General features: G+C 50.0%; 2 protein-coding genes across 5 annotated transcripts; one reads left to right on the plus strand and one right to left on the minus strand.

Moving 5' to 3' along the window:
* The first annotated feature begins 11,964 nt into the window (after positions 1-11,964).
* On the plus strand, positions 11,965-18,713 carry Plk5 (polo like kinase 5 (inactive)). Of its 4 annotated transcripts, none has more exons than XM_045135227.1 (13): positions 11,965-12,076; positions 12,468-12,597; positions 12,684-12,771; positions 12,857-12,952; positions 14,854-15,052; positions 15,147-15,273; positions 15,485-15,561; positions 15,944-16,013; positions 16,196-16,273; positions 16,500-16,656; positions 16,804-16,933; positions 16,999-17,109; positions 18,369-18,713. In XM_045135227.1, exons 1-13 carry the CDS (start codon positions 12,050-12,052, stop codon positions 18,552-18,554), a joined length of 1,476 nt encoding a protein of 491 aa, XP_044991162.1. In that variant the 5' UTR covers positions 11,965-12,049; the 3' UTR covers positions 18,555-18,713. The 4 variants fall into 4 exon arrangements, with proteins under 4 accessions (XP_044991162.1, XP_044991161.1, XP_044991163.1 ...); XM_045135226.1 differs by having other exon boundaries at positions 16,831-16,933; positions 18,309-18,713; XM_045135228.1 differs by lacking the exon at positions 12,857-12,952 and having other exon boundaries at positions 18,309-18,713.
* Positions 18,714-47,924: 29,211 nt separating this feature from the next.
* On the minus strand, positions 47,925-56,956 carry Mex3d (mex-3 RNA binding family member D). The gene is made up of 3 exons (XM_045134716.1): positions 56,887-56,956; positions 55,716-56,609; positions 47,925-49,678 (listed from the first exon to the last, which is right to left on the minus strand). Exons 1-3 carry the CDS (start codon positions 56,954-56,956, stop codon positions 48,300-48,302), a joined length of 2,343 nt encoding a protein of 780 aa, XP_044990651.1. The 3' UTR covers positions 47,925-48,299.
* Between the last annotated feature and the right edge of the window lie 3,992 nt (positions 56,957-60,948).

Consider the following 60,948-nt stretch of genomic DNA (forward strand, 5'->3'; position numbering starts at 1 on the left):
TTCTTTCTCTTCAGCATGGAGGATTCTTTCAAGTATTTTCTGTAGAGCTGGCTTTGTCTTCAAATAGTCCTTTAGCCTGCTTTTGTCATGGAATGTCCTTATTTTTCTGTCTATTTGAATGGATAGCTTTGCAGGATAAAGTAACCTTGGTTTACAGTTGCTATTTTTCAGAACTTGGAATACATCACTCCAAGCCTTTTTGGCTTTTAACATTTGTGTTGAGTAATCTGCTGTGATTCTGATGGATTTGCCTTTGTAGGTAACTTGATTTTTCTTTCTAACTGCTTTCAATATTTTTTCTTTGGTTTGTTTGTTTGGTTGTTTGATTATAATATGGCAAGGAGAGGTTCTTCCCAGGTTTTGTCTGTTGATGTCCTAAAGGCTTCCTGTATCTGCATTGGCATCTCTTTCCCAATTTGGGGGATGTTTTCTTCTATGATTTTGTTGAAAACACCTACTATGCCTTTGGAGTGAAATTCTTCTCCTTCTACTATACAGTGAATTCTTATGTTTGATCTTTTCATAGTGTCTTAAATATCTTGAAATTCCCATTCATACTTTCCCATTAGTTTGTCTTTCTCTTTGTTGGACTATATTAGATCTGCCACGTGGTCTTCCAGTTTAGATATTCTGTCCTCTCCTTCGTCCATTCTACTGGTGAGATTTTCTAAAGATAATTTTTATTTCATTGGTTGTATTCTTCATTGCTATTAATACTGACTGGTTTTTCTTTATTACTTCCATTTCCTTATTTATGTCTTGTATTGACCTCCTCATTTCATTAAATTGGTTTTCTATGTCTTCTTTGATTACTTTGATTTCCTCTTTCATTCCTTTGATTTCTTTGAACATATTTATAATCATTCTTTTGTAATCTTTCTTAGGCATTTTCTCTAAATCAGTCTCACTGAAGATCATTTTTGATGCTTTAATACTTTTTGGTGGATTTACATTGTCTTGATTTTTTGTGTTTCTTTTGTTATAATGTATGTATTTTGCATCTTGGATTAATTTAATGCTTGGATTTTCTAATGAGCTGCAGTATTATTAGATGTATCAATCAATCTGATGTTATATATCCTCAAGGTAGGAGATTAAGGTGCTAGGTGTGGCACTTAAGACTCTCAGAGTAACTACAAAAGTGACCCTAGATATTGGGTTTGCCTCCTATGAGAGTATTCAGGTAGGCTGAGTGGAGCAAAAACAGGCAGATTCTAAAATTTTATTTTATTTTATTTTTTGGTTTTTCAAGGTAGGGTTTCAATATAGTCCAGGCTGACCTGGAATTTACTAGGTAGTCTCAGGGTGACCTCGAACTCACAAAGAAGATTCTAAAATTTAACTAAACAATGTACACATTCAATGAAAAGTAGCACAGAGTATTTATGCAAACAAAGGTATTATGACTTTATGACTATCAGATCCTCAAACAAAGCCACAGTCCCTTAGGATGTGTGTTGCCCCACACCCTTAATCCTGTTAACTAGGAGGCTAAGATTTTTGGTCTGTTGAGAGTTTCAAGTCAGCTTGTGACCAAGTGAGACCCTTCCTTAATGAATGACAGAAGGAACCAAAGGCACTATAAATCAGGAAGCAACAATTGATAAGTCCAAATATAGCTTATTTAAGAATGGCAAATCTAACCATCCATCGTATTTAACATATAATTTATCTTGACATGGAAGGTGCAATTAGTACTTCAGACTCAAGCCTATATACCAGGCTTATTTGGTGGGTACTGACTTGATGTAATTCCAGTTACCTTTTGGGATGGTTTTGGTCTCAGTTATGCTGTGCTCCTGCTTGGGTCCTTCTTTGCTGTGCTGTGGGCTCAGGTAGGCTGGCTGGGTTGTTGGATCACTGCTCTGATTGCCTGTTGGGTGCTGTATAGGTGAGCTCCCTTCCCCAGGTCTCTGGTGCTTGCTGTCTCTTATGCTGGTGGGGGGGGAGGGGAGAGGGGAGACTGTAGATGGTGGCTGATTTTTTCTTTCTTTTTTTTTTTTTTTTTTTTTTGGTTTTTTGAGGTAGGGTCTCACTCTAGCCCAGGCTGACCTGGAATTCACTATGGAGTCTCAGGGTGGCCTCGAACTCACGGCAATCCTCCTACCTCTGCCTCCCGAGTGCTGGGATTAAAGGCATGCGCCACCATGCCCGGCGTAATTGGTAATTTCTTATACCCCTCACTTTTGCCGTGGTTCCTATGCCACCATCTTAACTGGACACACTTGTTTGTTTTTCAAGGTAGGGTCTCACTTTAGCCCATGCTGACCTGGAATTCACTATGTAATTTCAGAGTGGGATTGAACTCACGGCGATTCACCTACCTCTGCCTCCAGTGCTGGGATTAAAGGCGTGCACCACCACGCCTGGTTCATTTTGTTTTTCTAGATTAGTCTCATATAGCCCAGATTGGCCTCAAACTATGGAGCCAAGGATGAGTTTGAATTTCTGACCCTTTTCCTGAGCTGATAAGTGAGCACCACCACTGTGCTTTTTATCAGTTTGGCTTTTTTTTTTTCTTAAGAGAGAAAAAATTGGCACACCAGGGTCTCAGCCACTGCAATCAAACTCCAGACACCTACCTGTGCCACCTAGTGGGCATATGCAACTTTGCACTAGTCTCACCTTTTGGGCTTCTGGCTTATGTGGGATCTGGAGAGTCAAACATCAGTCCTGAGGCTTTGCAGGCAAGTACCTTAATTGCTAAGCCATCTCTCCAGACTGGTTTTCTATCTTTTTAACATATTTGCTGAGGGGGTGGGGGCTGGAAAGATGGCTCAGCAGTTAAGGTGCTTGCCTGCAAAGCCAAAAGACCTCGGTTTGATTCCCCAGTACCTACATAAGCCAGATGCAGAAGGTGGCACATACATCTGGAGTTCATCTGCAGTGACCTTTCCCTCTCTCAAATAAATAAATAAAATTAAAAATATATATATATATTTTATATATTTGCTGGGGGAGGAGGCTGGAGAGATGGGTCAATGGTTAAGGTGCTGGCCTGCAAAACCTAACAATCTGGGTTTTATTCCCCAATACCCATGTAAAACCAGATGCACAAAGTGGTGCATGCATCTGGAGTTCACTTGCAGTGGCTGGAGATTCTGAGGTGCCCATTCTCTCTCTCTCTCTTCCTTCTTCCCTCCCTCCTTGAAAATAAATAAAATATATAATATATATGATTTTAAATTTTATTTATTTGCAGAGAGTGAGAGTGAGAGAGAGATTATTTACTTGAGAGAGAGAGAGAGGAAGAGGCAGAGAGAGTGAGAGAATGGGCGCACCAGGGCCTCCAGCCACTGCAAATGAATTCCAGATGCATGCACCCCTGTGCATCTGGTTTATGTGGGTCCTGGGGAATTGAACTAGGATTCTTAGGCTTCGCAGGCAAACACCTTAACTTCTAAGTCATTTCCTCAGCCCCGCCCTATTTTTTAAAATTTATTCACATGCACGCACGTTTATATACATGCCAGGTTCTCTTGCTACTACAGGTTTTTCATCTAGCTTTACGTGGTTCCTGGGGAATCAAACCCAGACCATCAAGCTTTGCAAGGAAGCACCTTTAATGACTGAGCCACCTCCCTAGCCCCTTCACTTTGGTTTTCTGAGACTGAATCTCCCTCTGTCACCCAAGCAGGCCCCATGCTCATGACAAAACTGCCTGTATCAATTTCCCCAGGGGTTGAATAACAGCCCTAAACCTCCACGTTGAAGCCAGGTATGGTGGCACACGCCTTTAATTTCAGCACTTGGAAGGCAGAGGTAGGCAGATTGCTGTGAGTTCAAGACCAGCCTCAAACTACGGAGTGAACTCCAGCTCAGCCTGGGTTAAAGTGAGACCCTGCCTAAAAAAAAAAAAAAAAAAAAAAAAGCCAGGTGGTGGTGGATGCCTGTAATCCCTGCACTCGGGGAAGCAGAGGTAAGAGGATCACTGTGAGTTAGGGGCCACCCTGAGACTACATGGTGAATTCCAGGTCAGCCTGGACTAGAGTGAGACCCTACCTGGAAAAACAAAACAAAAGCTCCTTGAGAGTCTAAGCCACCATGTCCAGCTTCAAATGCTGTGTGTTACGGCTAAGCACTGCCTTTTGCTATTATCTGGTCATCTTTGCAGGGCCTCACTATAGCCCAAGCTGGTCTCAAACTCACAGCAATCCTTTTGTCTCAGCCAAGTGTTGGGACTAATGGTATGGGCCATGTAGGGTCTCACTCTGGCCCAGGCTGCTGACCTAGACTTCCCTACGTAGTCAGGGTGGCTTCGAACTCACGACAATCTCCTACCTTTGCCTCCCGAGAGCTGGGATTAAATGCATGTGCCATCATGCCCGGCCCAGGCCTTTTCATTAACTGCTGGGTGAGTACTAGGGAATTGAACTTGGACGCTCAGGTTTGAAAACAAGCACCTTTAACTGCTGAGCCATCTTCCCAGCCCATTTCTTCTACTTCTCCCCCCCACCCCTTCTTTCTCCACTTCCTCTTCCTTCTCTTTCTTGCTTTTGTTTCCCCCAGGTAGGGTTTCAGACTAGCCCAGGCTGACCTGGAATTCACTATGTAGTCTCAGGATGCCCTCAAACTCACGGCGATCCTCCTACCTCTGCCTCCTGAGTGCTGGTATTAAAGGTGTGTGCCACCATGTCTGGCTCAATTTTTGTCTTTTAAAAATTATTAAAAATAAAAATATTTTTAAAAATGAGGCTGGAGGTATGGCTTAGCCATAAAAGGTGTTTGCCTGCAAAGCCAAAGGAGCCAGGTTCAGTTCTCCAGGACCCATGTTAGCCAGATGCACAAGAGGGCATACGCATCTGGAGTTCTTTTGCAGTGGCTGGAGGCCCTGGCGTGCCCATCATATCTCTCTCTCTCTTTCTCTCTCTCCCTCTCCCTCCCTCCCTCCCTCTTTCTCTGTCAAATAAATAAATAAATAACAATATTAAAATTATTTACTGCCGACATGGTGGTGCACACCTTTAATCCCAGCACTCAGGAGGCAGAAGTAGAAGTATTGCCATGAATTTAAGGCCATCCTGAAACCACATAGTGAATTCCAGGTCAGCCTGGGCTAGAGCGAGGCCCTACCTTGAAAAACAAAACAAAAAACTTTTTTGTTTATTTGCATTTGTGTGCATGTGCATGGGTGTGCCAGGGCCTTTTGCCACTGCAATGAATGCCAGAACCTTGCAACACATTGGGCATCCAGCTTACATGGGCAGCTGGGGAATTGAACCCAGGCCAATGGGCTTTGCAAACAGATGCCTTCAACAACCGAGCCATCTCCCAGCACCCTCACCCCATTTTCTTTTTTTCCTTAGCTGATGTCCTTTGTTCCCAAACCCCTTCTGACGTCCAGGGAAATGAAAACAGATTACTCCTGTGGAAACTTGGCCAGGTCAGATGCCCATACAGCTCCTCACATGCAGCAAACTCGATCAGCATCCCTGTGTGGAGGTCGATGCTGTGTTGGGCAGGAGAGTGGCCGTGGAGGAGGGGTGTCCATGCACCTGCTGGGGAGGTGATGGCAAGGACACAAGCACCGAGGATACCTACCCTGCCAGCTGGGACCTGGACAGCTCAGAGAGGCTGCCCAGTGGGTTGGCACCTCTCTGGGAACCCTGCTGGCCGACCTCATAATCTGTTGGGACTTAAACCAGGGAAGAATTAGAGTAAAATGTTCAGGTTTTACTGGGACCAGTCAGAGCAGACACAGGTCAAGAATAGAGACCTATAATCCTAAAAGTATGAAGGGGTTCCAGGACAGGCTTTGGGGGTGAGGAGAAGTTTTAGGGAGATGAAACTGTATATGCAAAGGTCCTGGGGCACGGTGGCCTCAGTGCTGGGCTGAGGGGCACAGAGGCCTGAGTGACCAGAGGGGAATGGCAAGAGGTAGGCCAGAAGACCACAGGTCATTTGACTCTCTAGGGTGCTCTCCTGCCTTCTTGGCCATTCTGAGCTGAACGCAACAGACACATCGGTTGTAACACTGCCCCGTGGGGCAGGTAGCAGAGGATGGACCCTCTGTGTGCCAGTCTTGGATGTCAGTTCTGGAGCATGTCCAACGCAGTTCTTAGAGAGTCTCTGGTGGGCCTTGGACCTCACGGAGGGACACAAGTGGCTCACTGTAGTCCTTCTCAGCTATCACTGCCAAAGCCTCCTGCCTGGACAGTGTTGGCAAACCAGGTTTCTGCTGGGCCGGATGGTGCACTTCTCTAATCCCAGCATTCTGGAGGCTACGGTAGGAGGATTACCATGAGTTCAAGGCCAGCCTGAGGTTACAGAGTAAGACCCTGTTTCAAAAAAAGTGGGGAGGCTGGGGAGATAGCTAAGTAGTTAAAGGCGCTTGCTTACAAAGCCTGAGGGCCTGGGTTCTAGCACCCATGGAAAGCTACGCATGTGTCTGGAGTTTGTTTGCAGTGGCAGGAGGCACTGGTACACTCATTCTCTCTCTCACTTTTCGAGATAGAGTCTCTTTCTAGCCCAGGCTGACCTGGACTTCATTGTGTGGTCTCAGGCTGGCCTTGAACTCCAGAAGTCCTTTTACGTCTGCCTCCCAAATGCTAGGATTAAAGGTGTGTGCCACCACACCTGGCTACTCTCTCTTTCTTTCTCTTACCCCATCTCTGCTTGCCAAATAAATAAAATATTTACAAATAAAGAAAATCAGGTGTCTCCTCTCACACCCATGATGGGACATAGCACTGAGGCCGTAGCCCCGTCCTGGGGGTCTACAGGCCTGCTGGATAGAGGTGAATTCACTCACACTTCCTGAGCTCCTAGTACCCAGGGAACTTCATTGCCCAGCTGAGGGCTCACGGGGCCCAGCACGTGGACACCATGGGTGCCCGGAACAGCTCCAGAGCTGGCCTCAGTCATGTGGCATGGTGTGCTGGCCTCTGCGAGCCCACAAGCCTCCCAGGCCTCTGGGGAGTTGCAGCAGCCAAGGCCCCTCCACCTGCAGCAGGTATTTTGAGCAAAGCTTCCAGGACCTTGTCTGGCAAAATCTGCTGAGCCCAGGAAGTTATCTGAGGTCAGCGAAGGCAAGAGGGACTGCAGGGAGCCTGGCATACTGGAGCACAGAGGGTACCCAGGTGGGCCACCCGAGACCACTGGGACTACAGGGACCTGAGGAACTATGTCAAACATCAAACTGGCCATTTCTTTGCTGGCTGTGGTGGCACATGCCTGTCATCCTAGCCCTGGGGAGGTGGAAGCAGGCAGATCAGGAATTCAAGGTCATTCTCTGCTACATAGTGAGTTAGAGACCAGCCTGGGCTACATGAGACCCTGTCTCATTAAGTACCAAATAAACAAAATTATCATTTTCATCATTTTTATATTTTATTTATTTGCAAATAGAGGGAGAGAATGGGTGTTCCAGGGCCTCTTGCTGCTGCAAAGGTACTCCAGACACATGTGCCTGGCTTTATGTGGGTCCTGGGGAATCAAACCCAGGCTGTCAGGCTTTGCAAGCAAGTGCCTCTAACTGCTGAGCAGCTCCCAGCCCATCTCCAGAACTTTCCATCTTCCTACATGGAAGCTCTGTCACATCTAATGCTAACTCCTGTGCCCTCCCTACTTCTGTCTCTGGGGTGGATTGTCCAGGCATTTCCCATCATGGGGTCCCTGTGGCTTTCTGTGACTGGTTGTCACTGAGCAGAATGTCTTCCAGGGCCAATCACTCTGTGGCATGTGTCAGAGCTTCACTCCTGTTCATGTGGCCAGACCACAGTGTGTCACATGTGGACATCTGTCTGTTGCCATCTTTTGGCTGCTGGATCTATGTGTGTCACCTGTTGGTCTTTTGTTTTTTGTTCTTTCTTTTCTTTTTTTTTTTTTCTTTCATTTTTTGACACACAGCTTTATGTAGCCCAGGCTGGTCTAGGACTCTTGGCAATTCACCACCTGCCTCACCCTCCTGAGGTGACATCGACATGCTCCACCATGCCCAGCTTGGTTTTTCTCCTCCTCCTATGTCCTTCTTCTTCCTCTTCCTACTCCTCCTCCTCCCTCTTTTAAAAATATTATTTATTTATTTATTTGACAGAGAAAGAGGGAGAGAGAGAGAGAGAGAATGAGAGAGAATGGGCATACCAGGACCTCCAGCCACTACAAACAAACTCCAGACACATGGGCTCCCTTGTGCATCTGGCTTACGTGGGTCCTGTGGAATTGGACCTGGGTCATTTGGCTTTCAGGAAAATGCCTTAACTGCTAAGCCATCCCTCCAGCCCTTCCTCCGTCTTTTTATTGTATTTTGATTTTATTAGCAAGGAGAGAGACAGACAGACAGGCAGAAAGAGGATGGGCACACCAGGGCCCCTTGCCACCACAGACAAACTCCAAATGCATGCACCACTTGAGCATCTGGCTTGACGTGGTACTGGGCAATCAAACCCAAGCCATCAGGCTTTGCAAGCAAGGGCCTTCTATTGCTAAGCCATCTCTCCAGCCCCAGCTTTCCTTCCTTGAATGATCCTGAAATTCACTCCTTTAAGCCCAGCACTCCTGAGGTGGAGGTAGGAAGATTAGGAGTTCAAGGTCATCCTTGGCTACAAAGAGGGTTAGAGAACAGCTTGGGCTACACGAGACCCTGTCTTAAAAACATTAAAAAACAAAACCAGGGGGCTGGAGAGATAGCTTAGTGGTTAAGACATTTGCCTGCAAAGCCAAAGAACCCAGGTTCAATTCCACAAGACCCACATAAGCCAGATGCACAAGGTGGCATATGCATCTGGAGTTTATTTGCAGCGGCTGAAAGACCTGGTGTGCACACTCTGTCTTTCTATCTCTCTCTCTCTCTCTTTCAAATAAATTAAAAATGAATATACATGTGTGGGTTCACTAATATAAACATAGCATCTAAAACCTAAAAAAAATGGGGGGGGGGTGCTGAATAGATGTCTTAGTAGTTCAGGCGCTAAGCCTAAGAACCCAGGTTGGATCCCCAGAACCCACATGCACATGGTGGCACATGCTTCTGAAGTTCCTTTGCAGTGGCTACGAGGCCCATAACCTTCCCCCAATGAGACCTCCAGCCCCCAGTGTCCTCCATTGTGATTCAGAAACCTTTAGGGAGAGCCACGGGCGACTTTGATGTGATTTGTCCCTAGACCAGAGTGGGGTGGTCAGAGAGCCTGAGAAGAGGGTATCCCTGTTTGGCAGGGCACTGGCTGAAACCAGGAACCTCCCACCCCACCCCACCCCACCCCCGCACCCAGCGTGGACAGCCAAGTGACAGGAAGAGAGTGTCACTGTCAGCTGACACACTTCAGGGCTCTGGGCCAGAAGCTTCCATTTCTCCCAAGCTTCTCTTGTTTTGTGGACCCGGCACTTGCTGAAGGCCAGGTAGTAAGTATTCTCCCAGACAGGAAGCCTGGGGGACTGTGTGGCAAGAGTCTGGGGTGTGATTGTTGGAGGTCCTCTCCACCCTCCACTCCACCTGGGCTTGACCATCTGCAGGCATGAGCCTCCTGGAGCCTCAATGTCCTTGTATGTCACTTGGGGCTAAGGACATAGTACCTAACTTTGGGACTAGCTGTACTATCAAAGAGCCTGGATGACTCTGTTTTCCCCCACGAAAACCTTTCTTGGCCCCCAATTTATTGAAATTGTGGATCACTTCCTTGTAACATTGTAAACAACTGTCGTTTAAGTAAGCGCCTTTAACAGTTAGGTAGTCTCCCCAGCTCTGCAATTGTCGTTTTACAAGGACTTGGCTGGATCTGCTTTGGGCATGCAGAACCCCAGTAGGGCAGCGCACAGTAGGTATTCTGCAAACACCAGATTCAGCTGACACATGGAGGGAGGTGAGCCACAGGGAAGGAACTGGATTCCTGCCCTGGGGTGGCTGTGCTCCACCTGCCCCTCCTTCAAACCTGGGCTCCCTGGGTGCAGCCAGCTGTCCCCTGAGCAGCCTGGAATCCTTCTGCGGCTCCCAGACCAGACACTTGTAAAAGTGCCCAACTCCAGCTCCATCTGTCCTCCTGAGCCCAGGGATTCCCCCATGTGACATACCAGAACGTGTGACCCTCAGGAGGTGGTCCCCTCCCGCCCTTCCCCCTCCCACAGTGACCAGCTGGATTCTGAAACCTCCTCTCTGGAAAATTCCGAGGCCTGGTTCCAGCCTCCAAGCAGGAGCCGGGCTAATCCCTCCCCATTTCTTGTGTTATGTAACATTTGAGGATTAACCAGAGGCAGCGGCTGAGTTCACACCCTGCGAGGCCCTTGAGTGGATGGTGCCCCATGAGAGATGGCACCCAGCAGGGAACGGGGAGCAAGCCCAGGGGCATCTTAGATGCCACCACCACCATTTCCCAGGGGGCCCCAGGCCGCCTTCAGTCTCCTTGTCCACCACGCTCACTGCTCAAGCCTCCATCTCCACTCTCACTTGGCCACTGGGCGCCAGGAATCCCATGTCTGTCCATCTGTCCCTCATTCTTGTTGCTAAGTGTATGGGGTCACCTCAGGCCCACGTGCTGCCCTAGGTCTCCATAGTGCGCTGGCTCTGCCTCTTTGGTCTTGCCTCGGTCAGCCTCAGCGCTGGATCCCCATCCCCCCCAACCCCGCCCTCCCTCTGAGTCCTGCCGAGGCTCCCTAGGGTCCAGGCTGATCAAGAGAGCCCAGCACCTCTCTGCACCCCGTTTCCCTGGGGGCCTCTCCAAGGGGCGCAGCCCAACTCCTCCAGGCTCTGACAGAGTGCAAGTCCCCCAGCCCAGCGCCAGGCTCAGGTCTCCGTCTCTCCCCAGGAGGTTGGCACGGCTCCCTCCCTGCGGGCATCCTGTCCGCGCCCCGCCCCGCCCCGCCCTGCCCTTCCAGTGAAAGCGCGAACGGGCTCAGCCGAGCGCGGGCTGCAGAGATCCGGGCTCGGGCTGCACGATGGAGCCCCGGGAACGACGGCGGCGGCGGAGCCGGCAGCCCGTGGCCGCCTTCCTGCGCGACCCGAGCTCGGGGCGCGTGTACCGGCGCGGGAAGCTTATCGGCAAGGTGCAGGGGGCGGCGCGGGGGCGGGCCGGGAGCTGCGGAGCCCTGTGCCCGCGAACTTCCCCTGCTGCGTGTCCCGCTCATGAGGGAGGGGCGGGGCTGTGCAGGTACGGTCGTGATTTCGGGGGTGCATGCAAGTGTGCAGGTGTGATCTCAGGTATGTGCACGAATGTGTGATTCCAGGTGTGTGCGAGTGTGCAAGGGAGTGATCTAGGGGTGTGTGCACGTGTGTGTGATTCCAGGTGCGTGCAAGTGCATGTGTGTGATCTTGGGTGTATGCAAGTGTGCAAGGTGAGTGATCATGAGGTGTGTGCACCTGTGTGTAATCCTAGGGTATGTGCACTCATGTGTTATCTTGGGGTGTGTGCACACTTGTGTGATTCTGGGTGCGTGCAGGTGAGTGATCTTGAAGTGTGTGAACGTGTGTGATTCTGGGTGTGTGAAAGTGTGATCGTGGGTGTGTGCAAGAGTGCAGGTGAGTGATCTCGGGATGTGTGCACGTGTGTGTGATGTTGGGGTGTGTGCACATGTGTGTGATCTTGGGTGTATGTGTGACCACGGGGTTTGTGCACGCGTGTGATCCTAGGGTGTGTACTGGTGTGCTGCATTGTGCCTGTGGGCTGCAGCCCTATCGGTCAGCCTGGGTGTTGTTAGTCTGGATTTGTGGTGTCCGGTGTGTCCACGCTGTGTCCCCCTCCTCCTCTGGCCCTGCGGGCAGACTGACCCCTGCCATGTCGCCGGTCCCTCGCAGGGCGCCTTCAGCCGCTGCTACAAGCTCACGGACATGTCCACCAGCGTCGTGTTCGCGCTCAAGGTGGTGCCGCGGGGCGCGGGCGGGGCGGGGCGGCTGCGCCCTAGGGAGAAGGTAGGCCTCCCTCCCTCCCTGTGCTCCCAGCACCTCCATCCCGGGGAGGGGGGGTCCCCGCCTCACTTCCGGGCTGCGTGCCGCGTGGCCACAGCAGACCCGCGTGTGGGGCGTGGCCCGCAGGTGGAGCGCGAGATCGCCCTGCACAGCCGCCTGCGCCACCGCAACATCGTGGCCTTCCACGGACACTTCGCTGACCGCGACCACGTGTACATGGTCCTGGAGTACTGCAGCCGCCAGGTGACAGAGGATGTGGGCGGGGCCTGTTGGGCTGGTGAGACAGAAGAATGGGGGGCGCTGGGGATTAAGGGCTTGTAAAGCAGCGGGATGGAATAATGGGCGGGGCTTGTGTGATGGGCGGGGCATAGAAGGCGGGTGGGGCTTGGTGGTGTAGGCATCAGGACCAGAGCGAGCCAGGCTAGCCCACTTCTTGTCTGTTCTGGTGTGTCTTTGCCGGTCCATAGCCACCTGCGTCTTCCTGCCGGTTGGGTTCCCTCTGTCCAGTCCCAGCACACCTGTCCCCATCTGTGAACACCTGTGTCCACCTAGGCTTCCTTCAGTCCCCTGAGCCCACTCTGTCCTCCCTCGTCTTCTTGTGCCCCTCCTGATCCCAGCCGGTGGTCCCTTGCAGTCGTTGGCCCACGTGTTGAAGGTTCGCCGGACCCTGACGGAGCCTGAGGTGCGCTATTACCTGCGCGGCCTGGTCAGTGGCCTGCGCTATCTGCACCAGCAACGCATCGTCCACAGAGACCTGAAGCCCAGTGAGTGAAGAGCCACGACGGAGGAGTCTGAGGGGTTGGTGGGGAGTCGCACAGCTGCCTCACACAGCACCCCACCCAACCCGCAGGCAACTTCTTCCTTAACAAGAGCATGGAGGTGAAGATCGGAGACCTGGGGCTGGCCGCCAGGGTGGGGCCGGGGGGCCGCTGCCACAGGTGAGCGTGGGTGGCTCCAGTGGCCCCAGTGAGCTGGGCTTAGGGAGTCCCGGAGTAAGGGAGCCTCCGGTGATTTCCTTCGCAGAGTGCTCTGCGGGACCCCAAACTTCCAGGCGCCTGAGGTGGTGTCCAGAAGTGGGCATTCGTGCAAGTCTGACATCTGGGCTCTTGGCTGCATCATGTAAGCGGGACCCTGGGGACTGAACCACAGATGGACAAGGGAGGAGCGGGCTTAGGCAGGAAGCTCCAGTGCGGGCATGGATGGGTGGGAGCCTCCACACCACAGGCTGGTAAGTATTAGCTAGGTACAGTGGCATGCATCTGTCACACCAGCACTTGGAAGACTGAGGCAGGAGGATCCTCGTGTGTTTGAGTCCAGATTGGGTAACAGTGTGAGATCCTACCTCAAAAAAAAAAAAAAATAATCAAACACAGGGCTGGAGAAATGGCTTAGCCATCAAGGCCCTTGTCTGCAAAGCCAAGAACCCAGGTTCGATTCCCCAGGACCCAGGTAAGCCAGATGCACAAGGTGGCACATGTATCTGTCGTTCCTTTGCAGAGGCTGGAGGCCCTGGTGTACCAATTTTCTCTATCTACCTCTTTCTCTCTCTCTCTTTCAAATAAATAAATAAATAAAAGTGAATAAATAAATAAATTTTAAAAAATCAAATACAATGTTGAAAGATCCCATGTGGACAGGTGTGGGCAGGTAGGAACACACACCTGTTATCATGGATGTGAGGGGATATCTGTGGGGATGGATGGGGGAGAGGCACCTGTAAGTCTGTTCACTAAGGAGGGCATGAAACACTCAACTTCAGAGTTAGGAGTTTCTGCCCCATGTTGGGTGTCAAAAAAGAAAAAGAAATGTGTGGGTAGGGCACCCACCTAGCATGTACAAGGCCCTGGGTTCCATCCCCAGCACTGGCATAGTAGTGCACGCCTGTCATCGCAGCACTCGGGAGGTACAGGCAGGAGGATCATCATTCAAGGTCAGCTACATAGAAAGTTCAAGGCCAGCCTGGGCTACATTGAGACCTTGTCTCCAACAAAAAAAAAAGTTTGAGGGCTGGAGATGGCTTAGCAGTTTAGGTGGTTGCCCGTGAAGCTAAATGACCCAGGTTCAATTCCTCAGAACCCACATAAGCCAGATGCACAAGGTGGCGCATGCATCTGGAGTTCATTAACAGTGGCTGATTGCCTTGGTGCACCTATTCTCTCTCTGTGTCTTTCTGTCTCTCTCTCTCTTTCCCTCTTTCTCTCCCTCAAATAAGTAAAATAAAAATTAAGGGCTGGAGAGATGGTTTAGCAGTTAAGGTACTTGCCTGCAAAGCCAGAGTACCCAGGTTCGATTCCCCAGAACCTATGTAAGCCAGATGGATCAGGGGACACATGCATCTGAAGTTTGTTTTGTTTATAGTGGCTAGAGGCCCTGGTGCTCCCATTCTCTCTCTGTCTCTATCTGCCTCTTTCTCAAAAAAAATTATATATATGTGTCCCAGGCATAGTGGCACACATCTTTAATTCTAGCATTTGGAAGGCAGAGGTAGGAGGATTGTTGTGAGTTCGTAGCGAGTCTGAGACTACACAGTAAACTCCAGGTCAGCCTAGGCTAGAGGCAGACCCTACCTCAAAAAACAACAAACAAACAAAGAAACAAAAAAACAGTGTGAGCCAGGCATGGTGGCATACACCTTTAATCCCAGCACTTGGGAGGCAGAGAGAGGTAAGAGGATTGCCATGAGTTCAAGGCCACCTTGAGACTATATAGTTAATTCCAGGTCAGCCTGCACCAGAGTGAGACCCTACCTCGAAAAGCAAAACACAAACAAACAGAAACAAAAAAAAGTGTGAGTTGAGAGTAGGTATGATCTGGAACTGGAAAGTTATGTGCAGGTGTGGGCACAGCAGGTAGGGGTGGACAGTTAGTGTCCTGTGGGCCACCAGATGGTCGCAGGTGTAAATGGGGAAAGTGAGTTTAGAGTGTCGTGGTAGGTTTTGCTAAGGGTGCACAGGAAGGTGTGAATGCTCCTTGCATATCCAAAGTCCCCTTCTCAATCCTGCCCCCCATCCTGGCCCCAGGTATACAGTGCTGACAGGCACACCACCCTTCATGGCAGCACCTCTGTCGGAGATGTACCAAAACATCCGAGATGCCCATTACCCAGAGCCCGCACACCTGTCCGCCAATGCACGCCGTCTTATTGCGCGGCTCCTGGCGCCCAACCCAGCAGAGCGGCCCAGCTTGGACCACTTGCTCCAAGACGACTTCTTCACCCAGGTAGGGTGGCCCCGAGGGTGGGTACTGCATGGGCAAGGCTGAGCTCCCAGGGGACCCAGGTGCCAAGGCTCACCCTGAGCCCCTTGCTTCAAAGGGCTTCACTCCAGAGAGACTGCCACCCCATTCCTGCCACAGCCCACCCATCTTCACCTTCCCCCCGTCACTGGGCAGACTGTTCCGGAAGGTTGGCCAGCTGCTGCTGACCCAATGCCGGCCACCTTGTGAGTAGCTGTCCCCTGTCCACCCCTGCCCGTCATGACCACATCCCAGTGCTTGTGCCTGGTCTCCACGTGCCATTACCTGTCCTGTTTGTTCACACCTGACCATGCCTCCTCCCACGCCCTCTGCCACTTCTCCGCGTGTGCAGATGTGGGAGTTAGGAGCCTCCCCCCCCCAGCACTGTTGCCCCCATCAGACCTGCGCTTCCCTCAGGCCCCTTCACTCCCAAAGATGCCTCAGGCCCTGGAGAAGAAGGACTGGAATCTGACTCCATGGACTTAGGCAGCCAGGTGAGAAGTAAGATAGGAACACTAGGTGGACCCTCCCTGAAGCCCACTGAAACCCAAAACCAAAGCTTCGACCCTCCCTAGAGCCCCCTGATCAGGACCCACCCGCACGGAGAGCTCCTGTCCTGACCACAGGGTTTATCTGTGTCCCCCTCTGTCCTCCAACCTGCGATTCTCCAAGGCCATGGAACCCTGTTCGCACCCACTCTCATTGTACATTTATTATTTATTATTCATACATTTATTGAGTGCCTGCTGTATGCCTTTGCAATGCACTCAGGAAGCCTGTTCCCTCAAGCTGACAGCCAGGTGGGGCTCGGGAGAGGCTGTTGTCTGGGGACTGCACCTCACCTCTTCTGCCCCCCTAAATGCTTCTCTGTCCCAGGGAGGAGCTACCTGCCCTGAGGCACACATCCACCTGCTTACACATGGGACCCTGCAGTGTGACCCGGCAGGTGAGCTGACAGACCTTTTCCCTACATAAGGTCAGAGCTGGGGTCCCCCAGCATGTCACTGCTGATAGGAATCTTCAGGGTTCACACTTTTATGGGTCCAGGAGTGGGAAGCCGGCTGGTGGGAAGGAACTCTGGGTGGGAGCTCAGGGATAGCTGCCTTCCACATATCTCAATCTCCCCAGAACCCGAGGGATGTCTGCGGCTGGAGGTGGAGGCAGCCATCAGCAAACTGCAGCTTTGCCTTGACGGAAGCCCTGTGGGTAGGGGACACGTCCATGCCCAGCCAGAGCCCTGTCCAGCAATGACCTGCCCAGCCATGGCCACTTGCAGCCCCAGCCACACCCAACTACACCACACCCCAGACACACCCAGCAGTGACCCTCCAAGCCACATGGCCACACACAGCCATAGCCCCACCTGGGCACAGACCTGTCCAGCCCTGCCTGGCCCTCTATTTCTGCTCAGTTTCTTCCCCTTTGTGCCCAGCCACACAGGACCCTCCAGGGAAGCAACTATCTGTCCTCTGGGCCCCCACGTGGGTGGACTATTCTAGCAAGTATGGCTTTGGCTACCAGCTGTCAGATGGGGGCAGTGGGGTGCTGTTCCGGGATGGCACGCACATGGCCCTACGTCCCCCAGGGGGGTAAGTGGTGAGGTTTCAGTTCCCTGGGGAACATGGCATCCCCCAACCCACTTCCAAATCACTGGCCTAGGGGTGTGGCTGGAGGGGATGATGTCCCAATGCATGGGGGCACCCTGAGGCCCACGCTGCCGCATGGTTGATCTCCAGTCAGGTCACCTACCTGTCGGACCGCAGGAGGCTGCAGACCTTCACCCTGAGGGATGCCCCGAGCGTTCTACGTGCCAAGCTGGCCGTCCTGCAGCTCTTTGCTGGCTACATGCAGAGGCGCCTGCGAGAGGTGAGTGTCAAGAGGGTTGGGACTGGAGGTGACAGCCTGGGTGGCACTGACCCACATGTCCACAGGAAGGGACCACCCCCACGTGCGTGCCACCAGCTTCACCCAACCTCTGTCTGCTGCGCGTCCTTGCTGCCCCCCAAGCATTGCTTTTGCTGTTCAGCGATGGCACATTGCAGGTGAGGGGCCAGGGACCTGGGGGGTCAGCACAGGGCCAGTCCTGGGGTCCCTGGGGAAAGCCAAGACCTGAGTTTAGAATCCAGGCACCCACATACATTCTGGGGGTGGTGGTCCATGTCTGTAATCTCAGCACAGGGGAGGTGGAGACAGGAGACTCCCTGGGGCTGGCCAGCCAGTCTAGTGGGATCGGTGGCCTGGGTTCAAATGAGAGATTCTGTCTTAACAAATAAGGTGAAGAGCAGGGCATGGTGGCACATGCCTTTAATCCCAGCACTCAGGACGTTGAGGCAAGAGGATCACTGTGAGTTCAAGGCAAGCCTGGAACTACAGAGTAAGTGGCAGGTCAGCCTGGGATAGATACCCTACCTTAAAAAAAAAAAACAAAAAACAAAAACAGGGCTGCAGGGATGGCTTAGCAGTAAGGTGCTTGCATGCAAAGTCAAAGGACCCAGGTTGGATTCCCCAGGATCCATGTAAGCCAGATGCACAAGGTGGTGCATGCATCTGAAGTTCTCATATGCAGTGGCTGGAGGCCCTGGCACTCTCTCTCTCTGCCTGTCTCTCTCTCTCTCTCTCTCTCTCTCTCAAAAAAAAATGTAGCCTGGCACACGTCTTTAATCCCAGCACTCTGGAGGCAGAGGTAGGAGGATCGCTGTGGGTTCAAGGCCACCCTGAGACTACATAGTGAATTCCACGTCAGCCTGAGCTAGAGCAAGACTCTATGTTGAAAAATAAACAAACAAAAAAAGCGGAGGCAGAAGGATCAGAAGCTCAAAACCACCCTTAGCTACTTAGCAAGTTTGAGGATAGCCTGGGCTACACAAGACCCTGTTTCACAAAGTGGCCTTGGCATGGCAGTGCCCGCCTGAGCCTCATTTTCCAATGGAGCCCTTGGTTTTGGACTCTTGAGGGTTTTTTTTTTTTTTTTTGTGAGTGTGTGTTTTAAGTTTTTTTGTTTGTTTGTTTTGTTTTTAGTGATAGGATCTCACTCTAGCCCAGGCTGACCTGGAATTCACTAAGTAGTCTCAGAGTGGCCTTGAATTCATGGTGATCCTCCTACCTCTGCCTCCTGAGTGCTAGAATTAAAGGCGTACGCCACCACGCCTGGCTGGACTCTTATGTTCTTATGTGTGTGGTAGGCACTGAGACTAAGACCATGGTGGGGCTCACAGCTCACTGTCCATTTGCTTTTCCCAAGGCTGGGGCAGACACAGGAAGCTCACCTTCTCCCCTTGACCTCAGAGTCTGGCTCTCCCAGGTCAGCTGCAGCGCAGCCCGGATCCAGCTGGTGCTGAGTGGAGATGGCGAAGACTTGCTGCTCACCCACCAGGAGCCAGGCCACCCGGGAGTGTCCTATCCACTGGATGCCATGCGAAACCATGGCTGCACCCCTGCCACCCGGCTGCGCCTGCGCCACGCACTGCACCTGCTGCAGACCATCTAGTGAGCTGAAGATCCCAGCGGACTGCCACATGGGTGCCCACAGCCTTGGCTGGTCTCCCTTCCTGTCCCTGCCCTACAGGTGCTGCCCCTGGGAGGGGGGGTCTTCCTGGGCTCATGGGAGGGTGGGGTCCTCGATCAAAGCATGACTATTCAACCCAAAGTTTTGTTGGGCACTGTTCTTTTTTTCATTTAAAAAGGTGGCTCTTCCATCAGGGAAATGCAAATTAAAACTACTTTGAGATTCCATCTCACTTCTGTCAGGATGGCTATCATCAAGAAAACAAATGACCATAAATGCTGGGAAGGATGCGGAAAGAGAGGAACCCTTCCGCACTGCTGGTGGGAATGCAGTATGGTACAGCCATTGTAGAAATCAGTGTGGAGGCTCTGAGACAGCTAAAAATAGATTTACCATATGACCCAGCTGTATCACTTCTAGGCATATATCTTAAGGACTCTTCTCACTACCTTAGAGATAAACAACCATGTTTATTGCCACTCTATTCACAATAGCTAGGAAATGGAACCAGCCTAGATGTCCCTCAACTGATGAGTGGATAATGAAGATGTGGTACATTTATACAATGGAGATCTACTCAGTGGTAAAGAAAAATGAAGTTATGAAATTTTCAGGGAAACAGATGAATCTGGAAAGGATTATGCTAAGTGTTGTAACCCAGGCTCAGAAAGCCAAATGCCACATATTCTCTCTCTGTGTATCCTAGCTACAAATATTTTGACTTGTGTGTGAGTTGGAGTAAAAATTGGCAGCAGAGGCCAGTAAACTACAAGGGGCTATGAAGGAGGAAGGAGAGGGACTCACTCAAGGGGATGGTATTGTATATATGTAAGTAGAGGAACAGATTACTGGGGGTGGAATGGCTTAAGTGAGGTCAGGGGAAGAGATTGAGTAAAGGAAGTGTGGGGGGAGGGTTAATCAGAATTTAAGATATTATGAATAAGCCATATGGAAACCCACTTTTTTGGATAATGACACACCCACAAACCATAGATTGTTACTAGAAAAAATTTCAGTGCCATGGATGGGATGGGATATCTTCCAGTGAGTTGTTGGCCAGGGAAGACCCTGATGCCCCCAAAATATTACAGGCCATTGTCAAGGCTCTTGGTTGCCCACTATAACTAGATGGTAAGACCCTATTGCTGAAGACTCCACATCCTTTGGCTGCAGGTCACTGAGAAATCAAGCTGCAGCTGAGCTGAAAACCTCCTCCCTATAGACCAGCTGACAGAAAGCTGGAAAAAGCTACACTGCATGCAGCCCTATGAGGGAGAGAAGTCATCAACAGTGATAAACAGCAGTGGACATTGCAAGCCTTAAGTTTGGCCAGCTAGACCAAATGAGCCAACTGGTGCAATAGTGGCGTGTCTGTTATGGGAAACCAATTGCTCTCTAATTGGCATGGAGGATGGCTCCACTGGAGGGAATACATGCCTGGTACTGAAAACCTAGTCAAAAGCCTATGGTAGGGGAGGTCAGGAGCCCTAAGCATGTAATACCTGCTGTTGTCTGGCTAAATGCACATAGTATGCTCACCAAACTGCCCTGTAAGCAGTTTTCCTAATGTTCATACCCATATATTAATGCTAATCTCACTTGTGGTTAGAGAAGCTTGTCTTTTTAGATGGTGGTGACCATTGGGATGATTTGAAAGGCACATAGTGCTAAGAAGAAGTGACAGAGGAGTGTCTAGCACCAAAACATCTCTTTCATACCTTCCAAGGCTCAGGGACCATTGCAGAAGAAGTGGTAGAAAGAATGTAAAAGCCAAAGGAAGGGTAGGGCAACTTATGATGCAATCTTTCAGACACAAATTGGCTTTGATATCTATGACCTTGCAGTGCCTGGTACTACCTACAGAAGACCCTCATAATATGAGGAAAAGATGATGACATCAAAATAAAAGAGAGACTGATTGAGAGGGGGAGGGGATATGATGGAGAGTGAATTTGTAAAGGGGAAAGTAGGGGAGGGAATTATCATGGTTTAGTGTCTATAATGGAAGTTGTCAATAAAAGAAAATTTTTTCTAGGGCTGGAGAGATGGCTTAGCAGTTAAGGCACTTGCCTGCAAAGCCAAAGGACCCATGTAAGCCAGATGCACAAAGTGACACAAACGTCTAGAGTTCATTTACAGTGGCTAAAAGATCCTGGTGCACCCATTTTCTCTCTCTCTCTGTGTCAAATAAATAAAAAAAAAATTAAATGTTTAAGTTTAAAGTTTTTTTTTTAAGTAGCTCTGTAAGCTGGTATCTTCCTCTCTTTCTCTCAGATTTGGGTTTCTGAGACAGGATAGCCTCAAACTCACTCTGTACTTGAGGATGGCCTTGAAGGAGGATGGCAAGATCTTCCGGAGGTCCTGGCATCCCCAACTGTCCTCTCACTCTCTGCCTCCAATTAATCCCAGCATTTGGGAGGCAGATGTAGGTGGATCACTGTGAGTTTGAGGCCACCCTGAAACTATATAGTGAATTCCAGGTCAGCCTGGGCTAGAGAGTTAAGACCCTACCTTGAAAAAAACTTTTTTAACATAAATTGCAACTGAAAATGCAATACAAAACCCAATTCCAAGACTACCATTTGTAGTCCCAGTGGTCTAGAGGCCACAGGGGCACGTGACTCTGTTTTTCTTTTTCTTCTGTCTATTCTCATACACTTGCTGAAAGAAATTCTAGCAAACTACCAAGTGTGATGGTACCCACCAACAATCCCATTGTTGGAGTCTGAGGCAGGATAATAGCAAGTTCCAGACCCCCCTGGGCTGCATAATAAGACCCTGTCTCAAAAATAAATTAATTAGCCAGGAGTGGTGGCACACGTCTTTAATCCCAGCACTCAGGAGGCAGAGAGGTAGGAGGATCATCATGAATTTGAGGCTATCCCGAGACTACATAGTGAATTCCAGGTCAGCCTGAGCTAGACTTAAACCCTACCTCAAAAAAACAAAATGAATAAATAAATAATAATTAATTAATTAATTAGACCAGATGTGGTGGCACACATCTTTAATCACTCAGGAGGCAGAGGCAGGAGGATCACCATGAGTTCAAGGCTATTCTGAGACTACATAGTAAATGCCAGGTCAGCCTGAACTCGAGGGAAACCCTACCTCGAAAAAACAAAAAATTAAACTAATTAACTCATTTAATAGAAGCCAAATGTGTTGGCACCCATCTGTATCCCAGCACTGAGGAGATGGAGGCAGGAGAATCAGGATTTTAAGGTCATTTGCAGATACTACTAGTGAATTCGAGGCCAGCTGGGCAATGTGAGGCCTGGTCTCAGAAACAAACAATAAATAAAAGGATGGGGAAAAAAAAAAAAAAAAGAGTCCCTGTTCTCCCCAGCTTGGAAGCGGTACTGTGCAGAGGTCCACCTTGTTGCTTTCATGGACAGAGGCCGCTGGTAAAAGGTGACCCGTGGGTGGTGGGAGTGAGAAATTAGAATCCAAAGAGACGCAGTGGTTTCCATGGGAAGTGGTAGGCTCTGGGCAATCACATGCCATGGGGTGTGGCTAGAGCTGCAAAAATAAGGGAATCTGCAACCCTTGAGGAACCCAGGGGAGGGACCAAGGAAGCCTAGAACCAGGGGAGGACCAGGGTGAGGCCTGAGACCCGCTGTAGGCTGAGGTCTTTTCTTATGGGGCTCAAATTCACCACTTCCTTCTTCTAGGTCCTGGATGAGACCAAGTGTAAGATGTTTAATACACTTACGGTCATCACCCCCACACACACTTGGAACTGTCACCCCAATGGCTCACAGCCCCTGGGGGGGGGGATCCACTTCCTGTCCCTGGAAGTCACTTGTTCTGAACGGTTCCTGGCCTTTTGTGTCTGGTTCTCTCACTGAGCACGATGTCTTCAAGGTCTCTCTCCATGCTGTGGCGTGTGTCAGAGTCTCTCTGCTGTTCCTGGCTGTGTGATACTCCACAGTGTGGACGGACCACTCTGTGTGTGCACGCGCATTCACGTGGGCATGCTTCACGATCTGAATGACACAGACCCCGTTACCCCTTTTGTAATTGTTACGAGCTAAATAAGGGTGGATGTCTGGTACTGACCTGTTCAGAGAAGAGATGTCTGCAGGCATGGGCCAATTATAGTCTTGGGTGAATGGCAAGGCTCTCTCTCTCTCTCTCTTTCTCTCCCTCTTTTCCTTCCTCTCTGTTTTTGCCTCCTGTCTTCATCTAAAAGCTCTTGCAATCGGTGGCAAAAATAGCCCCTGGCTGACAGGAGCTATGGCTCAGTGGACAGAGCGCTTGCCCAGCATACAGAGGCCCCGGGTTCCATTTCCAGCACCTCAGAAACCAGGTGTGATGGACACCCCTGGCCATCTCACACTTGGGAGATGGAAGCAGAAAGTTCACAATGATTTATTGTTTTGTTTTGTTTTTGTTTCTGCAAGGTAGGGTCTCACTCAAGTCAAGGCTGACCTGGAATTCACTATGTCCTCCCAAGCTGGCCTGGAACTCAAAGCAACCCTCCTACCTTGGTCTCCCAGAGTGCTGGGATTAAAAGCATGTGCCACCAAGATCCACTGATTTACTGTCATTTTAAGTCACCAAATTTGAGGGTGACTTTGTTACCCAATATGAGTCAAAAATATACACTTGCCAACACATACCAAGCACCCATCTCCACCTCTACCCAGAACACTTGTTTTCTGGGGGAAAAAAAAAAAAAGAACAAAACATCTTCAGCACATTGGACTGTGTATCTTGCAAAATGACCTACCTCGAATGTTTATTTCCATCTGCTTGTGGGCGTCAGACCAGCGATGATCTGTGAGAAGCGCCCACGCCTTGAGCCCACAATGGGAGGTTATTATAAATAAACTAACGACAGAACATATTAATTTGCTAATCTCCCAGGACGACTTTTATTTCTAGGTATACGAACTTCAAGACATGGAAAATTGCCTACACTGCCACCCACAGAAATTTCTGGAATTTTCTTCCAAGAGGTTAACAGTGAATTTCAGGAAATAAACTTGAGGCTGGAGAGGTGGCTTAGCGGTTAAGGTTAAGCAAAGCCAATCAAACCTAGGTTGCGGGCTGGAGAGATGGCTTAGCGGTTAAGCGCTTGCCTGTGAAGCCTAAGGACCCTGGTTCGAGGCTCGGTTCCCCAGGTCCCACGTTAGCCAGATGCACAAGGGGGCGCACGCGTCTGGAGTACATTTGCAGAGTCTGGAAGCCCTGGTGCGCCCATTCTCTCTCTCTCCCTCTATCTGTCTTTCTCTCTGTGTCTGTCGTTCTCAAATAAATAAATTAAAAATTAAAAAAAAAAAACCTAGGTTGGATTCCCCAGGTACCTAAACTGCTAAGCTATCTCTCCACCCCTGCTTCAGCCTTCTGAGTGCTCTGACTAAAGGTGTGTGCCACCATGCCTGGCTGAATTTTATTTTAATATTTTATTTATTTATTTGAGTGAGTGAGAGAGAGAGAATGGGCATGCCAGGGCTTCTAGCCACTGCAAAAAACTCCATACACATGTGCCACCCTGCATCTGATTTATGTGTGTACTGGAGAATTGAACCTGGGTCATCTGGTTCCATAGGCAAACGCCTAAAACCGCTGAGCCATCTCTCCAGCACGACTCTCACTTTTGGATTAGAGAAGCTTCTTTATTCAGATGGCAGTGACCTTGGGATGATTTAGAAGGCACCGTGGTGCTGAGAAGAAATGGCAGAGGAGTGCTCAACACTGAAACATCTCTATTACACCTTCCAAGGCTCAGGGTCCATTGTGGAAGAGGTGGCAGAAAGAATGTAAGAGCCAAAGGAAGGATAGGACTCCTTACAATGCAACTGTTCAGACACAAAATGGCCTGGACATCCATGACCTCTGTGGTGTTTTGATTCAGATGGCTCCCCATAAACTCAGGTGTTCGGAATGCTAGGTTCTGAGGGTGATGGAGATTAGGGAATTGGCGCCTCCTGGAGGCAGTTTGGGGGGTGGGTTTATGGGTGTTATATAACCAGCTTCCTCTTGCCAGTTTTTGGCACACTCTCCTGGTGCTGTTTTTGTTCGGGAGGTGATGTCCACTCTCTAGGCTCATGCTGTCATTTTCCCCTGCCATCATGCAGCTTCCCCTCAAGTCTGTAAAGCCAAAATAAAGCTTTTTTTTTCCCCCACCACAAGCTGTTCTTGGTTGTGTGTTTTCTGCCAGCATTGAGAATCTGACTGCAACAACCTCGCAGTTCCTGGTATTACCTTCACAAGAGCCTTATAATAGGATGAAAAGATGATGATATCAAAATAAAAGACAGACTAATGTCTGTATGTATGGAAGCTATCAATACAAAAACAAAAGAAAAACTAATGGAGAGAGGGATGGGATATGATGAGCATGGATTTCTGAAGGGGAAGATGGGGGAAAGGAGGGAATTATGTTGATTTATTGTGTATAATTATGGAAGTTATCAATAAAAGAAAGTTTTTTTTTTAATTTTATTTATTTATTTATTTATTTGAGAGTGACAGACACAGAGAGAAAGACCGATAGAGAGAGAGAGAGAATGGGCGCGCCAGGGCCTCCAGCCTCTGCAAACGAACTCCAGACGCGTGCGCCCCCTTGTGCATCTGGCTAACGTGGGTCCTGGGAAATCGAGCCTCGAACCGGGGTCCTTAGGCTTCACAGGCAAGCGCTTAACCGCTAAGCCATCTCTCCAGCCCAAAAGAAAGTTTTTTAAAAACAAGGTTTTAGTTGGGTGTGGTGGCACAGGACTTTAATCTCAGCACTTGGGAGGAAGAGGTAGGAGGATCGCCGTGAGTTTGAGGCCACCCTGAGACTACATAGTGAGTTGCAGGTCAGCCTGGACTAGAGTGAGACCCTACCTTGAAACAAACAAACAAACAAACAAACAAACAAACAGGATTTTGCCAGATGTGGTGGTGCACACCTTTAATTCTAGCACTCAGGAGGCAGAGGTAGGAGCATTGTGAGTTTGAGGCCACTCTGAGACCACATAGTGCATTCCAGGTCAGCCTGGGCTAGAGTGAGACCCTACCTTGAAAAACCAGGGGGAAAAAAATAAAAGTTAACAGGGTTTTGAGAGATGGCTTAGTGGTTAAAGGACCTTGTTGCAAAGACTGAAAGCTCAGGTTGGATTAGCTAGTACCCATGTAAAGTCAGATGCACAAAGTGGCACATGTGGCTGGAGTTTGCACCATCAATAGGCCCTGGCACACTCATGTTCCTGTCTCTCTCTCTCCATTCTCAAATTAATTTTTGGGCCTCCCAATTGCTGGAATTAAAGGTGTGTTCCACCACATCCAGTTTAATTTTTTCTATTTTTTTTTTGTTCATTTTTTATTTATTTATTTGAGAGCGACAGACACAGAGAGAAGGACAGATAGAGGGAGAGACAGAGAATGGGTGCGCCAGGGCTTCCATCCTCTGCAAACGAACTCCAGACGCGTGTGCCCCCTTGGGCATCTGGCTAACGTGGGACCTGGGGAACCGAGCCTCGAACCAGGGTCCTTAGGCTTCACAGGCAAGCGCTTAACCACTAAGCCATCTCTCCAGCCCCCAGTTTAAATTTTTTAAAATATTTTATTTATTTATTTAAGAGAGAGAGAGAGAATGGCCTCTAGCCACTGCAAACGAACTCCAGACGCACATGCCCCTTCTCCATCAGCCTTGGCTACTGAGAAACAGAACCTGTGTCTTTTGGTTTTGCAGGCAAGTGCCTTAACAGCTAAGCCATCTCTACAACCTGTGTGTGTGCATGTGTGTGTGTGTGTATACATATATTTGTATATGTATATATATTTTTATTATATATATTTTTTTTTCTTTCTTTTTCGAGGTGAGGTTTCACACTAACCCAGGCTGACTTGGAATTCACTATGTAGTTTCATTGTGGCCTTGAACTCACAGTGATCCTCCTACCTCTGCCTCCTGAGTGCTGGAATTAAAGGTGTGCGCAACCATGCCCAGCTCTATATTTTGTTTTTTTCAAGATAGGGTCTTGTTCTAGTCCAAGCTGACCTGGAGTTCACTATGGAGTCTCAGGCTGGCCTTGAACTCACAGCGATCCTCATACCTTTGTCTCCTGAGTGCTGGGATTAAAGGCGTGCGCCACCTCACTCAGCTAAAAAAAATTATTTTGGAGGCAAGCTCAACGGACTGCCTTTTATTTTATTTTATTTATTTTTTTTTTTATTTTGGTTTTTCGGGGTAGTGTCTTACTCCAGCCAAGGCTGACCTGGAATTCACTATGGAGTCTCAGGGTGGCCTTGAACTCACGGCAATCCTCCTACCTCTGCCTACCGAGTGCTGGGATTAAAGGCATGCGCCACCATGCCCGGCAACGGACTGCCTTTTAAAAAAATATTTTATTTATTTATTTACTTGAGAGAGAGAGAAAAAAAGAGAAAGGGCACACCAGAGCCTCCAGCCACTAGACAAACTCCAGACGCACGTGCCCCCTTGTGCATCTGGCTTACGTGGGCCCTAGGGAATCAAACTGGGGTCCTTAGCCTTCGCAGGCAAACACTTTAGCCATTAAGCCATTTCCCCAGCTCTGTCTTTTTTTTTTTCTTTTTAATACATTAGAGAGAGAGAGAATTGATGTGTCAGAGCATCCAGCTGCTGCACTCAAACTCCAGACACGTGTGCCCCTTTGTGCACATGTGTGACCTTGTGTGTTTCCATCGCTGTGCATCTAGCTTACGTGGGACCTAGAGAGTTGAACATGGGTCTTCAGCTTCTTAGGCAAGCTCCTTAACCACTAAGCCATCTCTCCAGCCATTTTCCTATTTTCTTCCTTCCTTCCTTTCTTTTTTGAAGAAAAAAAAAATATATATATATTGTTGTTGTTGTTGTTTCTTTTGTTTTTGTTTTTTCGAGGTAAGGTCTCATTCTAGCTCAGGCTGACCTGGAATTCACTATGTAGTCTCAGGGTGGCCTCGAACTCATGGCAATCCTCCTACCTCTGCCTCCTGAGTGCTGGGATTAAAGGCATGTGGCACCATGCCCGGTTTGTATTGGTTTTTCAAGGTAGGGTCTCACTGTAGCCCAGGCTGACCTGGACTTCACTATGTATTCTCAGGGTGACCTTTAACTCAGAGTGATCCTCCTACCTCTGCCTTCCCAAGTGCTGGGATGAAAGGTGTGTGCCACTACGCTTAGCTCTTTTCTTTTTATTTATCTTATTTTATTTTGTTTTTTTGAGGTAGGGTCCTGCTCTATCCCAGGCTGACCTGGAATTCACTATGTAATTTCAGAATGGCCTTGAATCATGGCAATCCTCCTATCTCTGCCTCCCAAGTGCTGGGATTAAAGGCTTGTGCTACCATACCCGGCTATCTTTCTCTATCTGTTAAAAATTATTTTATTTTATTTTTTTAAACTTTTTTTTGTTTATTTTTACTTATTTGAGAGCGACAGAGAGAGAGAGATTGAAAGAGGCAGATACATAGAGAGAATGGGCGCGCCAGGGCCTCCAGCCACTGCAAACCAAACTCCAGATGCGTGCGCCCCCTTGTGCATCTGGCTAACATGGGTCCTGGAGAATCAAGCCTTGAACCAAGGTCCTCAGGCTTCACAGGCAAGCGCTTAATTGCTAAGCCATCTCTCTAGCCCAAATTATTTTATTTTTTAAAAAACATTTTATTTTTATTTATTTATTTGACAGAGAAAGAGGGAGAGAATGGGCACACCAGGGCTTCCAGCCACTGCAAACAAACTCCAGACACATGTACCCCCTTGTGCATCTGGCTAATGTGGGTTCTGGGGAGTTGAACCTGGGTCTTTTGGCTTTGCAGGCAAATGCCTAACTGCTAAGACATCCCTCCAGCCCTAAAATATTTTATTTTTATTTATTTATTTATTCAACAGAGAAAGAGGGGGAGAGAAAGAAAGAGAGTGAGAGAATGAGCACACCAGGGCCTCCAGCCACTGCAAACAAACTCCAGACGTGTGCTCCCCTTTTTGCATCTCGCTAACTCGGGTCCTGGGGAATTGAACCTGGGTCCTTTGGCTTTGCAGGCAAATGCCTTAACCACTTAGCCATCCCTCCAGCTCTCTTTCTCTATTTTTTAAATGTTTATTTATTTACTTACACGTGTGTGTGTGTGTGTAGGTGTGTGCATGCACATCAAGGTCTCTTGTTCTTGCAAAGAACATGAGATGCTCCCACCAACTTTTTGCCTATGGCTTTCCTCAGTGGCTGGAGAGTTGAATCCGGGGCCAACAGGCTTTGTAAGCAGGCACATTTAACCGCTGAGCCATCTTCACAGTCCATACAGAAACATTAAAAAGAAGAAAGGGCTGGAGAGATGGCTCAGCAATTAAAGGCACTTGCCTGCAAAGCTTGATGGCTGGCAATTTAATTCCCTAGTGCCATGTAAACGTGAAATCACAAAGTCGTGCATCCATCCGCAATTTGTTTCCAGCAGCAAGAGGCCATGGTATCCTCATGTTTTCTTTTCTCCCCCACCCACAAATAAATAAAATATTTTTAAAATAAATAAACCAGGCATGGTAGTGTGCATGCCTTTAATCTGAGCGCTTGGGAGGTGAGGTAGGAGGATCATAGTGAGTTCAAGGCCACCTTAACTACTTAGTGAATTCCAGGTCAGCCTGGACTACAGCTACCTTAAGAAATGTTGCTCAGCCCCTCCTTAGAACACACAGTAAGGGCTGGGATGTGGTCAGTAGTAGAATAACAGCCTAGAATCCACAGTGAGGGCTGGAGGCGTGGTCAGAGGTAGAGTGACAGCCTGGAACCCACAGTGAGGGCTGGGGGCATGGTCAGAGGCAGAGTGACAGCCTGGAACCCACAGTGAGGCTGGGGGGCGTGGTCAGAGGTAGAGTGACAGCCTAGAACCCACAGTGAGGGCTGGGGGCGTGGTCAGAGGTAGAGTGACAGCCTGGAACCCACAGTGAGGCTGGGGGGCGTGGTCAGAGGTAGAGTGACAGCCTAGAACCCACAGTGAGGGCTGGGGGCGTGGTCAGAGGTAGAGTGACAGCCTAGAACCCACAGTGAGGACTGGGGGCGTGGTCAGAGGTAGAGTGACAGCCTAGAACCCACAGTGAGGACTGGGGGCGTGGTCAGAGGTAGAGTGACAGCCTGGAACCCACAGTGAGGGCTGGGGGCGTGGTCAGAGGTAGAGTGATAGCCTAGAACCCACAGTGAGGGCTGGGGGCGTGGTCAGAGGCAGAGTGACAGCCTGGAACCCACAGTGAGGGCTGGGGGCATGGTTAGTGGTAGTGACAGCCTAGAACCCACACTATGGGGCTGTGGGTTTGGTCATAGGTAGATCCTTTGCCTGGAATCCACTGGTTGTGGTTAGAGATGTGGTCAATGGTAGAGTGACAGCCTAGAACCCACAGTGAGGGCTGGGGGCGGGGTCAGTTGTGTGAGTTGAGGGAGAGAAATGAACTGACTCACTTCTGCTTGGGAAGGAACCGTGGTCACTGGTTTTGAGGTGTTATTGCTGTGTTTCACAACTACAGGAATGGTGGCAGTGGAGGCAGGTAGTCACACTGAGTGCTGAATTCTGTCTGTCCAGCAGACTCCTTGGGTCAATTCCATGTTCTTTTCTGCTTCCAGGAATGTCCTCATGGTTTTATAGGCTCACAGTTTTCCTGACCCAGCATCATTGTCTGAAGAAGAACATCAGTCAATTTTGGCTGCTCAGAATAAACTCGAATCGAATTCTCTGGCTCTGCAGAAATTCTCTTTCCCCCCCTCTCTCTCTCTCCCACTCTCTCTCTCTCTCTCTCTCTCTCTCTCTCTCTCTGTGTGTGTGTGTGTGTGTGTGTGTGTACAAAGGGTTACTCAGGGACATGTTTTTTCTAAAAAAATAATTTTTTTTTTCCAAGGTAGAGTCTTGCTGTAGCCCAGGCTGACCTGGAATTCACTATGTAGTCTCAGGGTGACCTCGAACTCACAGCGATCCTCCTACCTCTGCCTCCCAAGTGCTGGGATTAAAGGTATGCACCGGCTGGAAAGATGGCTTAGCAGTTAAAAGCTTGCCTGTGAAGCTTACGGACCCCAGTTAGAGGCTCGATTCCCCAGGACCCACGTTAGCCAGATGCACAAGGGGGCACACGTATCTGGAGTTCATTTGCAGTGGCTGGAAGCCCTGGCGTGCCCGTTCTCTCTCTCTCTCTCTCTTTCTTTTCCCCTCTTTCTCTCTCTGTCTGTCACTCTCAAATAAATAAAATAAATAAATAAAAATTAAAGGCATGCACCACCACATCCAGCTCTAAAATATTTTCTATTTATTTATTTGAGAATGAGGCAGAGAGAGAGCATATGACAGTATCAGGAACTCCTGCCACTGCAAACAAACTTCCAGATGCATGAGTCACTTTGTGCATCTGGCTTCACCTGGACACTGGGGAACTGAACCCCAGGCCATTAGGCTTTGCAAGCATTGCTTTTAATGGCTAACAGGGACATTTTGGCTCAAACCTGTTTGCCCTGGTGTAACCATTTCATGTTTCTCCCAAAGAGTTTCCTGGCCCTGGGAAAGATTGTGTTGTACCAGCACCTTGGAAGCTCTCTCTCCCCTCTTTCTCTGTCAAATACATAAATAATAAAATATTTTTAAAAAAACACAACAAGAAAAACAAATGTTCTGGGTCCTTCAGACACACAAGACTCCACGGGAGCTCAGCAAGCTTCTATCAGGAGTGACAGCTCCTGGAAGAGTGGACTTCCTTTAGGAGCTGCCACAAACTGTGCAGTGGACTCCAATGACACCGCTGACCCGAGCTGCCCATGCTGGGCCTTTCACTGACGTGTCTCTGTGGGGTGTGCTCAATCCTGTATGGAGCCCCAGTAGACTCACTGGTTTACGAAGCTGATCTCGGATGGAACCCTTTATTATTACCTTTGGTTCAGGGGTCACTACAAAGTGTCCCGGGAGGACATCACCTCTACTTAGGGTCCCCGGGGTCCTGCTGAGGATCCTTGGAAGAGCTGGGTGTCCACTGAGGGGCCATCATGGTACTCGCTGTGGAGAGTTGGGGGTGTCCCAGGAGAGGGGATTCTCCTAGCTTGTGTGGAGAAGGGAACAGGGCACCCCTGGGAAGAATCTGGGGGTGAAGAGACAAAGCATTTTTCCCAGGGGTCACCACTTGCTGGATTTTGCCCTCCCACACTTTGGGGACATGTGTGGCTGTCCTGATGGGAAGCTTCTGACCTGGCATAGACACCACTCAGCACCCTGCAGCCCTGGAGCTGGGACACTGCTCAGCACCCTGCAGCCCTGGATTGGAAACCACAGACAGCAACCTGACCCTGTTTCACAGCGTCCAAGGGGGACACCCTGACCCAACACAGATGACCCAGCCCTATGTCTGGTGTCCAGGAGGGACACTCTGACTCAACACGGAGAAGGACTGAGGCCGTGTCCACAGTGTCCAGGGGCGGAAAGGACAGCCTCACTTGGCACTGGTGCCTGTGGGGACCTGTCTGCATGGAATGGTCTGGCTGGGGGACGTGGGTCTTAAGTGCATGCATGTCGGGCATGACGTGTTGGGTTCATGAATCTTGTGGCTGAGGGTGACAGCAGATGGGTGAGAAGCCTCAGTTTCCCCCTCTGTAAAGTGGAGTTAACAGTTGCACCCACTTCGGGGCCCGTGGGAGGACTCAAATTACTGTCATGATTTTGAAAAATTACCCATTTATTTATTTGCTTATTTAAGAGAAAGAGAAAGACAGAGGTGGGGGACAGATAGAGAGAAAGGGCGAACCAGGGCCTCCAGCTACTGCAAATGAACTCCAGATGCATGTGCCACCTGTGCATCTGGCTTACATGGGTAATGGGTACTGGGGAATCAAACCTAAATCCTTCAGCTTTGCGGGCAAGTGCCTTAACTGCTAAGGAACCTCTCCAGCCCCAGTCATGATTCTTTTTTTTTTTCAACCTGGAATTCACTGTGTGGTCTCAGGCTGGCCTTGGATTCATGGTGATCCTCCTACCTCTGCCTCCCAAGTGCTGGGATTAAAGGCGTGCACCACCATGCCCCACTGGTGCATTTTAATTTTGAGGCAGGGTCTCACTCTAGACCAGGCTGACCTGGAACTCGCAGTGATCCTTCCTGCCTCGGCCTCCTGAGTGCTGCTACTAAAGGCATACACCACCACAGCCAATTGTTTGTTTAGTTTTAATTTGACAGAGAAAGAGGGAGAGAAAGAGACGGAGAGAAAGAGAGAGAGAATGGGTACGTCAGGGCCTCCAGCCATTGCAAATGAACTCCAGATGCTTGTGCCCCCTTGTGCATCTGGCTAACGAGAGTCCTAGGGAATTGAACTTGGGTCCTTTGGCTTTACAGGCAAACACCTTAACCGATAAGCCATCCCTCCAGCCTTTTTTTTTTTTTTTGAGAAAGGGTCTCATGTAGCCCCGAACTGTCTAAGTACCCAAGGATGACCTCGAACTCCTGATCCTCCTGCCTCCATCTCCCAGGGCCAGAATGACAAGTATGCACTACCACACCTGATTTATGCAGTGCTGGGATTTGAACCCAGTACTTCATACTTACTAGGTTATCGCACTACCCTCTGAGACCCAGACCCATTCCAGGCTGGCCTAGAACTCACGACAATCCTTCTTCCTTAATCTCCCCAGCGTAGAAATGACAATCCTACCCCATCACCCGGAGGTAGAATCTAGACAAGAAGGTTCAATTCCCACCTGTCTGTGAGCAGGCTGCCATGTGCAGTTCTGGCCACGTGGGGGCGACAGAGCACCGCCGCTCTGGTCCAAGTGATTGACAGGTCGGGGACAGGCGGCTTCTCTCCATCCTCACAGAATTCTCTGCGCAATGGTGAAACCCCGCCGCCGCCATTACCTTTGACCCCCCGGTGCCCGCAGAGCCTTTGCGAGTCGAAAGGTATCCCATGCCACATTTGAGACACATTAGCTCTGGAAATATGATGTCGGGCTGGAGAGATGTTCAGTGGGGCAAGTGCTTGCCACTCTGGCATGAGGACCTGAAGGTTCGGATCCCCAGCGCCCAAGTGAAAGCTGAGTGTGGCTGTGTGTGTGTGTGTGTGTGTGTGTCTGCAATCCTAGCTCTGGGTGATGGAGGCAGGAGGATCCCGGGGACTTGCAGGCTGCTAGTCAAATTGAGTCTGAAAGACCCTGTATCAAAGAATAAGTCGGAGAAGGCCTGGTAGTTGTGCCGCACGCCTTTAATCCCAGCACTCGGGAGGCAGAGGTAGGAGGATCGCAGTGAGTTCGAGGCCACCCTGAGTCTACATAGTGAATTCCAGGTCAGCCTGGACTAGAGTGAGACCCTACCTCGAAAAAAAAAAGTTTAAAATTTAAAAATTTAAATTAAATTTTTTTTTAATTGGCAGAGCCGAGAATGGGAGCCGAGAGGAGCATCTGAACCGAACACGGATCTCCTCTGCGCTCTCTCTTCACCTCGTCCTCACCACCTGCCTTCTGCCGTTGGCGGCCGCCCAGAACGCCATCCACCGTGTCCACCTGAGCAAGTTCCAGCTTGAGCAAAGGCATCCAGCAGATATACGTGGCCCTGCCTCAGGGCCAGAAGGTCCAAGCCATGTATATGTGGACAGATGGTACTAGAGCAGGGCCGCGCTGCCAGACCGGCACCCTGGACTCTGAGTGTGGAGAACAGTTGCCGGAAAGGAATTCTGATGGCTCTAGCACTTTCCATTCTGAAGGTTCCAACAGTGACACGTACCTCCTCCCGGTTGCCATGTTTGGTGTGACCCTGTCCGCAAGGATCCCAACGAGCTGGTGTTCTGTGAAGTTTTCATGTATAATCGGAAGCCTGCAGAGACCAATTCAAGGCACATCTGTAAGCGGATCATGGACATGGTCAGCAGCCAGCACCCCTGGTTTGGAATGGAGACGGATGGTCACCCCTTTGGTTGGCCTCCCAGAGGCTTCCCTGGGCCCCAGGGCCTGTGTTATCGTGGCGTGGGAGCAGTCTATGGCAGAGACATCATGGAGGCTCACGACCTGGCCTGCTTGTATGCTGGAGTCAAGATCACAGGAACAAATGCCGAGGTCATGCCTGTCCAGTGGGAATTCCAAACTGGACCCTGTGAAGGAATCCGCCTGGGAGATTATCTGTGGGTGGCCCGCTTAATCTTGCATAGTGTAGGTAAGCTTTGGCGTGATGGCAACCTTTGATCCTGAGCCCATTCCTGGGAACTGGAACGGCGCAGGCTGCCATACTGACTTTAGCGCCAAGGCCATGTGGGAGGACAATGGTCTAAAGTACCTCGAGGAGGCCATTGAGAAACTCAGCAAGTGGCACCAGTACCACATCGGTGCCCACAATCCCAAGGGAGGCCTGGACAATGCCTGGCGCCTGACTGGCTTCCTTGAGACCTCCAACATCAACCACTTTCCTGCTGGTGTTGCCAACTGCAGCGCTAGCATCCGCATTCCTCAGACTGTTAGCCAGGAGAAGAGGGCTTATTTCAAAGACCGACGCCCTTCTGCCAACTGCGACCCCTTTGCAGTGACAGAAGCCATCATCCATACATGTCTTCTCAACGCGAGTGGCCAAAAGCCCTTCCAGTACAAAAACTAAGGGAACGATGCTTCCAGCGGCTGAGCCCTTCCCAGCTCTTCATCCCACTGCAACTCTCCCTCTCCCTGTTGTATTTTTTTAAATTTTTATTTATTTATTTGAGAGCAACAGACAGAGAGAGAAAGGGAGGGGGGAGAGAATGGGTGTGCCAGGGCATCCAGCCACTGCAAACGAACTGCCGAAGCGTGCATCCCCTTGTGCATCTGGCTAACGTGGGTCCTGGGGGATCTAGCCTCAAACCAGGGTCCTTAGGCTTCACAGGCAAGCGCTTAACCGCTAAATCATCTCTCCAGCCCTCCCAGTTTTCTTAATTGTCCCCATTACTCAGAGGTGGGATAACAAGGTCTTTTTTTTTTAATTTTTTTTATTTATTTATTTGAGAGCGACAGACACAGAGAGAAAGATAGATAGAGGGAGAGAGAGAGAATGGGCACGCCAGGGCTTCCAGCCTCTGCAAACGAACTCCAGATGCGTGCGCCCCCTTGTGCATCTGGCTAACGTGGGACCTGGGGAACCGAGCCTCGAACCGGGGTCCTTAGGCTTCACAGGCAAGCGCTTAACCGCTAAGCCATCTCTCCAGCCCAAGGTCTTTTTATTCCTCGTGCCCAGTGTACCTTGCTTTCCTTGGTCAGGATAGAGGGGTCAAGTTCTTAATCCCCATGTACCCAACCCCCATTCTCTTCCTTTCTAATGTGCTAGTGGGTGGGCGCAGGGAAAGGTGACGCTTCTCTCTGGAGATGTGCTTGTCTGGTAGATGTCACTTCTGCACAAAGCAGTGTTTAAAGGAGGGGAGACCTTGCTCTAAAGGAGAGCTGAAAGGGCAGGCCCGGCTACTTACGATGGCATGTCTCCTTGGTGGGAAACGCTTAGATTCTTTTTTTTTTTTTTAAATATTTTTTGTTTATTTTTATTTATTTGAGAGTGACAGGCAGAGAGAAAGAGGCAGAGAGAGAGAGAGGAGACTATGGGCGCGCCAGGGCTTCCAGCCACTGTAAACGAACTCCAGACACGTACGCCCCCTTGTGCATCTGGCTAATGTGGGTCCTGGGGAACCGAGCCTCGAACCGGGGTCCTTAGGCTTCATAGGCAAGCGCTTAACTGCTAAGCCATCTCTCCAGCCCAAGATTCTTAAGATTAAACCAACTCTCACTAGTGGAAGTTAGGAGAAGAGCAAGAAGTGGGAGTTAGTTTGCCTCTTGTTTCTCTTGCTTGGGGCCACATACACCCTTTACCAACACAGCTCAGAGCGGCAACAGGTGACTGTCCTACCTTAAGAGAAGAAAAGTTGGGGCTGGAGGGATGGCTTAGCAGTTAAGGCCTTTGCCTTTGCAAAGGACCCAGGTTTGATTCCCTAGGACCCACGCTAGCCAGATGCACAAGGGGGCCCAGGCGTCTGGAGTTTGTTTGCAGTGGCTGGAGGCCCTGGCGCGCCCATTCTCTCTCTCTCTCCCTCTTTCTCTGTCTAAATAAATAAATAAATAAATATTTTTTAAAAAGAGAGAAGAAAAGTTCTTTACTGCTTGGTCCTCCATTGATAACACAAAGCAAAGTAGTATTTTTATATTTAAATGTAAAACCAAAAAATTTATGTAAGGGTTGTGGATATGTGTGTTTTTCTAAAGAAGAAAACAAACATCCTGGTCACTGGGTGCCAAATGTGAGGTGAATTATTTGTTTCAAGGGTCCCCTTTATAAGTAAAGGAAGTAGCAGTGGGGAACATAGTACTAGAAAAATTGGTTATTTGGGACTGTTCCTCATTTTACCAGGATTGCCCTGCCCATTTTTACAGGCAATAAGTACACATTACTTGCAGTCTCTGAGCCCCATGCCTAACTCTAGAAGACACACACGCACTTGTCCACACGTGGGTTTAGAAGTACAAGTTGGCTGGTCAACTTGAACATTGTTACTAACAAGGGGGTCTGGGGTTTATTTTTTGGTGGGATTAGCATGTCACTAAAGCAGGCTTTTTGATATATTAAAAATTTTAAAGCAAAACAAGTTTTAGATTTTAATCAAATTTGTGGGGTTTCTAAGTCTAGTTTTACAGAATTGCCTGTTTTCTTCAACTGTCTTTCCACTTGCTTCTTGGAGGAGCTGGGGACAGACCTGGAGTTAAAACACTTGTAATTTTGTATCCTAATGTCTTCTTCTCCCAGCAAAATGTTCTTGTTTGTTAAAATTCCTAGAGAGTAGTCTTTCCTATCATAACAAACACATCCCACCCCATCAAAAAAATTTTTTTAAATTGGGGGCTGGAGAGATGGTTCAGTGGTTAAAGTGCTTACATGAAAAGCCTAATGATCTGGGTTCAATTCCCCAGCACCCAGGTAAAGCCAGATGCACAAGGTGGTGCATGCTTTTGGAGGTTAATGATCTGGGTTCAATTCCCCAGCACCCAGGTAAAGCCAGATGCACAAGGTGGTGCATGCTTTTGGAGGTTATTTGCAGTGGTTGGAGGCCCCTGGAGTGCCCATTCTTTCTTTCCTCCTTTTTTTTTTTTGTCCAGGTAGGGTCTCATTCTAGCACAGGCTGACCTGGAATTCACTATGTAGTCTCAGGGTGGCCTTGAACTCACAGCAGTCCTCCTACCTTTGCCTCCCAAGTGCTGAGATTAAAGGTGTGCACCACCACACCCAGCTTACAATTTTTAAAAATATATTTTATTTTTATTTATTTGAGAGAGAGAGAGAATGGGTGTACCAGGTTCTCCAGTCACTGCAAACAAACTCCAGATGTATGTCCACCAGGTGGCACAAACGTGTGGCATTCAATTAGTGGCTGAGGCCCTGGCTTGCCAATTCTGTCTCTCTTTCTCTCTCTAAAATAATAATAATAATAAAAGCTATTAAAATAAAAGATGAGCAGGGTGTAGTGGCACATACCTTTAATCTCAGCACTCGGGAAGCAGAGGCAGGAGGATTGTCGTGAGTTCAAGGCCAATTTGAGGCTACAGTGAATTCCAGGTCAGCCTGAGCTAGAGTGAGACCCTACCTCAAAAAAACAAAACTAGCCGGGTGTGGTGGCACATGCCTTTAATCCCAGAACTTGGGAGGCAGAGGCAGGAAGATTTCTGTGAGTTGGAGGCCATCCTGAGACTACATAGTGAGTTCTAGGTCAGCCTGAGTTGGGCTACAGTGAGACTCTTTTTTGTGGGGGAGGGCAGGGGAGGAGTTTCAAGGTAGGGTCTCGCTCTAGCCGAGGCTGAATTGGAATTCATTGTAGTTTCATGGTGGCCTTGAACTCATGACAATCCTCCTATCTCTGCCTTCCGAGTGCTGGGATTAAAAGTGTGTGCCACCACGCCTGGCTGAGACTCAGTTTTGATAAAAACAAAACAAACAAGCCGGGCATGGTGGCTCATGCCTTTAATCCCAGCACTCGGGAGGCAGAGGTAGGAGGATTGCCATGAGTTCAAGGCCTCCCTGAGATGACAGAGTTAATTCCAGGTCAGCCTGGACCAGAGTGAGACCCTACCTCGAAAAAACAAAAAAACAAACAAACAAAAAAAAAAAATGGAGGGCTGGAGAGATGGCTTAGTGGTTAAGCGCTTGCCTGTGAAGCCTAAGGACCCCGGTTCAAGGTTCAAGGAGATGTTACTTATAGGCACATGGGACCCCCAAAATAGCCACTCTGATGGAGATTCCTGTGTCAAAATTTACTCCTTGGGGGCTGGAGAGATGGCTCAGCAGTTAAGGTGTTTGCCTGCGAAGCCTAAAGAACCCTGGATCAACTCCCCAGGAACCACATAAGCCAGATGCACAAGATGGCACATGCATGTGGAGTTCGTTTTCAGTGGCTAGAGACCCTGGTGCACCCATTCTCTCTTTCTCCCTCTCCCTCCCCACCTTCTCTCTCTCTCTCTCAAATAAATAAATAAAAGGAAAATATATTTTTAAAAAAGTACTCCTTGGATGCTCCTCCCACAGCCTCGAGGTGAGAGCTCCCTTACAGAGCACCATGGAGAAGTCTCATTCCACCATGAATGACAACTTCCCTGTGGCCACTTCCAGACGCCCCTTGTCCCTGTCCAGGAGTATAGGACCACAGAGCAGCACATCAGCAGGGTTCAATATAACAGGGTTCCCCTGCAGATGCTCCTCCCTCAGTCTTGGGGTGAGGGCTTACTTACAGGGCATGGAGACTCCAGAGACACCACCTCAACAGCGCTCATTGCTCCCAGATCTTCTCCTCTGTATGTATTCTGTCCCCCCAACCCCAGGTCATGTGATCTTGTGTGCTATTGTATTCAGCTGGCGCAGGGGGCAACTACTGCTCAAGTGGGGGCCTGGTGACCCTCCCCACACCTTCTCTGGTGAGGTGACCCAGCTGCTATTGATAAAGCTGCCAAGAGTTGTTTATACCTTTCTATGAGGTGGGGGGACATATAACACCTGGTCTCTCTGCCTCTGGTGCCATTGGACCCTAGATGATCCAGAATGGTCCCCAGCTCAGGGTCTTCAGCTACATCCCATCTGGAGTCCCCTTGTCTCTTGGAGGTGACACGCCCTCAGGTCCCTGTGCTGAAGATGGAGACCTCTTCATGAGTGTCCTCTGTTGCCTAACACAGCCAAAGTTTCCTCCTCTGTGAACTTCTGTTGCCCTAATGCCATGTTGTCCCCCATTTCTGTATTCCTCAGGTTTCCACAATGGTAACAAAATGCCTGAGATCATCAGCTTATAAGGAGAAAACCTTATTTTGTCTCAAGGTTTCTGAGGTTTCCGCGATGGTCAGCGGGCCTCATTGCTTGAGGTCTCCAGAGACACAGCACATCCTGGTGAGGGTGTGGTGGAGCAAAACCCTCACCTGTTGACAGGGACACAGAGTCCTGCAATCCCAAATCATGATGTGCCCTCAATAATGTCAAAACCTCTCCCCAGACCTTACCGCTAATTCTTCTACCTCACAATATGTCAGCCTGAAGCTGGGCAAGTGATACACGCCAGTAATCCCAGCTCTTGAGATGCTGAGCCCGAGGATTGTGTGTTCAAGGTCACCCTGGGCAATTTAGTGAGAACCTGTATAAAAAATAAATAAATAGGGCTGAAGAGATGGCTTAGTGGTTAAGGTGTTTGCATGCAAAGCCAGAGGATCCTGGTTCCAGTATTCAGGACCAACATAAGCTAGATGCACAAGGTAGCACATGCTTCTGGAGTTCCTTTGCAGAGGCTGGAGGTCCCGGCACGCCCATTCTCAACCACCTCTCTCTCTCAAATACATAAATAATAAAATATATTCTTTTTAAAAAAGCAAGTAAAGGCCGGGCATGGTGGCGCACGCCTTTAATCCCAGCACTCAGGAGGCAGAGGTAGGAGGATTGCCGTGAGTTCAAGGCCACCCTGAGACTCCATAGTGAATTCCAGGTCAGCCTGGGCTAGAGTGAGACCCTACCTCTAAAAACCAAAAAAAAAAAGCAAATAAATAAATCAGTCTGGACAGATGGCTTAGCGGTTAAGGCATGCATTGCCTGTGAAGACTAAAGACCCAAGTTTGATTCCTCAGTGCCCACATAAGCCACATGCATAAGGTGGTCCATGTGTCTGGAATTCATTTGCAGTGGCAGGAGGCCCTGATGCACCCATTCCCTATCTCAAATAAATAAGTAAAAATAAAGGGCTGGAGGGATGGCTTACCGATTAAGGCATTTGCCTGCAAAGCCAAAGGACCCAGGTTCAACTCCCCAGGACCCACATTAGCCAGATGCACAAATGGCACACGTGTCTGTGAGTTCATCTGTAGTGGCTGGAGGCCCTGTCACATTCATTCTCTCTCTCTCCCTCTTAATCTGTCAAATAAATAAATAAAAATAAAATAAAATATTAAGGTGGACATGCTGGCACACACCTTTAACCCAGCTCTTGGAAGGCAGATCACTGTGAGTTCCAGGCTACCTTGAAACTACATAGTGAATTCCAGGTCAGCCTGGGCTACAGTGAGAACCTAACTAAAAAAAAAAAAAAAAAAAGAAAGAAAGAAAGAAAGAAAGAGAGAGAGAAAGAAAGAACAAAAGAAAGAAAGGAAAAAAGATCTGGGAGCATGATCAGCAATAGAAGAACAGATTAATGGGGGTGAAAAGGCCTAAGTGAGGTCAGGGGAAGAGATTGAGTAAAGGAAAGGCTGAGGGAGGGCTAATCAAAATCTAAGAGGATATAAATAAATCATATGGAAACCTACTTTTTTGAACAATGGAACACTCAGGAGCTGTAGATTGTTGCTAGAAAATTTTTAGTGCCAGGGATGGGATACCTTCCAGTGAGTTGTTGGCCAGGGAGGTCCCTGATGCCCCTTAAACGTTACAGGCCATTGCCGAGGCCCTTGGTATCCCACCAGGAATAGGTGGTAAGACCCTATTGCTGAAGACTCCACATACTTGGGCTGCAAGGACACTGAGAAACTCTGCTGGAGCTGAGATGAAATCCTCCTCCATGTAGACCAGCTGACAGAAAGCTGGAAGAAGCCATTCTACATGCAGTTCAATGGGAGAAAGAGATACCACCAGTGAAGATACTCAACAGTGGGCACTGCAAGCCTTATAACTGGCCAGCCAGACCAAATGAGCCAATGGATACAATAGTGGCAAATCTATTGTGGTGGAAACCAACTGCCCTCTAATTGGACTGGAGGCCTGCTCCATGGGAGGGAATACATCCCTGATACTGAAAACTTAAAACGGGTAGTCATGAGCCCAAGGGATGTAACATCTGCTGATGTCTGGATAAATGTATATACTATGCTTGTCAAATGGCCCAGTAAACACTTCTCTTAGTATTCATACCCTTATATTAATGCTACTCTCACTTTGGGTAGAGAATCTTCTCTTTTCAGATGGCAGTGACCTTGGGACAACTCAGAAGGTATCATAGTGCTGGAAAGAAGTGACTGGAGTACTGAGTAACATCTCATTCACACCTTCCAAGGCTCAGGGTCTAATGCAGAAGAGGTGGAGAAAAGAATGTAAGAGCCAAAGGAAGGGTAGGACTCCTTACAACGTGCTCCCTCCAGACATAAAATGGCCTGGATATCCATGACCTCACAGTGCCTGACATTACCTACACAAGACCATCATAAGAGGAGGAAAAGATCATGATGTCAAAATAAAAGAGAGACTGATTGAGATGGGGAGGGGATATGATGGAGAATGGAATTTCAAAGGGGAAAGTGGGGGGAGGGAGAGTATTACCATGGTATATTTTTTTATAATCATGGAAGATGTTAATAAAAATTGAGAAAAAAAGAAAAACAATAATTGCAAGTACAAAAATGAAAGAAAGAAAGGAAAAAAGATCTTGTAGCATGATCAGCATTAGAAGAACAAATTAATGGGGGTGAAAAGGCCCAAGTGAGGTCAGGGGAAGAGATTGAATAAAGGAAAGGTGGAGGGAGTGCTAATCAAAATCTAAGAGTATATAAATAAATCATATGGAAACCTACTTTTTTGGACAATGGAACACACAGGAGTCATAGATTGTTACTAGAAAAGTTTGAGTGCTAGGGATGGGATACCTTCCAGTGAGTTGTTGGCCAGGGAGGTCCCTGATGCCCCTCAAATATTACAGGCCATTGCCGAGGGCCTTGGTTTCCCACCAGGAATAGATGGTAAGACCCTATTGCTGAAGACTCCACATACTTGGGCTGCAAGGTCACTGAGAAAACCTGCTGGAGCTGAGCTGATAACCTCCTCCATGTAGACCAGCTGACAGAAAGTTGGGAAAAGCCACACTGCATGCAGTTCAATGGGAGAGAGAAGTCACCAGTGAAGATACTCAACAGTGGACACTGTAAGCCTTATATTTGGCCAGCCAGGCCAAATGAGCCAATGGGTGCAATAGTGGCACATCTGTTATGGGGGAAACCAACGGCTCTCTAATTTGACTGGAGTTCTGCACCATGGGAGGGAATATATCCCTGATACTGAAAACCTACAACAAGGGCAGTCATGAGCCCTAGGGGTATAACATCTGCTGCTGTCTGGCTAAATGTATGTACTATGCTCACCAAACTGCCCAGAAAGCACTTCTCTTAATGTTCATACCCATATATTTCTTTTTTAAATTTTTAAATTTTTTTATTTTTATTAACATTTTCCATGATTATAAAAAAACATCCCATGGTAATTCCCTCCCTCCCCACCTCCTGACACTTTCTATTTCTTTCTTTCTTTTTTTTTTTTTTTCGAGGTAGGGTCTCACTCTGGCCCAGGCTGACCTGGAATTCACTCTGTATTCTCAGGATGGCCTCGAACTCACGATGATCCTCTTACCTCTGCCTCCCGAGTGCTGGGATTAAAGGCATGTGCCACCATGCCCACCTATCATACCCATATATTAATGCTACTCTCACTTTTGGTTAGAGAACCTTCTCTTTTCAGATGGCAGTGACCTTGGGATGATTCAGAAGGCACCATGGTGCTGAGAAGAAATGACAGGAGTGCTCAGCACTGAAATATCTCAATCACACCTTTCATGGCTCAGGGTCCATTGTGGAAGTGGTGGCAGAAAGAATGTAAGAGCCAAGGAAGGGTAGGACTCCTTACAATGTGCTCCTCCAGACACAAAACGGCCTGGATATCCATGACCCCACAGTGCCTGACACTACCTACATGAGACCATCATAATAGGAGGAAAACATCATGACATCAAAATAAAAGAGAGACTGATTGAGAGGGAGACGGGATATGATGGAGAATGGAGTTTCAAAGGGGAAAGTGGGGGAAGGGAGGGAATTACCATGGGATATTGTTTACAATTATGGAAGTTGTGTATATATATATATATATATACATATATACAAAAAAGAAGTAGAGTAATGAAAAATGAATTATACAAAATTTAAAAAAAGAAAAAGGGCTGGGGGCGTGGTCAGAGGTAGAGTGACAGCCTAGAACCCACAGTGAGGGCTGGGGGCGTGGTCAGAGGTAGAGTGACAGCCTAGAACCCACAGTGAGGGCTGGGGGCGTGGTCAGAGGTAGAGTCATCAACCCCTCAACTCCTTATACCTGGTTCCACACTGATCTCTGTGTTCTCTGGTACTCACTCAGCCACCATGTTTCCATCCTTCCTAGGGAACTCCTCTGCCCCTCCCACTAATATCTGTCCATACGTTGGCCACCTGGGAGTCACTGTCTTTTTCTGTTCATACTGCAGGGTGTGAGGGTGGATGTCATCCAGGTGTCCTTCAGTCCTCTTCCTCTCCCATATCAGAACCTTATCCAGCCCAGATTATTTCACCACACCTGCCACACTCCCTGAGTAATCCGGGGACCATCCCTGGCTGACTGTATGTGGCTTTTGGTCTTACAGTTTCCCAGGCCTGTGTGACAGGGCCACTGCTAATGGCTTAAACAATAGTTAATGTATTTCTAATAGTATTTTGTCCTGACCCTGGAAGCCAAAGTCTGAGGTGAAGCCTGGGAAGCTGTGTGCTCTCTAATGCCCCAGGCAGGGTGCTCCATGCTTCTCCCAGCACTGGGGTTCTGGGTGTTTTCTGGGCTTGTGGCCACATTACTCCATTCTCTGCCTTTGTTCCTGTCTCCGGGGTTTTTATTGTTTTGTTTTTCGAGGTACAGTCTCGCTCTAACCCACACTGTCCTGGAATTCACTGTGTAGTCTCAGGGTGGCCTTGAACTCATGGCAATCCTCCTACCTCTGCCTCCTGAGTGCTGGAATTAATAAGTCTGAAACTCTTTTTTACACTTGATCTTAGCCAAAAGGCTGAGAAGCGATTGTGAAACTCTTTTTTAATTTTACTTATTTGCAAGCAGAGACAGAGAGAGGAAAAAAGAGAGAGAAAGGGAGAATGGGCACACCGGGGATCTCCAGCCACTGCTCTAGGTGCATGTGCCACTTTGTACATTTGGTTTAACATGGGCACTGGGGAATCGAACTCTGGTTGTTAGGTCTTGCAGGCAAGTGTCTTAACCATTGGGCCATCTATCTATTCAGCCCTGTTTTTCTTTAATAATTTTTTTTGGTTATTTTTTATTTATTTGAGAGCGACAGAGAGAGAAAGAGGCAGATAGATAGAGGAAGAGAGAATGGGTGAGCCAGGGCCTCCAGCCACTGCAAACAAACTCCAGACGCCTGTGCCCCCTTGTGCATCTGGCTAATGTGGGTCCTGGGGAATCGAGCCTCGAACTGGGGTCCTTAGGCTTCACAGGCAAGTGCTTAACCGCTAAGCCATCTCTCCAGCCCAATAATTTATTTTTATATAATTATTTGAAAGAGAAAAAGGGAAAGAGAGAATGGGTGCGCCAGGGCCTCCAGCCACTGCAAACGAACTCCAGATGCGTGCACCACCTTGTGCATCTAGCTTATGTGGGTCCTGGGGAATGGAACCAAGGTCCTTTGACTTTGCAGGTAAACATCTCTAAAACCACTAAGTCATCTCTTCAGGCCCCTTTGTATTTTTTAAAATTTTACTTATTTGACAGAGAAAGAGGGAGAGAATGGGCATGTCAGGTCCTCCAGCGACTGCAAAGGAACTCCAGACGCATTCGCCCCCTTGTGCATCTGGCTAACTTGGGTCCTGGGGAATCAAACTTGGGTCCTTTGGCTTTGCAGGCAAATGCCTTAACTGCTAAGCCATCCCTCCAGCCTCCCTCTGTATTTTTTTTTTTTTATTTGAGAGCGACAGACACAGAGAGAAAGATAGATAGAGGGAGAGAGAGAGAATGGGCTCGCCAGGGCTTCCAGTCTCTGCAAATGAACTCCAGACGCGTGCGCCCCCTTGTGCATCTGGCTAACGTGGGACCTGGGGAACCGAGCCTCGAACCGGGGTCCTTAGGCTTCACAGGCAAGCGCTTAACCACTAAGCCATCTCTCCAGCCCTGTATTATTTTTTTTATGAGAGAAAGAGAATATTGGCATGCCAGCAGCTCCAGCCACTGCAATCAAACTCCAGCTGTGTGCACCACCTTGTGCACGTATGAGTTTGTACGCATGTGTGACCTTGTGTGTCTGGCTTGTGTGGGTTCTGGGGAGTCAAGCCTGGGTCCTTAGGTTTCACAGACAAGTGCTTTAACTGCTAAGCCATCTTTCCAGCCCTTGTTTTTTTTTTTAATTATTTATTTATTTATTTATTTGAGAGCGACAGACACAGAGAGAAAGACAGATAGAGGGAAAGAGAGAATGGGCGCGCCAGGGCTTCCAGCCTCTGCAAACGAACTCCAGATGCGTGCGCCCCCTCCAGCCCTTGTTTTTTGACACAGGATTTCACTATGTCACCCAGCCTGGTTTTTGAATTCACTATGAAATCAAGGATGACTGTGAACTCCTGAGCTCTAACCCAGTGTGACAATAACAGGTGTGTGCTACCTCCATGTCCAGCTGCTTTTTGAAATAGCATCTCATTCTGGGGCCAGCTCCGCCCTGGAACTTGTAATCCTCTTGGCTTGGCCTCCTGTGCCGGGATTACCACCATGACCACCTCAATTCTAAGGGCACCTGTCACAGGATCCAGGGTGATGTCCACATCTTTCCTCACACCTGGGTAGATCCTATTTTCAAAGGTCATATTTGGAGGCTCCTCAGGACTTGTTTATGGAGGGGGGGCATTAAACATGACCTGCCTTCAGCCCCTAGAGCTAGAGTGGCCCTAGATATGATCCTACCTTATAGAGGGGGGGACATTAGGTCAGGGGCCTTGCTGAACTGGCTGAAGCTTGTGTCCCACCTGCAATAGCTTCCTTCCAAAGGTGCTGAGTGGTGGATATTCTAGAGCCCTTCACTTCCCCCAGAAGCCTTCCAGGGTCCTCCAGCTTTCCTCAGGGCTCTGGTTCCTCACAGCCTTCCCCACAACCCTGTCCCTTGTCCCCACAGCTGCATGACACTGCCCCATGCATCATGTCTGGACCTTCCTTGCCACCTATGGTCCAGCCTAAGCTCACACCAGCTCTGCTGAGTTGCCTGGTGGCCCATGGGCTGTCCTCAGAGGGGGCTGACAGACAGTATTTGCAGACTGGGAGGTGTTCAGGCCAATCTTGGGGTCAGGGATCCATCTGTTTCCCCATCTGCATCCCACCCACTTGAATGGGTGGTTATGTGCCAGAGATAGTTGTCAGACCGCCCCCCCAAAGGACAACCTCCCTCTGCTCTGTGGTCTTATCCTGTGATAGGACTGTTATTATGGTGAGAGGACCACAATGTACGCACAACCTGATCCCTTTTCTGAAACAGCACAGCATGGTGGGAGAGGAAGTCTGGACCCAGAGGTGGGCTGAGAAGCCAGGCACAGGCACAGCCCGTATCCCTGAGGACCTCCCACTACCCCACATGGATGCAGAGGGCTCACATATAGTAAAAAGACTTTATTAAGAAGGTTTTGAAGTCAAAAAATAAAACTCTTAATACAATTTTTTAAACCCTTAAATCAGTTCAGCAAATATATAACAGTTATTTAGCTGTGAAAGATTAAAGGTCCATTACTTTATTTAAAATAAAATATATTTTACTTCTTAAAATTCACTCCATAAAGTACGTGTGTCCCCTATAAATTCCCTACATACACACACAGGAGGTATAAAGTAAAAATAATAATAAAAAAAAACTTTTACAAAACTTTTTTTAAAAAAAATGATAACAAAAACCACAGCAGGGAAGGGGAGTCAGAAAAAAAATAAAAATTAGGAATTTAATGTTGGGATGCCCTAGCACCCCCGCCCCCACCCCCTCAGGCCACCCCGTGGCTCACATACAAAATGATATATATTTACCCCAAAAAAGGGAGTTAAAAATGCCACCCTCTATTTTTCTAGAAGTGTCCACGTGGTCAGACAGACCCTCAAGAAGAAAACACTGTCAACGGAAGTCAGCGACAAACAAGGCGGCGCGGCCACAGAGAAGTTAAAAAATCATGTTTTTTTTTTTTTGTTTGTTTCTTTTTTAAGATCTCCCCAGAAGGGGGTACCTTAAATAAAAAGTGCAAGCAGAGAATTCCTCTCCGGGTTACTTTAACCTGTCTACTCAATACTGTCACTTGTCGAGAACGGAGACACCGCCACTGGGCAGCGAACTGGCTGCCTCCACGTCTGGCACTGGACACTGGAGTTAAAGTGGTTTGTGACACATGCGACCCCTCTGCTGCCCACTGCCCTGCAGCCCGGGGCCCATCCCACCCCTTTGTCCCCCACGTCCACCCCAGATACCCAGGGATGGCCCGGTGGGGAGACATGGCCACCCCATCGAGTGCACACTAGGAAAAGATATGAATGGCTTGCGTGGCTGGGGTGCGGCAGGCCGGACACTCGGGTTCACTCTTGCCACAAATGCGGACTGCGCAGTCCATGCAAAAGAGGTTGTGCCCGCAGGGCACCAGCGCGGCCATGGCCTCACCTTCAGCACACACCACGCACTCACGTGCCAGGGCAGTGGTGGGTGGGCCTGGGGCCGCAGTGGATGCAGAGCTGTTCCCTGCTGGGATGGCTGTGGAGGGCTTGCGGCTGCCTTCCGGCACCACGGTGTCCAGTGCAGAAGAGGCGGAAGGGCTGCCAGGCAGGGAGGGGGCGGTGGAGAAGGGCGGCAAAGTGCTCTGCGGGGGTCGCCAGGGCAGAGGGCCCACAGGATCTGGGGCACCTCGCCGTCCAAGGGACAGATCCAGCCCCAGGCCCCCAGGTTCAGGCAGGGTGGGGGAATGGCGAGGGGAGGTAGCAGCCCCGCTGCTGCACCGGGCACCTGTGGATGGTGGCGCAGGGGCTCCGTTGACAGCTGGACAGCCGCTGAAGGTCGGCAGTGGCCCTGTGCGCTCAAAGGGGGCCCAGATGGTGGCTGCGGTGGGCACGGTCAAGTCCAGCGCCAGGAAATCAAAGCCAAAGTCACAGTCCTCGGAAGCTGCCGCCCCAGAAGGGGCGCCAGGGCCATCCCCACCAAATGTGAAGCCTCCATTGCCTGAGCCACCGTAGGGGCTGGTGGGACCCGAGTCTGCCACAGGTGGCCCTCCACGGCTGCCCGTGTAGAAGGCCTCAGGGGTACTGGAGACGCCCATGGCACCATCCCCACGGAGGCCACTGGTGGCCGTGGGAGGACGCCGGCCTGGGTGTGGTGCTTTTGCCCAAAGACTGGCAGCTGCCCCTAGCAGATCCAGACACACGTCAGTGCCATTGGCGTGGAAGTCGCTATCAGGCCCCGCGTCAGTGAAGGCACCAGTTCTCAAGGTGATGTGGGCTTCAATCTCCTCCCGTGCACGGTCCACATTCTCCGGCATTCCTGTCACGGCGAATACCGGCTCCTTGTCGCGCCCAGGTGTCACGATGTACGTGTGTGTCCGTTGTTGGATACGTTTGATCGTGGCGCCTTTGGGTCCCACCACCAGCCCCACAACACGATAGGGCACACGCACCTGAATGGTGGTCTGGCCAGGGAGGTTGGGGGGACCCGGGGCAGTGCCTGACATGCCCCCAGCTTTGCTGCGCGTTGCCCGGATCAAGGAGAAATGCTCTGCAGCTGACAAGATCTCCCTCTTGGCCATCTCCACATCCTCTTTGCGGCCAGTCACGATGAAGACCGGCTCCTCCCCACGCACCGGAGTCTTGATGTAAGTGTTGGTCTTGGCACGCAGGGCCTTGATCTTGCAGCCTACAAGGGACATGAGAGATGTGGGTGACCCTACTCCCTACCCATGACGACAAACCATGGGACACCCAACTGGAAGTTCATCCCCAGGACCTGGTGGTCTTCCTGCCTCAGCTCTCTCTCAGGATGGGAAACACTGGCAAAATAGCAAGGAGAGGACATCTGGGCTGACGTGTGTCTGTGTATGTGTGCAGACAGTATGAAGTGAGGGCACTGCGACCAAAAAAAAACAAAAACCAGCAAGTTGTTGTTTTGATTTTTCGAGGTAGCGTCTTCCTCTAGTCCAGGCTGACTATGCAGTTTCAGGGTGGCCTCGAACTCACTGCAATTCTCCTACCTCAGTGTGGTTTGATTCAGGTGTCCCCCATAAACTCAGGTGCTCTTAATGCTAGGTTCCCGGCTGGCCAGGGGGTGATATCCGCCCTATGCTCATGTCATCATGGAGCTTCCCCCTCAAGCCTGTAAGCCAAAATAAACCTCTGTGCCCCACAAGCTGGTCTTGGTTGGGTGATTTCTAACCAGCAACATGAACCTGACTGCAACAGTAAAGTGGTAGTGAGAAGTGGGGTTGCTGCTAGACACCTGAATGCGTGGCTTTGGCCTTTTGGAGCTGATTTTCAAGAGGAATGTGGAAGGATTTGAAACCTTGGCCTAAGTGATGCCTTGCAATGCTGTAAGTACAGCTTGATGGACTACTCTGGTCAGAGTTGAAAGACCTGAATGCAGTAAGAACTATGGACTGTGAGGGTGAGAAAGAGCTTTGCTTGGACTGGGCTAGCAGTTTGTGTGAGAAGCTTGCTACTATGCCCGTGTCCTGAGAAGTTGTGCAGGGTTTCTGTGTGTAGAAATGAACCAGTGTGAGCAGAGGGATATGGCACAGAAAGAAAAATCTTTAGGTGAACTGCTGCCCATTCAGCTGCAATTGAGAGATTACAACCTTTGAGATTGGCCAGCTGACCTGCACTGGGGCAACAGGAAGAATGTAGACTCTTGAAGAGGACTAAATGCTCAAGGAGTGTCCTGTTCTTCAAAGTCTGCTTTATTTCCCCCTGAATTAACAAATTGGCATTCTACCTGGTATTGTGTAGTATAAGAAATGTGGGAGAGAGTATACAAAATGTGTGAATTTGCAACATGGCCTTGTGTTTGGGAAATGGCCATGGGCAGTAGATGCAGGTTGCTGGATGTCTGCATGGAAACCATGATCCATGAATTGCAGTGGAGACCCACTGGAGATACCAAAACCACGAGATGACTGCTAAGGAAAGCTGCCGCCCCCCATGAAGTTTTCCAGGACCATGAATAGCCTAGCTGAAAGAGTGGAATTGGAACTCCAGAGACTTGATGCTGGTTAGAATTATTGGACTTGGAGATTTGTCACTGGCTAGAGTTGTTGGACTTGGAGCTACAGGTTGTTTTAAATCTTATATTGTTTGAATATTTGTTTGCTATGCCCAATGCCATCTTTTGCAGTGTGAATGTTTATTCTGCGCCATTATGGGTTTTTTGAGGTTATATTTTGGTATTATGGCTCAGTTAAAAGACCTTGGATTATGGGGATGTATGAACATCATTGGAATTGATAAAAACTATGGGGACCTTTAAAGTTGGATGAATGTGTTGCATTTTACAACACATATGGCTATCAGTTTATGGGGGCCAGGGGTGGAATGTGGTGGTTTGAGTCAGGTGTCTCCCATAAACTTAGGTGTTCTGAATGCTAGATTCCTGGCTGATGGAGATATGGGAATTAACGCCTCCTGGAGGGAGTGTATGTGGGCTTATGGGTGCTGGGCACACTCTCCTGTTGCTATGGCCCACCTTATGCTTATGCCATCATTTTCCCTGCCAATATGTAGCTTCCCCCTCAAGACTGTAAGCCAAAATAAACCTCTTTTCCCCACAAGCTGCTCTTGGTTGGGTGATTTTTACCAGCAACATACACCTGACTACAACACTCAGCCACCTGAATATTAGGATTAAAGGCATACACCACCACACCCACCTGGCACATGTCTTTAATCCCAGTATTCAGGAGGCTGAGGCAGGAAGGTAGCTACTGAATTTGAGGTCAGTTTCAGCTAGAGTGAGACCTTGCCTTAAACAAATTTTATGGGGAGGAGCAGGAGAGATTGCTCAGTGGTTAAGGCACATGCCTGTAAAGCCAAAGGACCCAAGTTCAATTTCCCAGGAACCACATAAGCCAGATGCACAAGGTGGTGCATGTGTCTGGAGTTCTTAAAAATAAATAAACAAACAGGGAGCCCGGTGTGGTGGTGCATGCCTTTAATCCCAGCACTAGGGAGGCAAAGGTAGGAGGATTACCATGACTTCGAGGCCACCCTGAGACTACATAGTGAATTCCAGGTCAGCCTGGGCTAGAGTGAGACCCTACCTCAAAAAAATCAAAAAGAGGGCTGGAGAGATGGCTTAGCGGTTAAGCGCTTGCCTGTGAAGCTTAAGGACCCCGGTTCGAGGCTCGATTCCCCAGGACCCACGTTAGCCAGATGCACAAGGGGGCGCACGCGTCTGGAGTTCATTTGCAGTGGCTGGAAGCCCTGGCGTGCCCATTCTCAATCTCACTCTCTATCTGCCTCTTTCTCTCTGTCACTCTCAAATAAATAAATAAAAATGAACAAAAAAAATCAAAAAGAAAACAAAACAAAATGCAACACAAAACACAAGCCACAGAGACAGTCTAACAGGCAAAGAGGAGGGCTTAGGACCCACTGGTAGAAACTCCTGCAAGACCCTCCCCAGGCTACCAGACCCTAGCTACTCTGTGACAATGACTTGGAACACTCCAGAGGCCTAGGAGGATCCCTGATGTCCCCAGGAGTGTCTCTGCTGAAGAGACTTGGACAGATGAAAGCTCACCAGTGTTTAGGCAGTGCAGGGTGAAAAGACGGATGGCCTCTCTTTGTCCCAGACATCCGGTAAACTATTTAGTCTCTTTTGGGGACTGGGGAGACTCCCTGACTCCTTTAGAACCAGTGCTTGTCAAGGGCTCCACCATGTAAAGTGAGCACTGAGGTACTACAGTGAGGCTCACGGCTCCAGCGGTGGAAAAGACACATGTGACAAGATGCGGTGGTTTGGGGCAGAGGAGCCAAAGAGAATGTATGGACAGGAGAGACAGAGTGGGGTCACAATGTAGATCAGAGTGGGAGCACAAGGAGATCCTCAACCCATGGCAGCACTGAGCAAAAGGAGGCTAAATTGGGTCACATTTCTCCTATAGTGTGTGGCCTCTCTTGTCATGTCCCTAAGTTTGAGGTGTTCCTCCATTGAGGCAGGGGCGTGGTCAGTGATACACTGACAGCCTAGAACCCACAGTGATGACTGGGGGCGTGGTCAGCGGTGGAGTAACAGCCTAGAGCCCACAGTGAGGGCGGGGGGCGTGGTCAGTGGTAGAGTGACAGCCTAGAACCCACAGTGAGGGCTGGGGGCGTGGTCAGTGGTAGAGTGACAGCCTAGAACCCACAATAAGGGTTAGGGGCATGGTCTTTGGTAGAGTGACAGCCTGGAACCCACAGTGAGGGCTGGGGGTGTGGTCAGCAGTAGAGTGACAACCTAGAACCCACAGTGAGGGCTGGGGGCATTGTCAGTGGTACAGTGACAGTCTAGAGCCCACAGTGAGGGCTGGGGGTTTGGTCAGTGGTAGAGTGAGACAGCCTAGAACTCACAGTGAGGCTAGGGGCGTGTTCAGTGGCAGAGCTGTCTAGTAAGCAGGTCTAGGTTCCATGCCCAGCACACAGGATAAGCAAACCATCCAGCAAGAATGACAAGGACTTTTTCTTCCCAGGACACTTGGTATCAGGGCAGTCGGAAGTCCTTGTGACTATAAATGACTGTACTGTACATACTCTGAACACCCTTTAGTCTTATGACTGACAAGTGTGAGACTCAGAACATATAACTGTGTCAGGGAAAGTCTGGCCTTAGGGTCCAGCGCCTCTCATGTGGTGGGAAGGTAAAACCAGACACCTTTGCTATACCCCAGGAAATGGTGTGGCTGTAGCCCTGATTGACAAAAAAGTATGACAAGTTCAGGGCATCTCATGTTCTTGAGCACTGGTGTCTCTAGTAGCTAGGAGCCATAGATGGACAGGCCGTCTAAAGCTGACATTGTCCCTCATATTTGGGGTTCCCTTCCTGCAGTGTACACCCTACAGATATATGGTGAGATGTGCAGCCAGGACTTTAGCCAGTGTCTGCTCTGCATGCACTCAAAACATTCCCACAGGTGTGGCGGTGGCACACGCCTTTAATCACTGCCCAAGAAGAAGGATCCTGGTGAATTCCAGGCCAGCCTGAGACTACATAACAAATTCCAGGTCAGCCTGGGCTAGAGCAAGAGCTGAAAACACCAAAACAGACAAACAAAACACTCCCAAGAGAAGCACTATGTCCCTGCTGCACAGCGACTATTTGCACAGAGTCACAGGGCCACTGAGGGGTGTGGGATGAACACTCAGGGCCCACTGTTCCCCAGGGAGGCTACATGCACGGGAGGCTGGGGCTGAGACCTCCAAACCCCAGAGTTCATTCTCTGTGGTTCTGCCACCAAAGAAAGCTACACCGAGCTATGGTGCCGAGTCCTGTGGCAGCACATTTGTGTAAGATGCTGGACAGCCACATTCATAGAAAAGCAAAGGACACGCCTCCAGAGTGGAGGTCAACCAGGTGACATGGGAAAAGACCCTAACCCTTGGTTTGCATGTCTATCCACACAAGCTTTGACATGCACCAGCCCCTGTAAAAATTCGCCTTGAGGTGTTTGTTGTAGGAGACCAAGGACAGGGTGGGAAGCCAACAAGGGTGGTGGTGGAGGGAGTTATCTACACCCAGGGACAGCTGGGCTCAGGGAAGGACCTGTCCCTTTCCCTTATGTGTGCCATTACTCACGGTGGGTTCTGGGACCCAGCACCCTTGACCCCATGCATGAGTGAATGAATGACCAAATGATGGCAGCCTGCTAGCCAGAGCCACACCCACCCACAACAATGAAATGGTGACTGTGAGCTAAGAACACCCCTTTGGTCCCCTGCCTGCTGGAGGGTGACAGGTGACCTTGGAATTTAAATTTTCCACATCATTCTCTGATTAAAAAAAAAAAAGTCCAGAGATACAAGCCCTCCCCCGACCCCCAGTCACAGTGCCTGGCTGACCACCAGCTCTCAAGAGGGAGCTGCAGGTGGCGTATAGGCGGGAGAAAGTTGGGGCCGGTGACACTGGTGGCCTGGGTTCTAACCAGGGTGCTAACGGGGGTGGGGAGCAGGGGTGTGTACTGAGTCAGGCGCTGGGCCAGGAGCTGTCCACCACCCTATTGCCCGCCCCACAACTCCCCAGCCAATGAGCACCGGCCAGCCTGATGTCACCCTGGCCTTCTAACAAAGAGAACAATGGGCTGGGCAACAGGGACAGTCCATAATGCCCCTTGAGGGGACTCTGGTACATCCCAGGGCCTGCCTGGAGTCAATATGCCAAGGAGAGCCCTCAGGATGGGGGCACACACCCCAGAATCAGCCTTTAAGCAAAATCCCAGACTCCTAGGCTCCAGGCCATGTGTTGGGCTGGGTCCTCTGTCGCTCAGGCGCATCCCCAGGCTGGGGAGCTTGTGTGCACACCCTCTGAGCTGCCAGACTGACTTCCCTCCTGACCCTGGGGACACGCTCCTTGGGCCATCCCCAAATCTGAGCTGATCCATGCCTATCTCCCAGCCCAGGTGGCAGCTTCCCCGGGTTCCCTTTTGGGAATGTCCCCTGCAGGGGCGCACAGACAGTGGGTGTCCCCCACAGGGTTCAAACAAAGGCAGGGAGCGCGAGGGGAGGAGCGTGGGCTGCACCCAACTTTCTCGCGCGCCCGGCAGCGGGACAAAGGCGGCCACGGAAGCCACGCGGGGCGTGTCCAGGGAGCCTGGCGTCCACCCATCCGCGTGCACAGGGTTGGGATCAATAGGAGGGCCTCCCCTCGACACGCGGGGACGAAGGGCAGCGCAGCCCCACGCCCCACCCCCGACGGCGGCACGGCTACTCACCCTGGCGACCCACGATCTCCGCGACATGCTCGGAGCTGGGCACTGGGACGCACTCGGTCATGTTCACGCTCTTCTTGCGGCTACCGATCACGTTCATCTGCTCAGCCAGGAGCGTGGGGGGACCCAGGGCGGCGGGGTGTGGCGCGAAGGTGGCGAACACGTCGGGGGGAGACGGTCTGGGTGGCGGCGGCGGCGGCGGGCTCACGTCGGAGTCCAGCAGAGGCAGAGCACCTGGAGACACCGAGGTGGCCACGGTCACGGAGGGTGCCATGGTCAGGGACGAGCCGGTCAGGGGCGCACCGGCCACGGTCACGGTCGTGCCGGCCACAAGGGATGCCACGGCCACGGGAGGTTCCACAGACGGTGCCACGATGAGGGACGCCCCGGGCTCGGGCCCGTCGAGGGGCGCGGGCTCGGACTCCTGCGGCCCGTCGGCGTCGCCGGTCGTCCGGTCCTCGGCGGGCCGCGCGCCCCCCAGCCCGAGAGCCGACAGCTGGTCCAGCGCCAGGCGCAGCGCGGTGGCCGCGTCGTCGGCTTCGGGTGGCGACCGGGGCGCGGCCTCCTCGGCCTCCGAAGCAGGTTCGGTCACCGCTGCCGGCCCGTCGTCCTCGCCGCCGCCGTCGTGGTGACCGGTGGAGCCGGGCATGGCCGGTGCCAAGGCTCTCGGTGGCCGGCCACCCTCGCCGCCGCCGCCGCCGCCCGCGCCGCGCTCCGGGTCTGCGAGCTCGGCATCCAGCGGCGAGGCGGGGCGGGGCGGCGGCGCGGAGCTGCTCGGACCGGACCGAACCGGACCGAACCGAACCGGATCGAGCCCGGGAGGGAGGGAAGGCGGCCGGCTTGCTGGCTGCTCGCGCGGGTCGCCCAGTGGCTCCTGGCGGCCAAGAAGCTCCGGCCCTGGACACGCCCAGCCCGGCCCAGGACACGCCCCGTGACGTCACCGCGCCCAACAATGGGCGCCGCCAGTGCGCACGCGCAGAGGAGAGAGCCGCATCACGTGGCATCCCGCCCCGCCTCCCCGGCACTGTTCCCACGTGTGGGCGGAGCATGAGCGCTGGCTGCCTCGCCTTGTTGCCGAGGGTCTGCCTTCCGTGAGAGTCCGGCGGCCAGGTTCTGTGTGGCCGAGCCACCCTCGTGGTCACGTCATTTCCCCTCCCCCACCGCCTCTGCACACCGTGTACGTCCCCGCTGGGCGCCAAAGCTTGGGGTTCCTCTTCCAGCGTCCTAGCGGTGGTGCTGAGCATCCCCCGCCCTTCTGGAGCTGGGAGTCCCCCTGGTGATCCCGCCTGGATTGTCCCATCTTATCCCCCTTGGGCCAAGTACCTCCCCACTCCTACCCAAGCACCACCTCTTGGGGGTTGGACTTGGGCCAAGGAGGTTGTGTACCCCCACACCCTTCACCTAGGTGGCTAGAGCCTGCAGATCTCCAGACCCACTGCCCTCTCAAGTACTTGGCCCTAGCCTGGAGACTGTGAGCATTCTGGCATGTCCACCTCCGAGGCCACCATGCCCCAGCGGCTCTTCGGCTGTATGCACATCCTCTGCCGCTAAGTTGAGATTTCTCAGCCAAATGCCAGGAGTATCTGAGCGCCGAAAGGAGGCTGACTTGTTCCTGTGTCCTCTACCGCCCTCACCCATGTGGGGTCCCTACAGCTCCATCTGGTCCCTCAGCCGCAGCCGGCCACCTGCACCCCGGTGCTGGTCAAGCTTTGACAAGTCCTCCCGTCTCCTTATGTTGGGTCCTCAACCTGGAAGCCCACCCCCACCCTGAAACTTTAATGTCCTTCCTAGACAGGTGTGTTTAGCCTGAGTACTGGGAAGGCTGAAGTAGGGAGATCACCATGAGTTCGAGGCTAGCCTGGAGCTAGAGTGAGACCCTGTCTTGAAAGGACAAAACATAAACATAGATGTCCCCTGGCTGCACCCACAGCAGTTCTTCTGCGGGCCTTACCCTTCTCTGTGCACCCTATGCCGCAGGCCTTGGCTTCATGTTCCACAGTAATTTGCATCAACCTCAGTTGGTATTTGCAGCCTGAGGCCTCCCAGACCTTTGCCCAATAGGCTCATCAGGTAGGGGCATAGCGGCCAGGAAAACAAGGGGACTTGGGAACAAGTGATTGGAAAGGGGAAACATACAAGTGGCGGTGAGGAGAAAGACCATCAAAGAGGCAGATAAAGTCCTTTCTAAAGAGGAGGGTGGAGATGGCTCAGTGGTTAAAGGTGCTTGCTGGCAAAGTCCCCCCAGGTTCAATTCCCCCATACACATGTAAAGCCAGATGCATGCATCTAGAGTTCATTTGCAGGGGCAAAAGACTGGCATGCCCGTACACAAACACACACTCTGCTCACAAATAATTTTTAATTAAATTATTATATTTATTGAAGGAAATACAGAGCCAAGGAAAGGCACCCACATGTCAGGCCTAGAAAAAACATGGAAAGAAAAAAGACAGTGCAAGGAGCTCCTAACATGTGGGGAGCTGGAGGGGATAAAGAACCCATGTGGAGCTGGGCATGGTGGCACACGACTTTAATCCCAGCACTTTGGGAGGCAGAGGTAGGAGGAGCACCGTGAGTTTGAGGCCACCCTGAGACTACATCGTGAATTCCAGGTCAGTCTGGCCTAGAGTAAAACCCTACCTTCTAAGACCAAAAGAAAAATAAAAACATGTGGAGAGGAAGGGCTAGGGGGCCCTCCACTCAACCCAGCTGGGCCTGGGCCAAGCCAACCAACCCATACCCAGCCAGGGAAAAACTCACCCACAGCTTGAAGTTCCCAAGTTGTCAGAGACAAAATTATTTTTTTTTAAAAAAGGAGGGGGGCTGAAGAGATGGCTTAGCAGTTAAAGCACTTGCTGGTGAAGCCTACAGACCCAGGTTCTATTCCTCAGTACTCATATAAGCCAGATGCACAAGGTGACACATGTGTCTGGAGTTCCTTTGCAGTGGCCACATGCCTATTCTTGGTCTCTCTGCCTCATTCTCTCTCAAACAAATAAAAAAAATGTAGCTGGGCATGGTGACACATGCCTTTAATCCCAGTTCTCAGAAGGCAGAGGATTGCTGTGAGTTGAGGCCAGCTTGAGGCTACATAGTGAATTCAAGGTCAGCCTGGAGTAGAGTGAGACCCTACCTTGCAAAACCAAAAAAAGAAAAAGAAATGAGGGGGGGGGAGGGAATGGGAAGGGGAGCTGGGTGTGGTGGCACATGCCTTTAATCCTAGCATTGGGGAAGCAGAGGTAGAAGGACTGCAGTGAGTACAAGGCTACCCTGAAAATACATAGTGAATTCCAGGTCATTCTGGCTAGTGGGAAATCCTACCTTGAAAAAGAAAAGAAAAGAGAAGAAAAGAGTAGGAAGTTGGTGAGACTACTCAGTGGATAAAAGTGCTTGCCATGAAAGCATGAGTTTGATCCCCAGGACCCATGTAAAAGCCAGGAATTGTGGCACACACCTGTAATCCCAGTGCTGGGGAGGTGGAGACAGGAGGATCCCTGGGGTTCACTGACCAGCTAATCTAGCCAAATCAGCTCCAAGCATCTTGAGAGACCCTGCCTCAAAAAATAAGGTAGAAGCCATGTGTGGTGGCTCACACCTTTAATCCTAGCATTTGGGAGATAGAGGCAGGAGGGTTGCTGTGAGTTCAAGTCCAGCCTGAGACTATATAGTAAATTCCAAGTCAACCTGGGCTAGAGTGAGACCCTACCTCAAAAAAAGGAGAGGGGGACCTGTTTCATTAGATAAAAGTGATTGCCTGTCTTTCTCTCTGTCTGTCGCTCTCAAATAAATAAATAAAATAAAATAAAATTAAAAAAAAAAAAGGGCTGGAGAGATGGCGTAGCGGTTAAGTGCTTGCCTGTGAAGCCTAAGGACCCTGGTTCGAGGCTCGGTTCCCCAGGTCCCACGTTAGCCAGATGCACAAGGGGGCGCACGCGTCTGGAGTTCATTTGCAGAGTCTGGAGGCCCTGGCGCGCCCATTGTCTCTCTCTCCCTCTATCTGTCTTTCTCTCTCTGTCTGTCGCTCTCAAATAAATAAATAAAATTAAATTTAATTAAAAAAAAAAGTGATTGCTGCACAAGCCTGTAGATCAGAGTTCAGAATCCTAGAACCCACATAAACTGAGACATCAAGTAGCACAGGCCACTGTTATCCCACCACACCTATGAAAATGTGAGGTGGACTCAGGAGAACCCTGAAGCTTGCAGGCCAGCTAGTCTGGCATTTGCAGTGGCAAACAAGAGAGACTCTATCTCAAAATGGAAGGTGAAGAACGACACCCTGAGATTATCTTCTGAGCACCACACGTGCTCCTGGGGTCACACACTATTTCCAATGCTGTAGCTTGTTCTGAGGACACACAGACAGAACAAAGGGTCCCAGGGACACTTCCATGTCACTTTCCAAAGGATTAAGCAGCATCCTGTGTTGTGTGCTGTTGCATTCGGGTTCACGTTGCTGGTAGAAATCACCCAACCAAGAGAAGCTTGTGGGAAAAACAGGTTTATTTTGGTTTACAGGCTCGAGGGGTAGCTCCACAATGGCAGGGGAAAACGATGGCATGAGCAGAGGGTGGACCTCACCCCCTGACCCACATAAGAAGGACAACAGGAACAGGAGAGTGAGCTAAACACTGGCAAGGGGAAACTGGCTATAACACCCATAAACCCACCCCCCCAAAAAAAAATACACTGACTCCAGGAGGTTTTAATTTCCAATTGCCATCACCTAGGAACCTAGCACCCAGAGCACTGAAGTTTGTGGGGACACCTGAATCAAACCACCACATTCCGCCCCATAAACCGATATCTATATATGATATAAAATGCAATGTATTGGGCTGGAGAGATGGCTTAGCAGTTAAGCGCTTGCCTGTGAAGCCTAAGGACCCCGGTTCGAGGCTCAGTTCCCCAGGTCCCACGTTAGCCAGATGCACAAGGGGGCGCACGCGTCTGGAGTTCGTTTGCAGAGGCTGGAAGCCCTGGCGCACCCATTCTCTCTCTCTCCCTCTATCTGTCTTTCTCTCTGTGTCTGTCTCTCTCAAATAAATAAATAATAAAAAATAAAAAAAATGCAATGTATTCAGTCCAACTTTAAAAGTCCCTGTAGTTTTTATCAATCCTAATCTAATGATGTTCAAACATTCCATACTCCAACTTTTTTTTTTTTTTTTTGATATTTCGAGGTAGGGTCTCACTCTGGTCCAGGCTGACCTGGAATTCCCTATGTAGTCTCAGG

Source organism: Jaculus jaculus, chromosome 15, assembly GCF_020740685.1.
Source record: "Jaculus jaculus isolate mJacJac1 chromosome 15, mJacJac1.mat.Y.cur, whole genome shotgun sequence".
Classification (NCBI taxonomy): Eukaryota; Metazoa; Chordata; class Mammalia; order Rodentia; family Dipodidae; genus Jaculus; species Jaculus jaculus.

Coding starts and splice junctions, on each gene's coding strand:
- Plk5 (XM_045135226.1), top strand. CDS start 12,050: ATGGTCCTGGAGTACTGCAGCCGCCAG. Junction 12,772..12,856: donor CCGGGGGGCCGCTGCCACAG/GTGAGCGTGGGT, acceptor TTTCCTTCGCAG/AGTGCTCTGCGGGACCCCAA. Junction 16,014..16,195: donor CCTGCAGTGTGACCCGGCAG/GTGAGCTGACAG, acceptor CAATCTCCCCAG/AACCCGAGGGATGTCTGCGG.
- Mex3d (XM_045134716.1), bottom strand. CDS start 56,956: ATGCTCAGCACCACCGCTAGGACGCTGGAAGAGGAACCCCAAGCTTTG. Junction 56,610..56,886: donor GCCCAGCGGGGACGTACACG/GTGTGCAGAGGC, acceptor GGGCGTGTCCAG/GGCCGGAGCTTCTTGGCCGC. Junction 49,679..55,715: donor GGAGATCGTGGGTCGCCAGG/GTGAGTAGCCGT, acceptor TGTCCCTTGTAG/GCTGCAAGATCAAGGCCCTG.